Source organism: Papio anubis, chromosome 2 (genome assembly GCF_008728515.1).
Source record: "Papio anubis isolate 15944 chromosome 2, Panubis1.0, whole genome shotgun sequence".
NCBI lineage: Eukaryota > Metazoa > Chordata > Mammalia > Primates > Cercopithecidae > Papio > Papio anubis.
The window spans coordinates 54,562,564-54,615,468 of NC_044977.1; the positions used below are offsets into that span (position 1 = coordinate 54,562,564).

A 52,905-nucleotide genomic window follows, 5' to 3' on the forward strand; every position below is an offset into this window, starting at 1 on the left:
CAGGCGCGGTGACTCAGCTTGTAATCCCAGCACTTTGGGAGGCAGAGGCGGGCGGATCACGAGGTCAGGAGATCAAGACCATCCTGGCTAATACGGTGAAACCCCATCTCTACTAAAAATACAAAAAAATTAGCCGGGCATTTTAGCCAGGCGTTGTGGTGGCCGCCTGTAGTTCCAGATACTCAAGAGGCTGAGGCAGGAGAACAGCGTGAACCCGGGAGGCGGAGTTTGCAGTGAGCCCAGATCAGGCCACTGCACTCCAGCCTAGGCGATAGAGCGAGACTCTGTCTCAAAAAACAAAAAAAAAATAGGTAGATAAACTATGTTGGAGAATGAAAGTAGAAGCCTGGGCAGCATAGCAAGATCCTATCGCTACCAAAAAAAAATTTTTTTTTTTTTGAGAGGGAGTTTCGCTCTGTAGCCCAGGCTGGAGTGCAGTGACGCAATCTCGGCTCACTGCAACCTCTGCCTCCCGGGTCCTGGTTCAAGCAAACCTCATGCTTTAGTCTCCCGAGTAGCCGGGATTACAAACACACACCACCATGCCCAGCTAATTTTTGTATTTTTAGTAGAGACAGGGTTTCACCACGTTGGCCAGGATGGTCTTGAACTCCTGACCTCGTGATCCACCCACCTCGGCCTCCCAAAGTGCTGGGATTACAGGCGTGAGCTACTGCGCCCGGCCTCTACAAAAAATTTTAAAATGAGCCAAGCATAGTAGTGCATACTTATACTCCCAGCTACTCAGGAGGCTAAGGGGGTAGGATCTCTTGAACCCAGGAGTTTGAGACTGCAGTAAGCTATGACTGCACTGCAGCTTGAGTGACAGAATGAGACCCTTTCTCTGAAAAAAAAAGAAAGAAAAAAAGAAAAAAGAATGAAAGTAGAGGGTGGTAAAAGGGAGTGCAGGTGGCTAATTGCATTATCTTAGAAGATGATAACTATTACTGGGGGAAAAGCAGAGTATGGTACAGGGGACTGCAGGACAAATTGGATTATTAAATAGGGTATAAGGGGCTGGGTGTGGCGGCTCCCGCCTATAACCCGAGCACTTTGGGAGGCAGAGGCAGGCAGATCGCTTGAGCCCAGGAGTTTGAGACCAGTCTGGGAAATAGAGCAAGACCCTGTCTCTACAAAAATTAGCCAGGCATGGTGGCATGTGCCTGTAGTCCCAGATACTTGGGAGGCTAAGGTAGGAGGATTACTTGAGCCCAGGAGGTGGAGATTGCAGTAAGCCAAGATTGCACCACTGTACTCCAGCCTGGGTGAGAGTAAGACCCTGTCTCTAAATAAACAAAGAGGGTACAAGGAACAGAACTCACAGTGTGTGTGTGTGTGTGTGTGTGTGTATATACACACATATATGTATAATATATAGTAGCTAGTATTTATTGAGCACTTACTGTGTGTAGCCTTCACCTGGGTTACTTTACTTACTCCTTACAATGACCCTTTGAGGTAGGTAGGTAGACCCCCATTCTACAAACAAGGAAACTAAGGCACAGAGAGGTTAAAATCATTTGAACCTAAGCATTCTGACCCCAGGCTCTTCATCACCACTGGCTAAAGTATATTGTAAATACAGATACACTTAAATGTATCTACAATGTACTTTGCAAAAATGATCTTATGTCATTCTTACAAGCCTATACTATAGATATTATTATCCCCATTTTACACAGAAGTAAATAGATTCCAAGAGATTAGGTGAGGTCACGAAGGACAGGTAAGTAACTAGAGTAGGTACCACTGTGTAGCTGTGGCCATCAGCTATGGAGGAGCGCTGCAAAAGGAGGAAACTGAAATCAAAGTGAGCAGTCCTAGGACCAAGTTGCAGTTCTGCCACCAACAGGCTTTGTGACTCTGGACAACTCATTTCATTTGTCAAGACTTGTTTCCAGTATCTGTAAAGTGGGCCTGCTCATTCCTATGGCTTAGAGTTGTGAGGGGAGTGGAATAAATCAAATTACATAGCCTATATAGAACACCTACTACAGGACTTTCCTCGCACAGAGAATGTGCCCAAAAAGTGGTAGCTGTCATTGGTGGTCTTGAAAAAGCACCCACTGGCCTTGGAGTCCTATCAAGACTGGAGCCCTGGTTCAGCCCCTCTCCAGCTCTTAGTCCTTTGAGCCAGTTCTGTTTTCCCTTTTGGAAACTAGGTCTCCTGCTGCAGCCACTTGGAAGGAGTGTTATGAAGCCCAAATGGACTCCAAAATGCTCAAGATCAACTGTGAAGTGCTGAGCCCAATAAAGGATTACTATGATGTCCTCTTTGATGTTGAAAGTGGGACATAGTGTTCTAAGCCTGCTTTTCAAGGAAGTCCCGTGTTTTCCACAGTGGCTGAACATGGACTTGGGAACTGTAATGATGGTTTGCTGTAGGCTGGGTGGAGAAGCATCTCCATCCCAGGCACATGGGGGCAAAAGAGAATAAAGGTCCTCTTCTTTTTCTCCTTTTCTCTTTTTTGTAGAGTCCTCTACCTGTTTCTCCTTCTCTTCTGCAAGCAGCGTGTGTGTGCGTGTGTGTGTGTGTGTGTAGAGCTCCTCCCTCCGTGCCACAGGGCCTCTTCCCTGGGGTGAGGCTTTAAGACCACGGAAGTTTCACATTCAGCCTTGGTCAATTCTGGAAGGCAGAGGAGCCCCTACTGCTCTCTCTGCTGCCTCCTCAGGCCATTCTCCTGCCTCAGCCTCCCGAGAAGCTGGGACTACAGGCGCCTGCCACCACGCCCGGCTAATTTTTTTGTATTTTTTTTTATAGAGACGGGGTTTCACCATGTTTACCAGGATGGTCTCGATCTCCTGACCTCGTGATCCGCCCGCCTCGGCCTCCCAAAGTGCTGGGATTACTGCGATTCCTTCATTTTGGGCCTGAGCAGGTCATCATAGGGACACATCTCGGTCACCACCCTTTAGAATAAGTTCTTCAAAGTAAGGTCTTTGTTATTACTAAGGGTTGCACTTCACCTACCAACTGACCTAGCAGGCATTTAGCATCCATTATCTGTGATCCATACAACCCTGCACGGTAGGTTTATTGCTTCTATTTTACAGATGAAGAAACTGAGGCCGAAGTCAATTGTAACTGGGCCAAGTTGGCCAAGTGACAGTGAGGTAGGAAGCAGTACCTGACTCCAGAGGAATGGCTGGGACATCGGACCAAATTGAGGACTAACTAAAACAGGTGTGATGGGAAGCACCTCCCATAAGACACTGCCAGCAGTGTACCTTGTCAGTTTACCATTGCCATGGCGACTCCCAGAAGTCACTGCCCCTTTCCTAGAATTTTCTACATAAAGCGCCCCTTAATTTGCATATAATTAAAAGTGTGTATAAATGTGACTGTAGAACTGCCTCTGAGCGGCTACTCGGGCACACTGCCTATGGGGTAGCCCTACCCTGCAAGGAGCAGTACCTCTGCTATTGCTGCGCACTGCTATTTCGATAAAAGGTGCTATTTAACACCACTGGCTGGCCCTTGAATTCCTTTCTGGGTGAAGCTAAGAACCCTCCTAGGCTAAACCCCAATTTTGGGGCTTGCCTGTTCCGCATCAATAGAACGCAACCCAAGTCTGACCCATTCTGCTCTGTTATACCACCTCACCACAAGAAATTTCCTCTGATCTCGCACTTAATTTCTTCCTCTAACTAGCTATTTTCCATGACCAACACCCACCAGGATCAGTTAGCAACAGTTATTGAGGCTGAATGTAATTAGTTACACACTTATGTCATTTTGAGCTGTTCAAGTTTAACTCCCTTGAAATTATAGTCAGTGGTTTGCAACCCTGGCTGCATATTAGAAACATCTGGGATGCTTTTAAAAAGTATAAATGCCGGCCGGGCGCGGTGGCTCACGCCTGTAATCCCAGCACTTTGGGAGGCCGAGACGGGCGGATCACGAGGTCAGGAGATCGAGACCATCCTGGTAAACACGGTGAAACCCCGTCTCTACCAAAAAATACAAAAAAATTAGCCGGGCGTGGTGGCGGGCGCCTGTAGTCCCAGCTTCTCAGGAGGCTGAGGCAGGAGAATGGCGTGAACCCGGGAGGCGGCGGAGCTTGCAGTGAGCGGAGATCGCGCCACTGCACTCCAGCCTGGGTGACAAAGCGAGACACCATTTCAAAAAAAAAAAAGTATAAATGCCTAGCCCTACCTCCAGGGAGCCAGATTCAATTCTTCTGGAGTGGGGCTCAGGCACTACTGTTTTTTAAAGCTTCCCAGATAATTATAATATGTGCTGGCAGAGTTGAGAGCCAGTCATATCAGAAAGCTGGGGCAGAGGCCAAGTACGGTGGCTCACACCTGCAATCACAGCACTTTGGGAGGCTGGGGTGGGTGGATCACTTGAGGTCATGAGTTCGAGACCTGCCCAACCAACATGGCGGAACCTGTTTCTACTAAAAATACCAAAAAATTAGCTGGGTGTGATGTTACACACCTGTAATCTCAGCTACTTGGAAGACTGAGGCAGGAGAATCGTTTGAACCCAAGAGGTGGAGGTTGCACTGAGCCAAGATCGCACCACTGCACTCCAGACTGGGGGACACAGCAAGACTCCATATAGAAAAAAAGAAAACAAAGAAAAAAAAAAGCTGGAGCAGGAGGGAAGACTGATGAAAGGAGAATAATAATAAAGCTTCTCTATGCATTTTGCATATACTTTTTTTTTTTCTTTTTTTCAGATGGAATTTTGCTCTTGTTGCCCAGGCTGGAGTGCAATGGTGTGATTTCAGCTCACTGCAACCTCCGCCTCCTGGGTTCAAGCGATTCTCCTGCTTCAGCCTCCCAAGTAGCTGGGGTTACAGGCATGTGCCATCATACCCAGCTAATTTTGTATTTTTAGTAGAGATGAGGTTTCTCCATGTTGGTCAGGCTTGTCTCAAACTCCCGACCTCAGGTGATCACCCACCTCAGCCTCCCAAAGTGCTGGGATTACAGGCGTTAGCCACCGTGCCCGGCTATATTTTTAAACAAAAATATCTTTATTGGCTTCTCTGATAGCATGTGATATTTGTCAAAGACAGAAAGAAAGAGAAAACAAAGACCTTTCCATAACCTCATCCCTGAGGAACCACCATTATTGTTTGGAGTATATACTCCTTTTACATGTTTTTAGTCCTACACAAAATTATTGGGGTTTTTTTGGGTTTTTTTTGTTTTTTTTTTTGAGACAGAGTCTCGCTGTCACCAGACTGGAGTGCAGTGGCGCAATCTCAGCTCGCTGCAACCTCCACCTCCTGGGTTCAAGCGATTCTCCTGCCTCAGCCTCCCAAGTAGCTGGGACTACAGGTGCATGCTACCACACCTGGCTAGTTTTTTGTATTTTTAGTAGAGATGGGGTTTCACCATGTTGGCCAGGATGGTCTCGATCTCCTGACCTCATGATCTGCCCACCTCGGCCTTCCAAAATGCTGAGATTACAGGAGTGAACGACCGTGACCAGACAATTTTTTAAACGTATTTTCTTTTTGCAGACACAATGGTGAAAAAAAATTTTTTAAACCTTTAATTTTCTGTAATTTTTTTCAATTAATAGCTTTTCATGTCAATATATGAGCATAGTACTATTTCCCTTTTAATGGCTTATTTATTTATTTATTTATTTTTGAGATGGAGTCTTGCTCTGTCACCCAGGCTGAGTGCAGTGGCGTGATCTCAGCTCACTGCGAGCTCCACCTTCCGGGTTCACGCCATTCTCCTGCCTCAGCCTCCCGAGTGGCTGGGACTACAGGCGCCCGCCACCACGCCTGGCTTCTTTTTTTTTTGTATTTTTAGCAGAGACGAAGTTTCACCGTGTTAGCCAGGATGGTCTCGATCTCCTGACCTGGTGATCTGCCGCCTCCGCCTCCCAAAGTCCTGGGATTACAGGTTTGAGCCACCACGCCCGGCTTAATGGCTTATTCAGGAACACCATACTATACGTGCCCAAACTCCTATCAGTATAAATTTATTTCCAGTATTATACTATTCTAAATAATACTGCAGCAAACTTCATATATGTACATCTATTCACACTTGTTTTTTCTTTCTTAAGGTGAATTCCTAAAACTAGATTTTCTGGAGCAAAGATGAACATCTAAAATTGTGATGGGCTGGGCACCATGGCTCACCCCTGTAATCCAAACACTTTGGGAGGTCAAGCAGAGAGGATTGCCTGAGCCCAGGAGTCCAGCCTCGACAACATAGTGAGACCCCACCTCTATTAAACATGGCTGGGTGCAGTGGCTCACACCTGTAATCCCAGCACTTTGGGAGGCTGAGGCAGGTGGATCACCTGAGGTCAGGAGTTCAAGACCAGCCTGACCAACATGGAGAAATCCCGTCTCTATTAAAAATACGAAATTAGCTGGGTGTGGTGGCGCATGCCTGTAATTCCAGCTACTCAGGAGGCTGAGGCAGGAGAATCACTTGAACCCAGAGGTGGAGGTTACAGTGAGCTGAGATTGTGCCATTGTACTCCAGCCTGGGCAACAAGATCAAGACTCCGTCTCAAAAAAAAAAAAAAAAAAGAAAGAAAAGAAAAAGAAAAGGCAAAAACAAACAAACAAACAAAACACAAAAAACAGTAACAAACAAAAAAAAAATTAAGAAAAACAAACATGGCCAGGCGCGGTGGCTCATGCCTGTAATCCCAGCACTTTGGGAGGCCGAGACGGGCGGATCACGAGGTCAGGAGATCGAGACCATCCTGGCTAACACGGTGAAACCCCGTCTCTACTAAAAACACAAAAAATTGGCCGGGTATGGTCGCAGGCGCCTGTAGTCTCAGCTACTCTCGAGGCTGAGGCAGGAGAATGGCATGAACGCGGGAGGTGGAGCTTGCAGTGAGCCGAGATCGCGCCACTGCACTCTAGCCTGGGGGACAGAGGGAGACTCCGTCTCAGAAAAAAAAAAAGAAAAACAAACATAAGGCCAGGTGTGGTGGTGCATGTTTATCTATAATCTCAGCACTTTGGGAGGCCAAGGCGGGAGGACTGCCTAAGCCCAGGTGTTTAAGACCAGCTTGGGCAACATGGCAAGGCCCTGTCTCTATTATAATTGAAAAAATAAAATTTTCAGCCACGTGTGGTGACTCATGCCTGCAATCCCGCACTTTGTGAGGCCAAGGCAAGCAGATCACTTGAAGTCAGGAATTTGAGACCAGCCTGGCCAACATGGTGAAACCCTGTCTCTACGAAAAACACAAACATTAGACAGGTATGGTGGTATGCACCTGTAATCCCAGCTACTCGGGTAGAGATGGAGGTCTCACTATATTGCTGAGGCTGGTCTCAAACTCCTGTCCTCCAGCGATTCTCTAAACTCAGCCTCCCAAAGCACTGAGATTACAGGCGTGAGCCGCAGCCCCTGGCCCCTATCCTTTTTAATGGCTTATTTAGGAGTGCCATACTTATTTTGGGCAATCTCCCATGGATGTACATTTATTTCCAATATTGGAGTCTGTTCCAGAGGGATCTGCTTTCTGCATCTATCAGAGGGGGTGGAAGTCCTAAAGGCTGCCAAGTATAAACAAGTATTGGAAAACAGCTGCCCCAGAGGCACACTAGACCTTCTCAAAGTCCTCCCTACTGCCTGGAGTTGCTCCAGGCCAGGGTAACCCAGACCTGCTGGAACAGCCCTGATATGCTACGGCTGTGTCCCCACCCAAATCTCATCTTGAATTGTAATCCCCATAATCCCCACATGTTGTGGGAAGGACCCGGTGGGAGGTAATTTAATCAAATCATGGGAGGTAATTTCCCCCATGCTGTTCTCATGATAGTGACAGTTTTCATTAGATCTGACGGGTTTTTTTGTTGTTGTTTTTTTTTTTTTTGAGACGGAGTCTCGCTCTGTCACCCGGGCTGGAGTGCAGTGGCCGGATCTCAGCTGACTGCAAGCTCCGCCCCCCTGGTTTATGCCATTCTCCTGCCTCAGCCTCCCGAGTAGCTGGGACTACAGGCGTCCACCACCTCACCCGGCTAGTTTTTTGTATTTTTTTAGTAGAGACGGGGTTTCACCGGATTAGCCAGGATGGTCTCGATCTCCTGACCTCGTGATCCACCCGTCTCGGCCTCCCAAAGTGCTGGGATTACAGGCTTGAGCCACCGCGCCCGGCTAGATCTGACGGTTTTATAAGCGTCTGCCATTTCCCCTGCTGACATTCGTTCTCTCCTGCTGCCCTGTGAAGAGGTGCCTTCCACCATGATTTTAAGTTTCCTGAGGCCTCCCCAGCCGTGAGCAACTGTGTCAATTAAACCTCTTTTCTTTATAAATTACCCAGCCTTGGGGGTATTCCTTCATAACAGCATGAGAACAGACTAATACAAGCCCTTACCACAGTTCCTATCTGAGGTTCGTGAGCATGGGATAGCTACAACAAGAGTTCTCAAAATTCTTGAGTTGGGCCTAGGTAATGAACACCCTCCTACAAAGGACAAACTATCATCTCATGTCATTCCCCATCAAGCAAATTGCTTAACTGTCCTTTGCCCAATTAACTCTCCTCCAACTTATGTTAAGATGAAATGGTTCAATACGACTTCCCCCCAGCCTTTCAGTAACCTCAGCTCTGTTATTAGCATTTGTGGGGCCAGCCCCAGGCCTCCAGGATTCAACTTTTCCCAATTGGAAAGCAACAGTCTTTTGTGTTTTTCCATCTGACAGACAGGGAGAGAGCCTACTGCCATTAGTTTGTATGTCAAGCAGACTTGTATTTTCCTGCAGTTTCATGTTTTGAATTTTGAAACAAGTTTTGTGGGTTTTTCTCCCTCTCATATATCGAGTACTATTGCCCAATCCTTCTCATGTCCATCATACGTGTACCTCAATTTTCTGTGACCTGCCAATGGACTACTGGGTATGTGTGGCGAGGGGTGGGGGCAGGAAAATGTTTTGTTGGGGCAGGCAGTTTAGGTGTGCCGAAAGGAAGGGGAAAAACAAGTTGAATATCCCTCATTGGAAATGCTTGGGTCTGAAGGTGTTTCCAATTTCAGATTTTTTTGTATTTTGAAATATGTGCATATATATAATGAGGTATCTTGAGGATGGGACCCAAGTCTAAAGGTGAAATTCATTACCTATTTCAGAAAAACTCTCAAACAGTGTTTTTCCTCTAGATTCCACACGAACACAATACCAACCCAGAACACTTTTCTGTCCAAATGTGTAGATTTCTTCCCAAGAGCAAGCAATCAATTCTGCAGTGAACACCAACTAGGTATCCTCTAATTCACTTCCGACACAATCTTTCTGGAAACAATATCAGATCCTGCAGGGTAAGGGCTCAGTTTTCAAGACTGCCCCCATCCCCACACCAGTATCAAGTCTGGGGCTCCAGAACTTCTGACCAACTAGTTTCAAGTTAAGGTTCCCACCACCCTCTCTTTGGGTTTAATTTGCTGGAGTGGCTAACAAAACTCAGTGAAAAATGTTTACCAGTCATTTTTTCAAGACAGGGTCTTGCTCTGTCACTCAGGTTGGAGTGCAAACTGAACAGCTGGGACTGCAGGCATGCGCCACCACTCCTGGTTAATTTTTTTTTTTTTTTCCCCTAGTAGAGACAGGATCTATGAGGTCCAGGCTGGTCTTGAACTCCTGGGCTCAAGCAATCCTCCTACCTCAGCCTCCCAAAGTGCTGGGATTATATGTGTGAGGCACCACGCCCGGCCTACCCGGTTTATCATAAAGGATGTAATAAAGGATACAGATGAAGAAATGCATAGACCAAGGCATAGGTAAGGGGCACAGAGCTTCTGTCCCCTCCCTGGACAAACTACCCTCCAGGAATCTCTACAAGTTCAGCTATCCTGACGCTCTCCACTGTCCTCATGGTTTTAACGAGGCTTTATGTCACCATTCCTTCCCCCAGGGTATGGGGTGGGACCTTCTCTGAAATGAGGGCTGTAATACCAGGGCTTTGGAAGGCCAAGGTGGGAGGATCGCTTGAGCCCAGGAGTTCAAGACCAGCCTGGGCAACAGAGCGAGACCCCATCTCTGCAAAAAAACTTAAAAATTAACCAGGCAGGGCCGGGCACGGTGGCTCAAGCCTATAATCCCAGCACTTTGGGAGGCCGAGATGGGCGGATCTGGAGGTCAGGAGATCGAGACCATCCTGGCTAACACGGTGAAACCCCGTCTCTACTAAAAAAATACAAAAAACTAGCCAGGCGAGGTGGCGGGCGCCTGTAGTCCCAGCTACTCGGGAGGCTGAGGCAGGAGAATGGCATGAACCTGGGAGGCGGAGCCTGCAGTGAGCCGAGATCCGGCCACTGCACTCCAGCCTGGGCGACAGAGCAAGACTCCATCTCAAAAAAAAAAAAAATTAACCAGGCAAGGTGGCTCACATCCATAACAAGGGCTGTGGGAATTATGAGCCAGGAACAAAAACAGAAAACATACACATCACAACACCAGTTTCATATACACCTTATAGACACAGGCTAAAGGTAATTTTGAGCAATATTTTTCATAGTTTTGCACATGAAACGAAGTTTGTATTAAGTACTCACATGTGGAATTTTCCACTTGTGGAGTCACGTCAGGACTCAGAAACTTTTGGATTTTTTAGCACTTTGGATTTGGAATTTTTGGACTAGGGATACTCAATCTGTATTGAAGGGGTATCAGGAAGCCTGCGACTAGCAGAGAGTGGGACTGAGGTGCTAAGAATGGGATACAGAGACCCAGGGTGAAAGTATCCGAAAAGTTCACACTGGTGTTCACACATTGTGTGTAAAACATTGATATCTATTTCATATCCTTAGTGCACTGATTTCTAGCACATGCCCTCACTGTTGTATTCTCAACATATATATATATATATTTTTTTTTTTTTTTTGAGACAGAGTTTCACTCTTGTCGCCCAGGCTAGAGTGCAATGGTGCAATCTCGGCTCACTGCAACCTCTGCCTCCCAGGTTTAAGCAATTCTCCTGCCTCAGCCTCCTGAATAGCTGGGATTACAGGCACACGCCACCACACCCAGCTAATGTTTTTTTTATTTTTAGTAGAGATAGAGTTTCACCATGTTGGCCAGGCTGGTCTCGAACTCCTTCTCTCAGATGATCTGCCCGCCTTGGCCTCCCAAAGTGCGGGGATTACAGGTGTGAGCCACCTCACCTGGCCTTATTCTCAACATAATTAATTGCTGGTGAAATACTAACCACTTACCTTTTTGGGTCCTGTTTTCATGGGAAAAAACTTTGTTTCTGAGGTGAATGTTTTTCTTCTTAATATTTTTCTGTAGTGTTTAATTTTGTATAGTGATATATTTCTTTTATAAGAAAAATAAAGCTAAAAGAAACAATGTTAAGTAAAAAAAAAAAAATCCAGGGTTGGAAAGAGAAGAGACTTGGAATGAGGCTGGTGGCTTATGTCTGGATCTCCTTCTCATCCTGGGCCTTTATGTAAACAGGTTTCAAAACTCTCTGAGAGAGAAGTGCCTGGTTAAAACACCACACAACACACCTTGCCTATTTCCTTTACTCAGCACCATTTAATGTATTAAAGAACAGCTTTAAAAAAAAAAAAACTTAAAATAGGAACTTCACAGTCTCTTAAGAGCTATATATTTAATACATTCACAAGATTTCAAATGAAAAACATATATTATTCACGCTACAGGTTTTTAATTTTCCTTGGACAACACCAAAAACACAGTACTCAAACTGCATGGTTTTTTTTGTTTGTTTTTTTTTTTTGAGATGGAATTTCACTCTTGTTGCCCAGGCTGGAGTACAATGGTGTGATCTTGGCTCACTGCAACCTCCACCTCCCAGGTTCAAGAGATTTGCCTGCCTCAGCCTACCGAGTAGCTGGGATTACAGGTGCCCGTATCCATGCCCGGATAATTTTTGTTTTTTTTTTTTCTTTTTTGAGACAGTGTCTCACTCTGTTGCCCAGGCTGGAGTGCAGTGGCATGATCTCAGCTCATTGCAAGCTCCGCCTTCCGGATTCACGTCATTTTCCTGCCTCAGCCTCCCGAGTACCTGGGACTACAGGCGCCCACCACCACGCCCATCTAATGTTTTCTATTTTTCAGTAGAGACAGGGTTTCACCATGTTAGCCAGGATGGTCTCGATTTCCTGACCTCCTGATCTGCCCGCCTCGGCCTCCCAAAGTGCTGGGATTACAGGTGTGAGCCACCGCATCTGGCAATTTTTGTATTTTAAATAGAGATGAGGTTTCACCATGTTGGCCAGGATGGTCTTGAACTCCTGACCTCAGGTGATCCATCTGCCTCAGCCTCCCAAAATGCTGGGATTACAGGCATGAGCCACCGTGCTCGGCCTACATGTTTTAACAAGAGAAACATGAACTATCATTTTGACACAAAGGTTAAAAAAAAGGCTGGCTGGACGCGGGGGCTCACGCCTGTAATCCCACCACTTTGGAAGGCTGAGGTGGGTGGATCACGAGGTCAGGAGATCAAGACCATCCTGGCCAACATGGTGAAACCCCATCTCCACTAAAAATACAAAATTAGCCGGGCATGGTGGCAGGAACCTGTAATCCCAGCTACTCAGCAGGGTGAGCCAGAATCATTTGAAGCCGGGAGGTGGAGCTTGCAGTGAGCAGAGATCATGCCACTGCACTCCAGCCTGGGCAACAGAGTGAGACTCCATCTCAAAGAAAAAAAAAAAAAAGACTATTTGTTGAATGTTGAAAGAAGGGGCTAAAATCAGTTGAAATTTGCAGTAGAAGGAAAACTGTGGAGTGTCTCATTCACTTCACTCTGATTTGAATTTTTTTTTTTTTTTTTTTTCTGAGACAGAGTATCGCTGTGTCACCCAGGCTAGAGTACAACAGTGTGATATCAGCTCACTGCAACCTTCGCCTCCTGGGTTCAAGCAATTCTGCCTCAGCCTCCTGAGTAGCTGGGATTACAGGCGTGCGTCACCACACCTGGCTAATTCTTGTATTTTTAGTAGAAACGGGGTTTCACCATGTTGGCCAGGCTGGTCTTGAACTCCTGACCTCAGGTGATCTGCCTGCCTCGACTTCCCAAAGTGCTGGGATTACAGGTATGAGCCACCATGCCTGGCCTGAATTTTTTTTGAGCCAGGGTCTTACTCTGTCCCCCAGGCTGGAGTGCAGTGGCGTACTCATGGCTCACTGCAGCCTCCAATTCCTAAACTCAAATGATCTTCTCACCTCAGCCTGCCAGGTAGCTAGGATTACAGATGTGTGCCGCCACACTAATTTTTTAAAATTTTTTTGTATAGATGGGGTCTCACTATGAGCCCAGGCTCATCTTGAAGTTCTGGGCTCAAGCAGTCCTCTTCCTTGGCTTCCCAAAGCACTGGGATTACAGGCGTGAGCCAGCATGCCAGCCGTCACTCTCATTTTTGAGCACAGGAATTGTGCCCAAAGGCTAGGATAAGGAATTAAAGATGCCAAGAAATACCCCCAAACATCAATTATAAAAGGAAGACTACACTAATGTTTGTGAAAAGCTTATAATAACATAGAGAAATAGTTAAGTTACAAAGTTAAATGAAAAAGTAGGGTATAAAACTGTATAAACAGTACAATCTCAACTATGTAAAAATCAACCAATATATGCCCTAAAAAGGCTGAAAGGAAACAGTTCAAACTGTTAATGTGGCTGTGTTTAAGAAGTGTATCTAATAGGGATCTTTTTTCTTCCTCTTTAGTTTTCTGTCTTTTCCAAATGTTTCTCTACTGGGGATAGTTTTTTAAAAGCTATTAGGGGAGGAATAGAATAAAAAAAAAAAAAAAAAAAAAAAGCTATTAGTTACAAAAAACTAAGTGTGATAGAAGTATTGAATTTGAGTTAATGAATTTAAGTCCAGCCTATAAGAGTTTGTATATTTAGAAAACTATGAAACATTCCAGGCTACTCCATGAATCCACTGGTAGGACCAGAGGTTAGAGGTGGAAGTGCCACCTGGTCCTGCCTAATGAAAAATGCCGAATCAGCCAGGCACGGTGGCTCACACGCCTGTAATCCCAGCATTTTGGGAGGCTGAGGTGGGCGGATCACCTGAGGTCAGGAGTTTGAAACCAGCCTGGCCAACATGGCGAAACCCTGTCTCCACTAAAAGTACAAAAATTAGCCAGGCGTGGTGGCGGGCGCCTATAATCCTAGCTACCCAGGAGGCTAAGGCAGGAGAATCGCATGAACCCAGGAAACAGAGGTTGCAGTGAGCCGAGATGGCGCCACTGCACTCCAGCTCAGGTGACAAGAGCGAGACTCTGTCTCAAAAAAACAAAACAAAACACCCAAATCAATCAGGAATGTCCCATATTTACAAAAAAGAACAGACATACTCACATTTAGCAAAAACTTATTTGCCCATTAATACTAGAATCAAACATGCAGATTTTCTTCTATTTTCTGTGCAGCTGTCAAGTTACAAAAAATGCTATTATCACAACTATAGAAAGCCAATTCTAGTTTAGAAATAGTAATAAAACAGCACTTCAACAAGAGTGGACCAAGAAAAGTGCACAACTTAGAAAATTTAAAAAGTGCTTCCTATAAAAATGATTCCCTTTAAGACATTTGTTCACTGTATACATTTTAAGGTCCCCTCTCCCACCCCCCAACAAAAATAGAGGCAGAACCTCTAAGCACTTTCTAACAAAGCGTCCCCTGGTTTGTTCCTCTGACAAACCCTGACTGAAGGCTCATGATGTGCAGGCACTGGGGTCTCAAAGAGGACGAAGACTTGTCCCTGCCTCAAGGATGCCTCAGTCTTCCCAAAACAGGAGGCAGACAAGTCACCAACCATTATGGATGTAGAATGGATGTATTATACATCCATTAAAAGCAGATGCCACTGCCTTCTTAAAATTAAACGATATGCTGCAATTCCCACTGAATTACTTATACAAACCTCCTTACACACAAGCTGTCCTGACTTACTAGGAGGCAAAAATGCCACCACCTTCTCCTGATAAATACTTCTCTAATAGGCAGGCATTAAATTACATTTTGTGATGTTTGCCCCTAAACATCACAATGCCTAGTTAAGTCAGTTAACCTTCTTTTAAGCAATGGTGCCTATTTTACTCTGAGAATGAGACACTTTGAAACTGAGTAAGGAAGCAGTCCTGTATGTAGATCAAGACTCATCAGTACCATCAAAAGCTGAGATGAAAGAGTGTACGTTTCAACAGAAATCTTCAATCTCCCATCCGTTGATTTGCAATGTGCTCCTGCGTCAGCCGCTCCAGGTCTTTCTGCACATTTGGGTGGTCTTCCAGATCTTCGTAGAGCGACCTGACAATGTCCAGTCTCCTGTAATTCTCAGGCGTGACTAGGCTCCGGACAACCTGGAGGCATCGTTCTTTCAGAGTATACACTGGAAGGGCAAAAACCAAATCCTCAGTGGCAGACTAGGGTCTCAGTACAAGGAATGAGCAAGAGGCTTTGCCAACAGCTACCTTTACTACTGATGGATCTCACTTCAGGTTAAAGAAAAAAAGTGAGTGCATGTATGTGGCAGTGTGTTATACTGATGGCCCCCTATGGACACCTCAGGGTAGTAATTTCACCTTGAAATGGGCTGGGCTTGTGACTGCTTTAACTAACTGAATGTGGATGAAGCAACACTGCAATTCTGGGTCGAAGCCTTAAAAAGGCCTGTCGACTTCTGCTTTTATTCTTTTGAAAGCCCTGAGCCACCGTGCTAGAGAGACCACATAAAGAGGAACAGGCCCTGGCCAGGCATGGTGGTTCATGCCTGTGATCCCAGCACTTTGGGAGGCTGACGTGAATAGATCGCCTGAGCTCAGGAGTTCGAGACCAGCCTGGGCAACATGGCAAAACCCTGTCCCTATAAAATATACAAAAAATTAGCCAGGCATGGGGGCACGTGCCTGTGGTCCCAGCGACTGGGGAGGCTGAGGTGGGAGGAGGATCATTTGAGCCCTGGAGGCAGAGGTTGCAGTGAGCTGAGATCATGCCACTGCACTCCAACCTGGGTGACAGAGTGAGAACCCATCTCGAAAAAAAAGAAAAAAGAAAAAAAAAAAAAAGAGGGACAGGTCCAGCCCCCAGCTGCCAGCAAAAGACAGCCATACCAACGACTACCACCAGCAGAGTAACCGCCTAGCTGAGCCCAGCCTGGACTACAGAATTATGAACAAAATAAAATGGTGGGCCAGGTGCAGTGGCTCACACCTGTAATCCTAGCACTTTAGGAGGCTGAGACAGGCAGGTTGCCTGAGCTCAGGAGTTCAAGATCAGCCTGGTCAACATGGTGAAACCCCAGTCTCCAATAAAATGCAAACAATTAGCCAGGCTTGGTGGTGCGCACCTGTATTCCCAGCTGCTGAAGCAGGAGAATCGCTTGAACCCAAGAGGCAGAGGTTGCAGTGAGCCAAGATCACACACCACTGCACTCCAGCCTGGGTGACACAGTGAGACTCTGTCTCCCAAAAAAAAAAAAAAAAAAAAAAAGGTGGTTTTTGGGGTGGTAGTCACAAAACACATAACCAAAACAATGTGTACTTCGAAAATCTAGTACAACTGAATTGGGTATCCCAATTCCTATTTTACACTCACTGGAAACATACTCCTTAAGGGTATTCTATAAGGCAAATTTACCAAATTTAACTCAGCAATGCTCATTTTTATATATCTACTTCCTTAAACAGAATCTATGCACACGTATTAGTTTGAATCCTATGAAACCCATGTATTTGGGGGGCTTTGTGGGTTGTTTTTTTGTTTGTTTTCTTTTTTGAGACAGGGTCTCACTCTGTCACCTGGGCTGGAGTGCAGTGGTGTGATGATGGCTCACTGCAGCCTCAAACTCCTGGGCTCAAGGGATCCTCCCACCTCAGCCTCCCAAATCGCTGCGACTACAGGCACATGCTAAGACAGCCAGGTAATTTAAAAAAATTTTTTTTGTAGAGCTGGGGTCTCACTTTGTTGTCCAGGCTGGTCAAGAACTCCTAACCTCAAGCGACCCTCCCGCCACAGCCTCCCTAAGTGCTAGAATTACAGGCATGATTATAGGCATGAGCCACCATGCATTGCTGGTCTTTAGTGAGTTTTTTTACCCACAGGAACATCAGTTTATTAGGGTTTACCCTGATAAAATCATTTGAGCTTCAAACAAATAGTGAAGTATTATACCAATCTTCAATGATTAAAAACAAACAAACAAAAAAAAAAAAAACAGGCCAGACGCGGTGGCTCATGCCTATAATTCCAGCACTTTGGGAGGCTGAGGTGGGCGGATCACCTGAGGTCAGGAGTTCAAGATCAGCCTGGCCAACATGGTGAAACCACGTCTCTACTAAAAATACAAAAATTAGCCAGGTGTGGTGGCAGGCGCCTATAACCCCAGCTACCCAGGAGGCTGAGGCAGGAGAATCACTTGTACCTGGGATGCAGAAGCTGCAGTGAGCTGAAATCACACCACTGCACTCCAGCCTGGATGGCACTGTAAGACTCTCTAAAAATAAAAACAAAAATAAATATACCTCTGATTGGCACTGTGAGCTTGATTGTGTTAAATTAAAAATACATAGGCCAGGCGCAGTGGCTCACGCCTGTAATCCCAACACTTTGGGAAGCCAAGGCGGGTGGATCACGAGGTCAGGAGAATGAGACCATCCTGGCTAACACGGTGAAACCCCATCTCTACTAAAAAATACAAAAAAAATTAGCCAGGCACGGGGGCGGCCGCCTGTAGTCCCAGCTACCGGGGAGGCTGGGGGAGGAGAATGGCATGAACCCAGGAAGCGGAGCTTGCAGTGAGCCAACATCATGCCACTGCGCTCCAGCGTGGGCGACAGAGGGAGACTCCTCTGTCTCAAATAAATAAATTAATTAAAATAAAAATAAAAATACACAGGCCGGGTGCTGCAGCTGACACCTGTAAATCCCAGCACTTTGGGAGGCTGAGGCAGGCAGATCATGAGGTCAGGAGATGGAGACCATCCTGCTAACATGGTGAAACCCTGTCTCTACTAAAAATACAAAAAATTAGCGGGGTGGGTGGCACATGCCGTAGTCCCAGCTACTCAGGAGGTTGAGACAGGAGAATCGCTAACCCAGTAGGCAGAGGTTGCAGTGAGCCAGGACTGCGCCACTGTACTCCACCCTGGCCAACACAACGAGATTCCATCTGAAAAAAATTAAAAAAATTAGAAGTCAACAAGAAATAAGCCAAAATATCTCATGCTCTACACATTGTTCTCCTGGAGCTCCAGGCACAATTCGGCCAGGGAAACAAAAGGTATTCATAATTTTACAATTCTACAAAACTAATCTATGATGTGATACTTTAATTTTGCTTGTCTCTTAAGAGCCCAAAGTGCTTTTGAGACACCATAACATCTTTAACACAAAACATACAAATACATCAGTTCCATTTTATTTATGGTAGAGAATAGGATACAAAAAGATTGGATACCTTGCCTGACATCAGGCAAAAATTAAGGACTGGGCTTAATTTTTCAAGTGGCCTATCCACAACAAACAACCTTATCTTTTTAAAAAGTAAAACTGAACATCAGTACCTGGCAGTGTGATATTGGCAAAAATAGGCTGTCCGTCAACATTGAGAGATGGCACAAATAATTCAGTTTGGTTAACCAGAAGCCCATCGTGTGTCCCTGCATCTCTGAAGAGCCAAAGGTGACCTATCAGGACAAGCAAAGGTTGTTAAAGAGCCACACTGGTGGCTGGGCGCGGTGGCTCACACCTGTAATCCCAGCACTTTGGGAGGCCGAGGCGGGCGGATCACGAGGTCAGGAGATTGAGACCGTCCTAGCTAACGCAGTGAAACCTCGTCTCTATTAAAAATACAAAAAAATTAGCCAGGTGTGGTAGCGAGTGCCTGTAGCCCCAGTTACTCGGGAGGCTGAGGCAGGAGAATGGTGTGAACCAGGGAGGTGGAGCTTGCAATGAGCTGAGATCATGCCACTGCCCTCCAGCCTGGGCAACAGAGCAAGACTCCATCTCCAAAAAAAAAAAAAAGAGCCACACTGGTCGAAGTCAGGGCACCTATTTTCTCCATTTCCCCTGACCTACACAAAAAGCTAAAAAGCTTGCCTCTCACTCTGCTTAAATATCATACAAAGCTCTTCTAGTAACATTATCTCAGTCAGTCCTCACAACAGATCCATTTATAGATGAGAAAACAGGTCTGAGAAGGCAAGTGACATGCTCAAGGTATAAGACGGTAAGTAAAGAGCACATACTTGAAGCTCCTGTAATCCCAGCTACTCGGGAGGCTGAGGCAGGAGAACCGCTCGAACCAGGGAGTCGGGAGGTTGCATCCGGAGGTTGCATCGGGAGGTTGCAGTGAGCCAAGATTGCACAACAGCACTCCAGTCTGGTGACAGATCCAGACTCCACCTCAAATATATATATATATAGAAAAACTTTCAAAGGGCTGGGCGCAGTGGCTCACACCTGTAATCTCAGCACTTTGGGAGGCCAAGGCCGGTGGATCATCTGAGGTCAGAAGTTCGAGACCAGCCTGGCCAAAATGACGAAACCCCCATCTCTACTAAAAAAAAATTAGCCAGGCATGGTGGCGCACGCCTCTAATCCCCAATCCTCGGAAGGTTGAGGCAAGAGAACCACTTGACCCCAGGTGGCAGATATTGCAATGAGCCGCAATTGCGCCACTGCATTCTAGCTTGCGTCACTGCATTCTAGCTTGCGTCACTGCATTCTAGCTTGGGCCACTGCACTCCAGCTTGGAGGGCAAGACTCCCGTCTCAAAAAAAAAAAAAAAATTTCAATGCCTCCACATTCCTAGGGGGTAAAATCACCTTTAGAGCTTCCTCTCTCAAGACTCCAGGTCTCAACGTATGCATGTCTAGAACGTCTTACCTAGGATTGGCTAGCTCCTACTCCATCCTGCTCCCTTCCTTCTCTGGGAAGCGCTCCTTAACTGAAACCACACAACCGCAACCCCTCCAACTCCGAGCAGGCAGGTAGGTCAAGCTCCCACGTCACACACGGTCGGCTCTTCCGGCGTCAACATGACCCTGGCTTATTCCTGTCAGTTAATGCATCTGTCTGTCTCCCCAGGAGGAATATGTTCTCCATGAGGGCAGAGACTGCGCAGAACTGGCCCACTGGAGTCATCAGGACTGAACAGATGGGATGTTAAAGATGGAGCTTTTCTTTTTTTGTGTGTGAGACGGAGTCTCGCTCTGTCGCGCAGGCCGGATGTCAGCTCACTGCAAGCTGCGCCTCCCGGGTTCACGCCATTCTCCTGCCTCAGCCTCCCGAGTAGCTGGGACTATAGGCGCCCGCCACCTCGCCTGGCTAGTTTTTTGTATTTAGTAGAGACGTGGTTTCGCCGTGTTAGCCAGGATGGTCTCGATCTCCTGACCTCGTGATCCGCCCGTCTGGGCCTCCCAAAGTGCTGGGATTACAGGCTTGAGCCACCGCGCCCGGCCGAGCTTTTCTTTTAGGGGAAAATACACGTGGGGCGGGGGGTGAGAGGAGCCACCTTCAAATGCAAACTATTCAGCCTTATAAAGAATGCTCTGGGCCGGGCGCGGCGGCTCACGCCCATAATCCCAGCACTTTGGAAGGCCGAGGCGGGCGGATCACGAAGTCAGTAGTTCGAGACTAGCCTGATCAACATGGTGAAATCCCATCTCTACTAAAAATACAAAAATCAGCCGGGCGTGGTGGCGCGCGCCTGTAATCCCAGCAATTCAGGAGGCTGAGGCAGGAGAATCGCTTGAACCCGGAAGGCGGAGGCTGCAGTGAGTCGAGATCGCGCCACTGCACTCCAGCCTGGGTGACAGAGTGAGACTCCGTCTCGGGGGGGAAAAAAAAGAATGCTCTGACGCTTGCGAGCAGCGTCACCCTGGATGTGTCCCGCCTCAAGGGGCCTCAGTTCCCCGTCTGCAAAATGGACCCCGGAGCGGTTGAGGGGCTTCAGCAGACCGTGCTATCGTCCCTGCTGGGTCAGGCCTAAGCGCCGGGCCCGTACCTCGGTAGCTGTGGATGCGGCGGCCCGTGCCAGGCGGCAGCGTTGGGTAGGGCTGCGGCTCGCCGTCGAAGTTGAGCCATAGGGGCAGCACGACGCGCGGGCTGCGGTTGCAGAAGATGACCTGGGAGGGCTCGCGCGAGTTCACCGAGCGCAGCACGGGCAGCGGCCGCCCTGCCTCCATCTCCTCCTCGGCGCCCAGTTCCTCCGGACCGGACTCTTCCGGGCCGGACTCCTCGGCGCCCGACTCCTCCCGGCCGCCCTCTTCAGGGCCGTACTCTTCGGCGCCTGCCTCCTCGGCGCCTGCCTCCTCCGCGCCTGCCTCGGCTTCGTCCCAGTTCTCCGCCCTCCGGGGCATTCCCTCCGCGGCCCGGACCACCCGGGCTGGACGCCGCGGGATTCGCGGGCCGGACGCGAGGCGGAGTTGCGTGCGCGCTCCCGAGTCGACCTGCGTAGCCTTCGCGCGCGCTGGGTAGAGGATGGAACCCGCTCGAGGACATAGCCGGCCAGAGGCTGTGCGCGTGCGCAAAAGGATCCCCCAGCACCAGCTGCCGTTCTAACGGAGGCGGCGGCTGAGCGGAGGCGAAGGCTGAACGAAGACGAGCCCAGGGCAACTCGTTACTATATTTCCGCTATAAATTTTTTTTTTAATCCTCTAAGGTTTTTTGTTTTGTTTTGTTTTGTTTTGAGACAGGGTCTCACTCTGTCGCCCAGGCTGGAGTGCAGTGGCGCGAGCTTGGCCCACTGCAGCCTTGACCTCCGTGACTCAAGCGATCCCCTCGCCTCAGCCTCCCGAGCAGTTGGTACTACAGGCGCGCACCACCATGCCCGACAAATTATTTTTATTTGTTGTTTGAGACGGAGTATCGCTATGTTGCCTAGGCTGGTCTCGAACTCCTGGGTTCAAGTGATCCTCCTGCCTTGGCCTCTCAAAGTGCAGGGATTACAGGTTTTAGCCACTGTTCCTGGCCGACTAACTGAATTTTTTTTTTCTTCATGTCAGACGCGCGATGTGCCGCCGTAGTAACAAGGTTCGAGAGTGGCACATCTCACACACACGGGAACACCCAGTCATCAGGCTTATAAACTACAAAAAGTCAGCTAACTGAATTCTTACAAGGCATGGGTGATTAGTAAAGAGGGAAAAATAATTAGACCTACTATGTGCAGAGCACTCTGGTGGAAATTGGCAAATCAGATATTTACTTTAGGGCAATTAAAACTACAAACATAAACACTCATGACCTTTGTTCATTTTACAAATGTTTATTAAGGCCTTACTATGTACCACCTATGGTGGTAAGTGTTGAAAATATTGTAAAAATCGGTCATGTTTCCTGCTTTCACTGTACTTCAATAAAAGGGTCATACGGCACTCAATCACACAAATAAAATTGCAACTATGGGTGGGTGCAGTGGCTCACACCTGTAATCCTAGCACTTTGGGAGGCCGAAGAGGGCTGATCAGGAGGTCAGGAGTTCGAGACCAGCCTGACCAACATGGTGAAACCCCATCTCTACTAAAAATACAAAACTTAGCCTGGCGTGATGCTGCGGGCATGTAATATCCCAGCTACTTAGGAGGCTGAGGCAGGAGAACTGCTTGAACCCAGGAGGCGGAGGTTGCAGTGAGTGCTCCAGCCTGGGTGACAGAATGAGACTCTGTCTCAAAAAAAAAAAAAAAAAATTGCAACTGTGACTCGTACAACAAAAAGAGACACAGGGTACTATAGAAGGCTAAAGATCTGGGGGTCAAGGAAGATGGTACACAATTCTGTGTAATTAAATGTTCAATGATGTGGGATGGACTCAAGTGGAGATGCAGCTCAGAAAAAGAAGGATCCAGAGAGTTTTATATTAGTTAAAAATATATTTTTTAAAGACAGTCTCTCTTTATCACCCAGGCTGGAGTGCAGTGGCTCAATCTCAGCTCACTGCAACCTCTGTCTACCGAGTTCAAGCGATTCTCGTGCCTCAGCCTCTGGAGTAGCTGGGATAACAGGTGTGTGCCACCACACCCAGGTAATTTTTGTATTTTTAGTAGAGACGGGGTTTCACCATGTTTGCCAGGCTGGTCTCGAACTCCTGACCTCAGGTAATCTGCCTGCCTTGGTTTTCCAAAGTGCTGGGATTACAGGTGTGAGCCACCATGCCCAGCTCAAAAATAAATTTCAAGTAGAAAGAAAAAGTCTATCAAGTGCCAGGAACTGTGCTAAGCATCCCACATGAATTAAGGCTATGTCATTATCTCCATTTCACAACTAAGGAAACAGAAGGGTATATAAGAATGTGAAGGCCAGGCACCGTATGCCTGTAATCACAAGACTTTGGGAACCCAAGGGAGATAGATCACTTGAGTCCAGGAGTTTGAAACCAGCCTGGGCAACATAGCGAGGTCCTGTCTCTATAAAAAATGAAAAAATTAGCCAGGAATGGTGGCGTGCACCTGTAGTCCCAGCTACTCAGGAGGCTGAAGCAGGAGGATCACTTGAGCCCGGGAGGTCGAGGCTGCAGTGAGCTGTGATCATGCCAGGGTACTCCAGCCTGGGCAACAGAACCAGACCCTGTCTCAAAAAAAAAAAAGAAAAAAAAGAAAGAAAAGAATGTGAACAGGGTAGTGTAGTCAGAATGCTGGGTCAGGTGATGACCTGATGCCTTAGGAAAAAATGACAGTATGAGTGAACCTCAGGAGTTGGACATCTCCACAAAAGCACTGACACCATGAACCTAAGTAATTTTGCCTAGGGCTCTCCTTAACAGCTTACTACAAAGAGATGGTGTATCCTGGTGGCCTCCAGCCGGATTAAGTGACCAGCAGTGATGCTGGACCCCCAGCTACATTAACAACATGAAAATGTTGTAGAGAAAAATCCCAAAGTAGGCTAGACGTGGTGGCTCACGCCTGTGATCCCAGCACTTTGGGAGGCCAAAGTGAGGAGATCACTTGAGGTCAGGAGTTCGCAACCAGCCTGGCCGACATGGTGAAATCCCGTCTCTACTAAAAATACAAAAAATTACCCGGCATGGTTGCCCGTGCCTGTAGTCCCAGCTACTTGGGAGGCTGAGGTGGGAGAATCACTTAAATCCAGGAGGCAGAGGTTGCAGTGATCCCAGATAGCACCACTACACTCCAGCATGGGCGACAGAGTGAGACTCCATCTCAAAAAAAAATAATAAATAATAAAAATAAAATAAACCCCAAAGTAAGACTTCGGTTAATCAAATTACAATGGCTCAGAGCCATCATAATTCACAAGATTCATGCAAACATCCCCTCAGTTGTACTGCCATGATAGCGAGGTGAAATATACCAGTTTAATATTACAGAAATGCCTACATCCCTAAAATGAAACCAGTTGTTTAGATAAATGCAGGCTTTGAGATTGCAAATATGTTTCAAAGATCATTTAAGAGGAAGGGGATTACAAATGCTGTAATCCCAGCATTTTGGGAGGCTGAGGTGGGCAGATCACTTGAGCTGAGGAGTTCAGCACTAGCCTGGGCAGCATGATGAAATCCTCTCTCTACAAAAAATACAAAAAATTAGCCAGGCATGGGTGCACCTATAGTCCCAGCTGCTCAGGAGGCTGACGCTGGAGGATCACCTGAGCTCAGGAAGGTCAAGCCTGCAGTGAACTGTGATCGCAACACTGCGATCGCGACACTGCACTTTAGCCTGCGTAACAGAGCAAGACTGTGTCTCAAAAAAAAAAAAAAAAAAAAAATTGCAAAGGAAACAAGTTTAGAATATACTAAGTAAAACCACAGGCAAAATTGTTCTTATGGTACACTTTTCATTGTGCAAAAAGACATGTAGAAAATAATAAAAAATACAATGTCTAAAGGCAACTGGTGGGCCGTGCGCGATGGACCTCGCCTGTAATCCCAGCACTTTGGGAGGCTGAGGCGGGCGGATCACGACGTCAGGAGATCAAGACCATCCTGGCTAACATGGTGAAACCCCGTCTCTACTAAAAATACAAAAACAAAATTAGCCGGGCATGGTGGCGGACGCCTGTAGTCCCAGCTATTCTGGAGGCTGAGGCGGCAGAATGGCGTGAATCTCGGAGGCGGAGCTTGCAGTGAGCAGAGATGGCACCACTGCACTGCAGCCTGGGTGACAGAGCGAGACTCTGTCTCAATAAATAAATAAATAAATAAATAAAAGACAACTGGTGACTTTTTCTATCTCCTTCTCTGTTTTTTCTAAATTTTCTCTAAGGGGGATATATTTTACCTTGTTTGTATGTCGACTAATTAAAAAATACAAGTACAATAATAAAGCAAATACTGATAATCTCATATATAATTAGCATGTTGTCATATTTACTGCCTTTGTTTCCAGTTTTTGCAGTGAGCCGAGATCGAGATCGTGCCACTGCACTCCAGCCTGGGTGAAAGTGAGACTCCATCTCAAAAAAAAAAAAAAAACCAGAATATCATCACCCCCAAAACTCCTTCATGGTCAAACCCTGCTCCCACTCTTAATCCCTGGCAACCACTGATCTGTCTGTCTTCTGTCCCTATAGTTTTGCCTTTCCAGAATGTTACACAACCAAATCATATCATATGTATGTAGCCTTTTGAGTTTGGCTTTTTTTCACTTAGCATAATGCATTTGAGATTCATCCAAGTTGTAGTATATAACAACTTATTTTTATTGCCAAGGGTATTCCACACTATCTACTTACCAACTGTAAGATATTGGTTTGTTTCCAGTTGTTAGCAACGATAAAGCTGCTGTATACATTTGTGTACAGGTTTCTTGCAAACTTAAGTTTTGTTTCTCTTGGGTAAGAATCACCTAGGAGATTGCTAGGTCAAATGGGAAGTACATGTTTAACTTCATGAGAAATTGCTAACCTGTTTCCCCAGAGCGGTTGTATCATTTTGCATTCTCACCAGCAACGTATGACTGTTCCAGTTGCTCCACATTCTTGTCTACAGTTGGTATTATCAGATTTCAGGTTTTGTTCTTTTGTTTTGAGACAGAGTCTCCCTCTGCCGCCTAGGCTGGAGTGCATTGGCATGATCTCGGCTCACTGCAAGCTCCACCTCCCGGGTTCATGCCATTCTCCTATCTCAGCCTCCCAAGTAGCTGGGACTACAGGCGCCCGCCACCACGCCTGGCTAATTTTTTGTATTTTTAGTAGAGATGGGGTTTCACTGTGTTAGCCAGGATGGTCTCAATCTCCTGACCTCGTGATCCACTCGCCTTGGCCTCCCAAAGTGCTGGGATTACAGGCATGAGCCACCACGCCCAGCCTGGGGTTTTGTTCTTTAAAATACATTTTTTTCGGTGGCTCAAGCCTGTAATCCCAGCACTTTGGGAGGCCGAGACGGGCGGATCACGAGGTCAGGAGATCGAGACCATCCTGGCTAACACGGTGAAACCCCGTCTCTACTAAAAAATACAAAAAACTAGCCGGGCGAGGTGGCAGGCGCCTGTAGTCCCAGCTACTCGGGAGGCTGAGGCAGGAGAATGGTGTAAACCCGGGAGGCGGAGCTTGCAGTGAGCCGAGATCCCGCCACTGCACTCCAGCCTGGGCGACAGAGTGAGACTCCGTCTCAAAATAAATAAATAAATAAATAAACAAAATAAAATTTTTTAGCCATTCTAATAGATGTATAGTGGTATATTATTGAGGTTTAATTTGTACTTCTCTAGTAACTAACAATGTTGAACATCTTTTCATGAGCTTGTTTGCCATTAAAAAATAATCAAGCTGGCCAAGTGCAGCGGCTCACGTCTGTTATCCCACCATTTTGGGAGACCCAGGTGGGAGGATGGCTTGAGCCCGGAGTTCAAGACCAGCTTGGGCAACATAGTGTAACCCTATCTCTATTTTGTAAAAAAATTAAAAATTAAAAAAAAATTTTTTTAAATCAAGCTAACATATCTAACACCTCAGTTTTTTTGTGGTGAGAATATTTAAGGTCTATTCTCTTGGCTGGGTACAGTAGCTCATGCCTGTAATCCCAGCACTTTGGGAGGCCAAGGCACACAGATCATCTGAGGTCAGGAGTTCAAGACCAGCCTGGCCAACATGGTGAAACCCTATCTCTACTAAAAATACAAAAAATAGCCAGGCATGGTGGTGGGTGCTTGTAGTCTCAGCTACTCAGGGGGCTGAGGCAGGAGAATTGCTTGAACCTAGTGTAAGAATTAAACAAAAAGGAGAGAAACACGAAGGGTGGCTTGACAGTCAACAGGTTTATTTCAAACCTGGGAGGGACTTCTGACCAAGTTAGGTCAGAAGCTGCACAATCTTACATACTGAGAGTTTTTAAGGATTCAGGGTTGGAGAGTTTATCAGAGACTTGGACTGCTTCTGTGTTTCTTTGTTGTGCTTATCTGGGAGGGAGAGTTGTGTCTGTTCCTGTACCTCTTTCTGCAGCTGCGGGCATATCCCCCGAGTCTGCTTTTAGCTTCCCTATCTTAGTGCACCTGAGGGAAAGGAATGTGCTTATTAAGGCCCACTGTTTTACTGGGGCACATTGTATGAGCGTGAAGTTTGGCAGTCACCCAAGAGACTTTATCCCCACCGCCCTCTGAGCCCGAGCTGTCTTATCTGTGTTTTACTGTCTGCTCTTTCTAGCTGCTTATAGCTAGAAGAGAAGTGATTTCCTTGAAATGTATGAGGCTAGAAAGGGAGTTGGAACTTAAAGTGGTGGTGTTTGTCCAAGATGACAGTGCTCCTGCTCTGTCACCCAGGAGGCGGAGGTTGCAGTGAGTCAAGATCGCACCACTGCACTCCAGCCTGGTGACAGAGCAAGACCCTGTCTTAAAAAAAAAAAAGCAAAAAACTACACTCTTAGCAATTTTCAAATATACATTATTAACTATAGTCATCATGCTGTATAACAGATCTCCAGAATATACTCCTCCCAACCAAAAGGGTGCCTCATACCCTTTGACCAATATCTCCCCGTTTCATCTCAAACCCCTGACTCTGGCAACCACCATTCTACTCTCTGCTTTTGTGAGTTCAACTTATTTAATTTTTATTTATTTATTTATTTATTTATTTATTTACTTATTGAGACGGAGTTTCGCTCTTGGCGACAGAGTGAGACTCTGTCTCAAAAAGACAAAAAAATTCCACATATAAGTGAGAACATGCATTTCCACATATAAGTGAGAACATGTATATATTCATTTCTTTTTTTTTTTTTTTTTTTTTTCTTTTTTTTGAGGCAGAGTCTTCACTCTGTCGCCCAGGCTGATGCAGTGGCACCATCGGCTCTGCAAGCTCTGCCTCGAGGGTTCAGCGCCATTCTCCTGCCTTAGCCTCCCGGTAGCTGGGACTACAGAGAGCCGCCATCAGCGCCCGGCCTAATTTTTTTTGTATTTTTAGTAGAGGCGGGGTTTCACCATGTTAGCCAGGATGGTCTCCGATCTCTGACCTCGTGATCCACCCGCCTCGGCCTCCCAAAGTGCAGGGATTACAGGCGTGAGCCACCCAGCCCGGCCCATTTTTTCTTTTTTCTTTTTGGGAACAGAGTTTGGCTCTTGTTGCCCAAGCAGGGAGTGCAGTGGTGTGATCTTGGCTCACTGCAACCTCTGCCTCTAGTTCAGGCGTTCCTCCTGCCTCCAGCCTCCAGAGGAGCTGGGATTACAGGCACCCACCACCCACACCCTGGCTAATTTGTATTTTTAGCAGTAGAGGCGGGGTTCCCGTGTTGGCCAAGAGCTGGTCTCAAATTCCTGACCTCAGGTGATCCGCCCACCTTGGCCCCAAAGTGCTGGGATTACAGAAGTGAGCCACACCTAGCCGCATTTTTTCTTTATCCATTCATCTGTCAATGGACACTTGATTCCATAATGTGGTTATTGTGAATAGTGCTCACCAATGAACATGGAGTGCAGATATCTCTCCAAAATGCAGTTTTCATTTCCCTGTATACATATACCCAGAAGTGAGATTGCTTTGGATCATATGTTAATTCCATTTTAGTTTTAGAAACTCCGGTACTGTTGCCATAATGGCTGTACTAATATACATTCCCACCAAGAGCCTGGGGAGGTTCCATTTCTCCACATCCCTCCTGCTTACTTATCTTTTGTGTTTAATGTCTTCTGTTGGGAAATGTCTTAGGTCCATTTTGCCCATTTTAAAACTGTTTCCTTGCTATTGAAGTCCTTATTGGATGTGTGATTTGCAAATGTTTCTCCCATTCTGTAAAGCTGCCTTTTCACTGTTTTTCACTTCTATAAATCAGATAGGCAATGTGTGTTGACATAACATAACATAACAATCATAACAAGGTTTGAGGGAGGCACACACATGAACATGAAAACCACTCATCATGCTTATGAACATTAAAAATCTGTTGTATTTTGTTTTATTCTTTTTTTTTTTTTTTTTTTTTTTTTTGAGACAGAGTCTCCACTCTGTCCTGCCCAGGCTGGAGTGCAGTGGTGTGATCTCCAGCTCACTGCAACCTCCGCCCTCCCAGTTTCAAGTGATTTTCCTTATAAGCCTCCTGGGTAAGATGGGACTATATATTTGCACCACCACAACTGGCTTATTTTTGTATTTTTAGTAGAGACAGAGTTTCACCATGTTGGCCAGGCTGATGTCGAACTCCTAACCTCGGGTGATCCATCCGTCTTGGCTTCCCAAAGTGCTGGGATTACAGGTATGAGCCACCACCCCCAGCCAGTTTGCCATTCTTGTATTGTCTTCAAGGTGTCAGTTCAAATATTTCACCCATTGGCAGGCGCCCAGTGGGCTCAAGCCTGTAATCCCAGCACTTTGGGGGAGGCTGGCCCGAGGTGGATCCGCGAGGGTCAGGGAGATGAGACATCCTGGCTAACATGAATTCGAAACCCGTCTCTACTAAAAATACAAAACCTTTGGGCGTGAGTGGTGGGGCCTGTAGTCTCAGCTACTTGGGAGGCTGAGGTGGGAGAATAAGTGAACCAGGAGGCCGAGGCTGCAGTGAGCGAGATGGCGCCCACTGCACTCCCAGCCCTGGAACTGTGAGACTCAAGTCTCAAAAAAAAAAAAAATACAAAAACTAGCTGGGCAGGAGTTAAGAGGGTGCCTGTGGTCCCAGCTACTCAGGAGCTGAGGCAGGAGAATGGTAAACCGGAGGAAGTGAGAAGCTTGCGGTGAGCTGAGATCCGGCCACTGCACTGCAGCCTGGGCGACAGAGCGAGACTCCATCTCAAAAAAAAAAAAAAAAAAAATATTTCACCCGTTTTTTTAGCTGTTTTCTTACTGCTGAGTTTTAATAGTTCTTTATATATTTATTCAGGTCAATTGTTAATGCTTTTCAAATGCATGTGTGTGTCCATAATGTATATGTGGTGATGTATTACTTTTACAATGGTAAACAAACAAAAACAAACAAACAAAAAAACCCAAACATCATTTCCATGTACAATACAATTTTGGCCTATGGTATCTTTATCATGTAGGGAAGTTGATACTGCATTCCTCCTTTGTGTATGTTGTGTTTTCCTGAGGTTTTTCTGCAAATGTGATTCTAGCATCTTTTGGTTTGAGAACATACAGTGAACAAGTGACTACACTATAAGCTCCATAAGCCTAGAAACCGTGTCTGTTTCTCATGTTATCTCCATGCCTCACACATAATAGACACACAATGTATTCAATGCTAATAAACAACTTCTTAGACAAAATGTTTGTGAAAGCCACACTGAAGCATTTATCATTTATTGAATTGAAACATTTCATTTCATTTATTTATTTATTGAGACAGGGTCTTGCTTTGTCACCCAGGCTGAAGTGCAGTGGTGTGATCTTGGCTCACTACAGCTATGACCTCCTGGGCCTAGGCAATCCTCCTGCCTCAGCCCCATGAGTAACTGGAACTACAGGCATGCACCACCACACCCGCCTGATTTTGTTTATTTTTTGTGGTGGAGGTCTCTCTGGGTTGCCCAGCTTGTTCTCAAAACTCCTGGGCTCAAGCAATCCTCCCACCTCAGCCTCCCAAAGTAATGGGATTACACACATAAGCCATCACACCTATCCAATAAAATCATTTTTTAAAAAACCGTTATGGTTGGAAGATGCAGCTGAGGCACAATACAAACTTCACACTTGATAGTCTTAGCAAGTTCAAAGGTGCCAAAGATAACTTTGTCCTAAATGCAAATGTTGATGCCAATGGATACCACCACTTTGATAAATGTAACGAACAATTGCTTTTTTTGCACTCTCATGGTATCAGTGAGATCCAGGGAGAGGCTAGTAGAGGGCCAGTATGGTACAGAAAACACAAAACTGATTTATGAGATCCTGAGTGGCTCTGCACTGACCTGGGAATAAGGTTTTAGTTTTGGCTTTGCCACCAGGATGGACATGTCACTCAACCTGTCTGGGTTTGCTTCTATATTCCTAGAATGGCAGGGGCAGACTAGATTATCTCTAAGATTCTTTCTCACCCTAATGTTCTGTGAGTTTTAATTCTTGCTAGTCCTAATCTTTTGCCAATTTAGTGAACAGGGTGGCTTTACTTTTTATTTTTTAACAGATACGGTGTCTCACTGTGGTGCCCAGGCTGGTCTTAAACTCCTGGCCTCAAGTGATCCTCCAGGGTAACTTTTCTTTAGAAAATAAACTAGTCGGGAATAGTGGCTCATGCCTGTAATCCCAACACTTTGGGAGGCCAAAGCGGGAAGATTGCTTGAGCCCAGGAGTTTGAGACTAGCCTAAGCAGCATAGTGAGACTCTGTCTCTAAAAACAAATAAAACAAATAAATAAAGAAAAATTAAATGAAGAAACCCCAGCCTGGCCAACCTGGTGAAACCCTGTCTCTACTAAAAATACAAAAATTAGCTGGGCCTGGTGGCGCATTCCTGTAATCCCAGCTACTCAGGAGGCTGAGGCATGAGAATCGCTTGAGCATGGGAGGTGGAGGTTGCAGTGAGCCAAGATCACGCCACTGCACTCCAGCTTGGGTGACAGAGCGAGACCCTGTCTCAGAAAAACAAACAAACAAACAAAAAAAGAACAAAAAAAAAACCTCTAAGAACTCTAAATCAGCCTTTCTTATGTATAATCTACTTGACAGTCACATGGCCTTTAGAAGTTAGTTGTTGTTGCTATTATTGTTGTTTTTTGTTTTTTTTTTGAGACGGAGTCTCACTCTGTCGCCCAGGCTGGAGTGCAGTGGCCGAATCTCAGCTCGCTGCAAGCTCCGCCTCCCGGGTTTACGCCATTCTCCTGCCTCAGCCTCCCAAGTAGCTGGGACTACAGGCGCCCGTCACCACGCCCGGCTAGTTTCTTGTATTGTTTAGTAGAGACGGGGTTTCACTGTGGTAGCCAGGATGGTCTCGATCTCCTGACCTCGTGATCCGCCCGTCTCGGCCTCCCAAAGTGCTGGGATTACAGGCTTGAGCCACCGCGCCCAGCCTGTTGTTGTTTTGAGACAGAATCCAGCTCTGCTGCCCAGGCTGGAGTGCAGTGGTGTGACCTCAACTCACTGCAAACTCCACCTCCAAGGTTCAAGCGATTCTTGTGCCTCAGTGTCCCAAGTAGCTGGGATTACATGCGCACATCATCAAGCCTAATTTTTTGTTTTTCATTTTTAGTGGAGATGGGGTTTCACCATATTGACAAGCCTGGTCTCAACCTCCTGACCTCAAGTGATCTGCGCACCTTGGCCTCCCAAAATGCTGGGATTACAGGTGTGAGCCACTGTGCCCAGCCATGTATTTTTGTACAATTACTAACGGCAGCAATTGTCTGCAAGCTGCCAGAGCAAATTTTCTAAATCACATTATCCAGAGGCAACTGGGGGCCAACCTTTTTTGCAGGCAACAGCATGAATCTGAGTATAAATACTGGGAAGGAGCCTAGAAATGAACAACAGGCTCCCTGTCCCCACCACCATGTTTGTTTTTTCTATTTTTCTTTTTATTGTAGAGACAGGGTTTTGCTGTTGGCCAGGCTGGTGTTGAACTTCTGGCCTCAAGTGATCCCTCTGCCTCAGCCTCCCAAAGTGCTGGGAGGCATAAACCTCAGCACCCAGCCCCCATACCATGTTTTTGAGATGGTGTATCACTCTGTCACCAAGGCTGGAATGCAGTGGCATGATCATAGCTCACTGCAGCCTCGAACTTCTGGGCTCCAGTGATCCTCCTACCTCAGCCTCCCCAGTAGCTGGGACTATAGGCTTGTGCCACCACACCCTCCTAATTTAAAAACTGCTTTTATAGAGAGGGGTCTCACTATGTTGCCCAGGCTGGTCTCAAATTCCTGGGCTCAAGCAATCCTCCTGCCTCAGCCTCCCAAAATGCTAGGACTATAGGTATAAGACACCACGGCTGGCCTCTACCCCACTTAGTGTGGCTTATAGTACAGGCTGAGTGTTATCTGAAATGCTTGGGACCAGAGGTGTTTTGGATTTGGGATTTTTTCAGCTTTTGGAAATCTGAAATCTTTTGGAACGTCTTTATTTTTATTTTTTTATTTTTTGAGACGGAGTCTCACTCTGTTGTCCGGGCTGGAGTGCAGTGGCCGGATCTCAGCTCACTGCAAGCTCCGCCTCCCGGGTTTACGCCATTCTCCTGCCTCAGCCTCCGGAGTAGCTGGGACTACAGGCGCCTGCCACCTCGCCCGGCTAGTTTTTTGTATTTTTTAGTAGAGACGGGGTTTCACCGTGTTAGCCAGGATGGTCTCGATCTCCTGACCTCGTGATCCGCCCGTCTCGGCCTCCCAAAGTGCTGGGATTACAGGCTTGAGCCACCGCGCCCGGCCTGGAACGTCTTTATATATTTACTCGTTGAGCATCCCTAATCCAAAATCCAAAATGCTCCAATGAGCATTTCCTTTGAGTGCCATGTCAATGCTCAAAAAGTTTTAGATTTTGAAGCATTTCCAATTTTCAGAATGCAGATCATCAACCTGTACTATACTTCTTTAGCTTGGTGAAATAAACATGGGTAGTTAAATGTCTGAGTAACAAGAGTGGAATGACAGAACTGGGTACTTCTGTAACGATCAGCCAGACAATAAGTTCCCTATTTTTTCTGCTTCTGAAATCCACTTCAACCATGTTGGCAAGGATGGTCGCGATCTCTTGACCTCGTGATCTGCCCACCTTGGCTTCCCAAAGTGCTGGGATTACAGGCGTGAGCCACGGCGCCCGGCCCAAGCTTAATTTTTAAAGACAGACTGAAAACTGCTTTATTATCAAGGGACTTGCAATCTATGCCTAATTGCTCATGGGCTCAAACCTCTTACTTTTCAGTAAATAAGTGAATTAAACCAAATTACAGAGTAAAAAACATTTCAAAGTATACAGGCGTGAAGAGGTTCCCTTGAAGGTGCCTATGAATGGCTTAGAGGAAAATTTTAAATTTAGCTCATTTTCCACTCACAGATTTTTGTTTGTTTGTTTGTTTGTTTTTTAAGACAGGGTCACACTCTGTTGCCTGGGATGGAGTGAAGTGGTGCAATCTCAGCACTGCAGCTTCCACCTCCTGGGCTCAAGCAATCTTCCCACTTCAGCCTCCTGAGTAGCTGGGACTACAAGTGCATGCCACCATGCCCAGTTAATTTTTGTATCTTTAGTGGAGATGGGGTCTTGCCACATTGCCCAGGTGGGTCTCGAACTCCATCTTGAAAAAAAAAGGTAGATTAAAAAAATTATAATTAAAAAAATTATGATGGGCCGGGCGCGGTGGCTTAAGCCTGTAATCCCAGCACTTTGGGAGGCTGAGACGGGCAGATCACGAGGTCAGGAGATCGAGACCATCCTGGCTAACATGGTGAAACCCCGTTTCTACTAAAAATACAAAAAACTAGCCGGGCGAGGTGGCGAGCGCCTGTAGTCCCAGCTACTAAGGAGGCTGAGGCAGGAGAATGGCGTGAACCCGGGAGGCGGAGCTTGCAGTGAGCTGAGATCCGGCCACTGCACTCCAGCCCAGGCGACAGAGCGAGACTCCGTCTCAAAAAAAAAAAAAAAAAAAATTATGATGAGTTGGCTGGGCGTAAAAAGAAGAAAAGAGTTGCCGGGCTCGGTGGCTCACACCTGTAATCCCAGCACTTTGGGAGGCCGAGGTGGGCGGATCACAAGGTCAAGAGATCAAGACTATCCTGGCTAACATGGTGAAACCCCGTCTCTACTAAAAATATAAAAAATTAGCCAGGTGTGGTGGCAGGCACCTGTAGTCCCAGCTACTCAGGAGGCTGAGGCAGGAGAATCCCTTGAACCTGGGAGGTGGAGGTTGCAGTGAGCCAAGATTGTGCCACAGCACTCCAGCCTGGCAACAGAGCAAGGCTCTGTCTCAAAAAAAAAGAAAGAAAGAAAAAAGAGCTAACTAAAAAAATAGAAAAATTAAAAAAAATAAAGACGGGTCTCATTATGTTGCTCAGGCTTGTGTTGACCTGCTAGGCTCAAGCTATCCTCCCACCTCAGCCTCCTGAGTAACTGGGATTACAGGTGCACACCACCACACCTAGCAATATGGTACTATTAAGGGCACTAACTCGTTTAGAACATATTATTATTTTTTTGAGACGGAGTCTTCCTCTGTCACCCAGGCTGGAGTCCAGTGGCGCAGTCTCGGCTCACTGCAACCTCTGCAGGTTCAAGTGATTCTCTTGCCTCAGCCTCCTGAGTAGCTGGGATTACAGGTGCCTGCCACCATGCCCAGCTAATTTTTGTATTTTTAGTAGAGATTGGGTTTCACCATGTTGGCCAGGCTGGTCTCAAACTCCTAACTTCAAGTGATCCACCGAGCCAAAGTGATGGGATTACAGGTGTGAGCCACTGCACCCGGCCAAAGATGTCCATTTCTATTCTAGGATGCACATGCTAAATCAGAGACAAATCCGTATCAAGATCAAATCCAGAGCTGAAGCACAGTGTCAGCATGGTAGGATTGGGAGGAACTGAGAAGAGGAAAAGGGCAATGCTAAATGAAAAAGTCAAGTCTAAGAGAACTTTCAGGGGGAAATTTGGCTTAAGCTACACTTTGTTTTTTGTTTTTTGAGATGGAGTCTCCCTCTGTCACCCAGGCTGGAGTGCAGTGGCGCTATCTTGGCTCAGTGCAAGCTCCGCCTCCCAGGTTCACGCCATTCTCCTGCCTCAGCCTCCTGAGTAGCTGGGACTACAGCGCCTGCCACCATGCCCGGCTAATATTTTTTTGTATTTTTTTTTTTAGTAGAGACGGCGTTTTACCCTGTTAGCCAGGACAGTCTTGACCTCCTGACCTTGTGATCCACCCGCCTCAGCCTCCCAAAGTGCTGGGATAACGCACATGAGCCACCGTGCTGGGCCTTGCGCTAGACTTTGAATGGCAAATATGATTTGAATTGAGGGAAATCAGTGTATACAGAGTATAATGATTTCTGTGTGACTAAAATAGATTCTATATAGTGGATAAGCCTTTAGAAGTAGGTTGGTACAAGTTTATAGTAAGCTTTGGATACCAAAATGAAAAGTTTAAACCATCTGTTTTTCTTTTTTTTTTTTTTTGAGACGTAGTCTTGCTCTGTCACCAGGCTGGAGTGCAGTGGCGCGATCTCGGTTTATTGCAACCTGCACCTCCCGGTTTCAAGCGATTCTCCTGCCTCAGTCTCCCGAGTAGCTGGGAGTATAGGCGCCCGCCACCACGCCCAGCTAATTTTTTGTATTTTTAGTAAAGACAGGGTTTCACTGTGTTAGCCAGGATGGTCCCGATCTCCCGACCTCATGATCTACCCACCTCGGCCTCCCAAAGTGCTGGTATTACAGGCATGAGCCACCGCACCCGGCTATCTGTTTTTCAAAGAAGTAGACATTTAGCTTCTGCCTTTATAAAACTAATAATCTGCCTTGGATTGTGGCTAAATTGTGTGAATGCTGGTATTTCAACAGACTGTAAGCATCATGTCTGATTCAATGCTGTATCTTTTATTGGAGTTTAACATGCCTACATAGTAAATACTTGGTAAATGTGCTGAATGACCAAATGATTCCCAGGATGAGCTAGTCAGCTCAGAGTCCAAACATGGGGACTTGGGCTGGTAAGCCACCTAGGCTTTGAATCAAACAGCTGCATCTGAAAGTTTTATGTTAGAATAATAATGCCATATATTACATTTCTGTGCAATAAGTAAGTCCACCTCTAGCTCCTCTCCCCACCATAATCACAGCAGTCAGATAAAAAGTTGAGTTTATTAGGGAAATATGGGAGGCATAGACACTCCCAAGTGACAGAAAGAAAAGTCTAAAAATGTCCCTTCAAGCCAAGTGGGGGCCTGGCTTTGACCTCCCCAAATCAACAAGAAACTGGTGGGTCTGCAACAACATTCTCTGGCAGCCACATTGCCAGGGCATGAGTGTCTTGGCCAGGATTGCCCCCCACTTCCCACCAAAGGTGGGGAGGAGATAAAGACTGTTCACAGAAGCAGTGCAAAGGCAATGAGAACTCTAAGGAAAGTTTGAGAGAGAGAGAAAGAAAGATAGAGGCGGGGAGGACCTTCACAAAGAGTCCCAGGGTTTTGGCTGTGAATGTCTCAAATACATTGACAAGTAGATCTATAAAATGTTACTGAAAAGGTAAAATGCCTAATGTCGTTTCCAACAGTTCCTCTGGACTTCTCCCCACATAACACACCACACCCCAGATGGCAGAGCCCAAAGGCCACACTTTTGAAAAAGAAAAACAAGAATAAGCCCTGTTGCTCTTTAAGGAGAAAGGAAGGAGCTGAAGGCTGCTGGGGCCTTTCCCATGTGGCCTGTGTTGTGTAAAGCAACTTCCCAGCAGCAGCACGTCTCTGTTCTAGGTGAGTGTCTCACCTTTTGTCACCTGTGAAAGGAAAGGAAAATTGACATTTAGATAAATTCAAAAAGATTAGAGGGGTCTAAAAAAAATTCTTACTTTAGATCCTAGGCAGTGAGAAATAGTAGAAAAGAAGATAGCTGTGAAGTCACAGAAACCTGGTTCAAATCCAGGCAATCTGCTTAACTTTTCTTTTCTTTTTTTGAGACGGAGTCTCACTCTGCCACCCAGGCTGGAATGCAGTGGTGCAATCTCGGCTCACTGCAACCTCTGCCTCCCAGTTTCAAGTGATTCTCCTGCCTCAGCCTCTCGAGTAGCTGAGACTACAGGTGTGAGCCACCATGCCTGGCTAATTTTTGTATTTTTAGTAGAGATGGGGTTTCACCATGTTGGCCAGGCTGGTCTTGAACTCCTGACCTCAGGTGATCCGCCACCTCGGCCTCCCAAAATGCTGGGATTACAGGCGTGAGCCACCATGTCTGGCCAGTGCTTAAGCTTCCTAAGACTGTTTCTGCTTTCAGGTTTTTTTCAGTAATAAGTGGAAATGCGCATTCTCTCTTGGAATGCCCTGGCCCATCAAACTCACCCGTGCTTCAATGTACTCTATTCTCCGTTCAAGCGCTGTCAATTTCTCGTTTAGTGTTGCAAGTCTTGAACGACAAGACATATCTAAGAAAAAGAGACTGGTGTTCAGAATTAAGGTCACTTCAAACACAGACACAGACACACACAACTCCTACACTGAAAAAGAGGAATACTACACAGAATACAAATGGAAATGGATACAGTGAGAAGTATCTTAGCACAGTTCCTTAGAGTGGATCTGCTGAATTTCCTATCAAGTATTGCAAGTAGAGAATAATGGCCCCACAAAAATGTCCTTTCCTGCAGGGCGTGGTGGCTCATGCCTGTAATCCTAGTACTTTGGGAGGACTAGACAGGTGGATCACCTGAGGTCAAGAATTCAGGACCAGCCTGGCCAACATCGTGAAACTCTGTCTCTTATTAAAAATACAAAAATTAGCCGGGCATGATGGCACATGCCTGTAATCCCAGCTACTCGAGAGGCTGAGGCAGGAGAATTGCTTGAACCCGGGGTCACATGTTGCGGTGAGCCAAGATCTCGCCACTTCACTCCAGCCTGGGTGAAAGAGCAAAACTAAAAAAAAAAAAAAAAAAAAAAAAAAAAAAAGTCCTTTCTCTAATCCCTGGATCCTGTGAATATGGATTATACGTGAGGAAACAGGGCTTTGCAGGTATGATTAAGGTTAAGAACCTTGAGATCCTAGAGTTTGTCTTGGATTGTCCATTTGGCCCAATCTAATCATAAGTCCACAAATGTAGGTGAGAAAGGCAGAGGAAGGGGGTCAGAGATGAAATGGAAGAAGAAAAAGAGATTCGATGTGTGAAGGGGATGCAATCTGCCATTGTTGGCTTTGAAAGTGGAAGAAGGGAGTCATGAGCCAAGGGAGGTAAGTGACCTTTAGAAGCTGGGAACAACTTTCAGCTGACAGCCAGTAACAAAACAGAGATCTCAGTTCTACAACCACGAGAAACTGAGTTCTGCCAACAACCCAATATTCGAGGAACTAGACCCTCTCCTTGAGCCTCCAGAAAGGAAGGCAGTCCTGCTGAAACCCTGATTGGAGCTCAGGCCAGGAGCAGTGACTCATGCCTGTAATCCTAATACTTCAGAAGGCCAAGGTGTGAAGATTGCTAGCCCAGTTACCAGTGTTCAATTTATGACCTACACATGGTAAATAATAAATTTATGTGGTTTAAGCCATAAAATGTGTGGTAATTTGTTTTTTTGTTTGTTTGTTTGTTTTTGAGACGGAGTCTCACTCTGTTGCCAGGCTGGAGCGCAGTGGTGTGATCTCAGCTCACTGCAACCTCTGCCTCCCAGGTTCAAGTGATTCTCCTGCCTCAGTCTCCCAAGTAGCTGGGACTACAGGTGTGCGCCACCATGCCCAGCTAATTTTTTTTTTTTTGTATTTTTAGTAGAGACAGGGTTTCACCACGTTGGCCAGGATGGTCTCAATCTCTTGACCTCGTGATCCACCCACCTTGGCCTCCCAAAGTGCTGAGATTACAAGTGTGAGCCACTGTGCCCAGCCTGTGTGGTAATTTGTCATGCCAGGAATAGCAAATGAATACACCAAGGCTGTACAGCCATTTACTAATGGCCTAAGTAAGACTTTCAAAAGAGGGGACATGGCAAGAATAAGAAAATAATCTCAATAGGAAAGAAATGAGGCCAGGTGCAGTGGCTCATGCCTGTAATTCCAGCACTTTAGGGAAGCCAAGGTGGGCAGATCAGCTGAGGTCAGCCAGCTGAGGTCAGCTGGCTAACATGGTGAAACCCCATCTCTACTAAAAGCACAAACTTAGCTGGGTGTGGTGGCAAGTGCCTCTAGTCCCAGCTAGTTGGGAGGCTGAGGCAGGAGAATCACTTGAACCTGGGAGGTGGAGGTTGCAGTGAGCCAGGATCGCGCCACTGCACTGCAGCCTGGGTGACAGAGTGAGACTCCATCTCAAAACAAACAAACAAAAAAAGTCGAGGCCAAGAAAGCAGCAGAAATTATGGAGAGGGAAGGTGTGAGAGTTCTGAGCTCATTAAAACCATGTCACTACTGTTCCTCCTAGAGGCAAAAGGCCTTTCAGAACTAGAGAAAACTTGGAGAACATCAAATACCCTATAAAGCCCACATTCCATCTGTGAAAACAGCCAAAATTCTTTTTCTTCCTCTAGCTTTTCCAGTCTTCTTTTACCATCTCATTCAAAATGAAACCAGATTTAATTTAAAACATCTTTTTCTCTGCAAACTTCTGTAACAGGAACTATTCTTTTTCCAACTATTCTCAATATATGAGAGAAAAGGTATCTTAGCATGGTCATTATCTTCTACTCTCTCCTCCAACATTGTTGTTCAGTCATCTCTCAATAACCTACAGTTTTTAAGTTTGAAACATTCGCTGAGACTCTCCCACGCAATGATTTAACACTTAGCTAACAAGCTGCCTTTTCATCTATTCCCTGGCTGTTTTGCAAAAGCGCTTCAGCATCCATTTTGACAAATCTTCCTACACCCTAATCTTGCCTCAACTTTCATCTTATTATATCCAAATCTTACTCATCTTGCCTGCCTATCTCCCCCAAGGCTAAGTTCAAATTCTATCTCTGAGAGGTCTTGCCAGATGGATATCATAATTCTCTTCTGTATTTACCTAAACATTTACGGATGAATATCTTTTTTTTTTTTTTTTAAGAGACATGGTCTTGCTCTGTCACCCAGGCTAGAGTTCAGTGGCACAATCATAGCTTACTGCGCCCCTCAACTCCTAGGTTCAAGTGATCCTTCCACCTCAGCCACCCGAGTAGCTAGAATTACTACTCAGTAGGTGGATGCCACTGTGCCCGACTAATTGTTTTCTTTTTTTTTTTTTTTTTGGTAGAGATCGGGGTCTCACTTTGTTGCCCAGGCTGATCTCAAACTCCTGAACTCAAGCAATCCTCCTGCTTGGCCTCTTAAAGTCCTAGGATTACAGGCATGAGGCCCCGTGCCAGCCTCTGAAGTTCTAAATTGTTAAGTTATTCATGTACTTGGTCTTGGTTATCCTTCCCCACTTTGGATAAGATTTTACAAAATACAAGATGGCGGTGTCAAACTCTTAATCCCAGCACTTTGGGGAGGCCGAGGCAGTAGGATCCGAGGTCAGGAGATCGAGACCATCCACCAGCTATACAGTGAAACCCCGTCTCTGTAGAAATACAGGCCGGTAGCGGTAGCTCGCGCCTGTAATCCCAACACTGGGAGGCGAGGCAGGCCCGGATCACAAGGTCAGAGTCGAGACCAGAAGTGAAACGTCTCTACTAAAATACAAAAAATTGGCAGAGGCGGTTGTGAAATGTAGTCCTTCTCGGGAGGCTGAAAGAGCAGAAAATCGTGAACCGGGGCCGGAGCTTGCAATTAGCGAAGATCGGCGCCACTACACCAACCCTAGAAGCTGACAGAAGCGAGACTCGTCTCAAAAAAAAAAAAAAAAAAAAAAAAATAAAAACAGCAGGCGAGGTAAATGCATGGCATATGTAGTCAACTTTCGGGAGGCTGAGGCGGAGAATACCGTGAACCGGGGTGAGACTTACCAGTGAGCTGAGATCGGCCTGCACACTCAGCCTAGGCGACAAGCGAGACTCCGTCCTCAAAAAAATTTTACAGTAAGAATGCATCACTGTGGTAAAAGATGGTGAAAAAGCAACAAACAAATGCCCATGATTGGAATGGTTTGATATAGTGTATCAATGAGACTATTAAAATAGGCATTAAAAGTTATACAATGGCGGGTGCAGTGGCTCATGCCTGTAATCAGCACTTGCAGGGAGGCCGAGGGTGGGGGATCACTTGAGGAATTGGGGTTCAGACAAGCGTGATCCAACATGGAGAAACCCATCTCTACCAAAAATACAAAAAAAAAAAAGAAACACAATCTCTACTAAAAGAAATACAAAATAGCTGGGCATGGTGGGCAGCCTGTAATCCCAGCAGCTGCTCAGAGGAGCTGGGAGGCAGGAGGCCGGCGAACCCGGGAAGTGAGGTTGCCGAGGTGAGGTGGGGTGTACCACTGCACTCCAGCCTGGGCATAGCCCGTCAGAACTCTGTCTCAAAAAAAAAAAAAAAGGGAGGGAGGCTGGGTCACGGTGGCTCCACGCCCACAAATTCAAAGCGCTTTGGGGGAGGCGAGACTGGCCGGATCCATTTGGGGTCAGGAGATCGAGACCATCCTGGCGAACACAGTGAAACTCGGTGAAACCCCACCTGTACTAAAAATACAAAAAATAGCCGGGCGTGTAGTCCCAGCTACTTGGGAGGCTGAGGCAGGAGAATGGCGTGAACCTGGGAGGTGGAGGTTGCAGTGAGCCGAGATCACGTCACTGTACTCCAGCCTGGGCGACAGAGCAAGACTCCATCTCAAAAAAAAAAAAAAAAAAAAAAGTGGCCAGGTGCAGTGGCTCACGTCTGTAATCCCAGCACTTTGGGAGGCCAAGGTGGGTGGATCACCTGAGGTAGTGGGCTGAGAATGCGCCATTGCACTCTAGCCTGGACAACAAGAGTGAAACTCTGTCTGAAAAAAAAAAAGTTACAAGTTTGAGGAGTATTTAATGAAACGGGAAAATGTTCATGTTACAAAGCCAAATGATATTTATGTACTTATAATTTACAATTTATTTACATGTCTGTTTCACCATTAGAACAAGTTAATTGAAAGAAGTACATATTGCCTCTTGTAACCTCAGTATCATGCCTGGTACACAGACGTTGACTGAAAAAAAAAGGATGCATTCTGGTATGTTAGTGGAACAAAAGATTGACTCTAGTGTAACTCTACTCACCTTACAAGTGGGAAAACTGAGGCCTAGGTAAGCTGAGGGCCCATGTTGGGTCAGTAATGGGACAAAATAACAGCAGGGCTGAGTTTAGAACCCCGTTCTCTCACTGCCCAGTATGGTATTCTTTCCCATCACACTGTCCCAATGCACACTGCTACCATCTTTCTGTGACTCCAGGGCTATAATTTATACCCCAGGTCTCCAGCCCAACTCTGCCACTTTCCATTCTTTTACCTGCTTAAAGTATACAATTCAATGGTTTTTAGTATATTTACAGAGTTGTGCAATCATTATAATCTACTTTTAGAATATTTTCATCATCCCCAAAAGATACCTTGTACCTCTTAGTCCTGTTACTCCTCATTCTGCCACCCCTCAGTCCCTGGGAAACACTAATCTTTGTCTCTATGGATTTGCCATTTCTGGACATTCTTCATTCTTTTTATGCTTGTGCTGCTTCCTTGAATTCCCAGGTCTAGCTTAAGTATGATCATTTCAGCATCCCCCTTTTCCTGGATGCACTGCCAGTTTCTGTTGGAACTGCCCCGCAGGACCAAGCCTCTTTTCAGTCTGGTTTTTGGAAGTCTAAAAGCACATTATGTATGCTAGTGAGTAAGAGCATGAATATTATCTCTGACAACCTGTCATTTCCCATGAAGAAAGACATACCAACTTCATTGGGGGAGGTAAGAGAGAGGGAAGGTTCCTTCCTGGGTGGCTATTCTGTTCTAGCTGTCAATCTGGTAATGAATTAGAATTCAGGAACAATACTATGCTACTGGCCTACATGGATAAACACTGTTGAGAAACAGAAAATGTTCAACTCCAGAAACTTTGGTCATATTTCAAATCCTAATAAGTACATGCTGGTTCAAATAAAAAACACCGAGAAAGCATTCAACAGTTGGATAAATCTGAGACCAGAGCACAAGTATGTGTACATTATCACCAGCCTTTAACTGAAAATACCAGTTCTTGTTAGGGAACAAATGCTTTTATCAAACAGCTCCTTCTGTGAACTTACTGCATATAACTTTAGCATTACAAAAATCAATACTGTCAGGCTGGGCATGGTGGCTCACGCCTATAATCCCAGCACTTTGGGAGGCTGAGGTGGGCGGATCACTTGAGGTCAGGAGTTTGAGGCCAGCCTGGCCAACATGGCGAAACCCCATCTCTACTAATAATACAAAAAGTAGCTGGGCATGGTGGCGTGCACCTGTAATCCCAGCTACTCGGGAGGCTGAGGCAGGAGAATGGCTTGAACTCAGGAGGCAGAGGTTGCAGTGAGTCAAGATTGCACCACTGTACTCAAGCCTGGGCAACACGGCAAGACTCCATCTTAAAAAAAAAAAAAAAGGAAAAAAGAAAAAGAATTAGCCAGGCATGGTGGCGCATGCCTGTAGTCCCAGGTACTCGGGAGACTGAGGCAGAAGAATCGCTTGAAGCCGGGAGGCAGAAGTTGCAGTGAGCCGAGAATGCACCACTGCATTCTAGCCTGGGCAACAGAGCGACTCCGTCTCAAAAAAAAAAAAAAAAAAAAATATTGCCTTTCTTTTGGAATGTTTTTGTAGTTAAGTCTTACTTTTCCAGAAAAATTCTGAATATCTTAGGAGTGGGTATCATATCCATTTATTCATATTTATTCCTTTCTCACAGCATCTAACACACACCAGGCATGCTGTATTTATTGGCTTAGTACAAAAACTAAGATTTTTTAAAAACAGCCACATTCTCTATTTTTTCTTTATAATTCTCTGCATATATTAACTTTAGAACCAGGAAAAAAATAGTATAAGAATAAGAAGCGATAATCTCTAACCATCTGTTTTTAGAAGCTTCACCAATTCCAAAGTACAGAATAGGCCTAGTGTTAGGATGTTATTGCTACATTATGATTTGTACGTCCTCAAGTTCAAGTGGGAGACTGTGACTCTACTCTCACCAGCTGGAATCACAGGGTAAATGCTTTTCAGAAAGTCATTCACTATCTTAGAAAAACAATTCTCTCTCCAAAATACATGGCCCATGCAGATTCTCTGTGGTCAGGGTAAGGACTACAGAATTGCTAACATATTTGAAGAACTTCAGATGCTCCCTCAAAGTAAATTATTTTTCTTTGAGACAGAGTCTCACTCTGTCACCCAGGCTGGAGTACAATGGCACGTTCTTGGCTCACTGCAACCTTCACCTCCAGGGTTCAAGTGATTCTCATGCCTCAGCCTCCCAGGTAGCTTGGAATTACAGGCATGCGCCACCATGCCTGGCTAATTTTTGTATTTTTTATAGAGATGGGGTTTCACCATGTTGGCCAGGCTGGTCTCGAACTCCTGAGCTCAAGTGATTAACCTGCCTTGGCCTCCCAAAGTGCTGGGATTACAGGCATGAGCCACCGTGCCTGGCCTCAAAGTAAATTCTTATTTTATTTTATTTTTTTGAGATGGAGTCTTGCTCTGTCGCCCAGGCAGGAGTGCAGTGGCACGATTTTGGCTCACTGCAACCTCTGCCTCCCGGGTTCAAGGGATTGCTCCTGCCTCAGCCTCCTGAGTAGCTGGGATTACAGGTGCACTCCGCCACACCCAACTAATTTTTGTATTTTTAGTAGAGACAGGGTTTCACCATGTTGGGCAGGCTGGTCTCGAACTCCTGACCTCATGATCTGCCCACCTCAGCCTCCCAAAGTGCTGGGATTACAGGCGTGAGCCACTGCACCTGGCAGTAAATTCTTATTGAATCTTTACACCACCAAACCGTATCATCATAAACATGTTAGAGTTAACCCCTGAACAACTCAGGGGTTAAGAACATCAACCCTTTGTGCAGTTGAAAATCTGCACAGGCTGGCACGGTGGCTCACATGTGTAATCCTAGCGCTTTGGGAGGCTGAGACAGGAGGATCACTTGAACTTAGGAGTTTGAGAACAGCCTGGGCAACACAGTAAGACCTCATCTCTATTTTAAATACATAAGAAAATCTGCATATAATTTTTGTCTCCCCAGAACTAAACGAATAGCCTACTGTTGACTGGAAACCTTACTGATAACAGGAGCAGTTGCTTAACACATATTTTGGAAGTCACATATATGACATACTGTATTACAATAAAGTAAACTAGAGAAAAGACTATGTTATTAAAAAAACATGAGGAGGCTGGGTGCAGTGGCTCACGTCTGTAATCCCAGCACTTTGGGAGGCCTAGGCGGGCGGATCACAAGGTCAGGAGATGGAGACCATCCTGGCTAGCATGGTGAAATCCCATCTCTACTAAAAATTACAAAAAAATTAGCCGGGCGTGGTGGCGGGCACCTGTGGTCCCAGCTACTCTGGAGGCTGAGGCAGGAGAATGGCAGAGCTTGCAGTGAGCCGAGATTGCGCCACTGCACTCCAGCCTGGGTGACAGAGTGAGATTACGTCTCAAAAAACAAACAAACAAACAACAACCAAAAAAACACACTAGGAAAAGGAAACATATTTACTATTCATTAAACGGAAGTGGATCATCATAATGGTCTTCATCCTCATTGTCTTCCTGCTAAGTTAGGCTGAGGAAGAGGAGGAAGAAGAGAGGTTGTTTTGCTACCTCATGGGTGGCAGAGGTGGAAGGTGAGGCAGGAGAGGCAGGCATACTGTATAACTTTTATCGCAATAAATCCACCTATGGCCAGGCACAGTGGCTCATGCCTGTAATCCCAGCACTTTGGGAAGTTGAACAGAGGTGGGTCACTTGAGGCCAAGAGTTCAAGAGCAGCACGGCCAACATGGCGAATCCTGTCTCTACTAAAACTACAAATATTAACCGGGCATGGTGACACACACTTCTAGTCCCAGCTACTCGGGAGGCTAAGGCAAGAAAATCACTTGAACCTGGGAGGTGGAGGTTGCAGTGAGTCGAGATTATGCCACTGCACTTCAGCCTAGGTGACAGAGTGAAAATCTGTCTCAAAAAAAAATCTACCTGTAAATGGATCCCTGCAGTTCAAACATGTATTGTTCAAGGGACAATTGTACAAGCTTGCTAATGGCTTAGGATGGGAAAAAAACATCCCAGACACAGTCATCCTAAATCATCCAATACCAAGAAAACATACTCAAGTCTATCCTTAAAATTTATCCAGTTTTGCAGCTTGTGGGGTCTTTTTCTAAACTCTTGCATTGTGATATTGTCAATCTTTCTTTTTTTTTTTTTTGGAGACGGAGTCTTAATCTTTCGCCCAAGCTGCAGTGCAGTGGCACGATCCCTGCTCACTGCAACCTCCACCTCCCCAGTTCAAGCGATTCTCCTGCCTCAGCCTCCTGAGTAGCTGGGATTACAGGCGTGCACCACCACACCCAGCTAATTTTGTATTTTCAGTAGAGACAGGATTTCACCATGTTAGCCAGGCTGATCTCAAACTTGACCTCAGGTGGTCCGCCCGCCTCAGCCTCCCAAAGTGCTGCGATTACAGGCATGAGCCACCATGCCAATCTTTAAGAACCTGCCTCAGGTACACCTAACTACTAAGTCAAATTCCTTTGACTGTTAATCCTGCGTTATAATTATCTTCTTACTTAGTTGAATTTAATTGTTATTTTCTCTAAATTCACTTTCTAAAATCTTTAAAAACCACCTAGTAATTACTCCAAACATTTGGCCATCATCATCACTTTAAGGGAGGATAATGATCTAAGCTAAGGGAAGTCATTTTTTTTGGCTCCAAAAGACTGGACTTCTGTATGTCTAATTCCTTAGTTTAGAATTTGTTGGGGGCAGGGCACAGTGGCTCACGCCTGTAATCCCAGCACTTTGGGTGGCTGGGGTGGGTGGATCACTTGAGCTCAGGAGTTTGAGACCAGCCTGGGCAAGATGGCCAAAACCTGTCTCTACTTTAAAAAGCACAAAAATCAGCCAGGTGTGGTGGTGCACATCTGTAAACCTAGCTACTCAGGAGGCAGAGGCACGAGAATAGCTTGAGTCCAGGAAGACGAGGTTGCAGTGAGCTGAGATCATGCCACTGCACTCCAGCCTGGACTAGAGTGAGACCCTGTCTCAAAAAAAAAAAAAAAAAAAATTGTTGGAAAGCCCAAATAAAAAGTCTTTACTCTCCATCTAATCATAAAATGTGACTCTTACAAATCAGACATAATGTCTGAGCTGGTATCTCCTTGCCTATTAAGCAAGAAAAGAGACATTTCTCCTTTACAAATCTTAAGCTTAAGCTTTTCAATTTTCAGTCAGTCCCAAGACTCATTCACTATAAATTTAATGGGTATGATATACCAAGACTATGTCAAAGATAAACATAATGAATTAAAAGTTTACTGGTACAATTCTGTTCTCAGAAATGAAATTACATTACTAGAATCCAACTCAGGATTTCTTTTTTTTTTTTTTTTGAGACAGCGTCTTACTCTGTCGCCTAGGCTGGAGTGCAGTGGCATGAACATGGCTCACTGCCTCCAGGGCTCAAGTGATCCTCCTGTCTCGGCCTCCCGAGTAGCTTGGACAACAGGTATGCATGACCATGCCCAACCAATTTTTTGTTGTTGTTGTTTTTTTGTAGAGATAGGATCTGGCCATGTTGTCCAGGCTGGTCTTGAACTCCTGGGCTCAAGCAATCCTCCCAACTTGGCTTCCCAAAGTGCTGGGATTACAGATATGAGCCATTGAACCCAGCCATGATTATAGTCCTATACACCCTGTATGAAAATACTTTAATACAAAAATGATGTTCTTCTTTGTTCTGAAGTTGTCATTATTTCATCTTCAAGATTAGAACTTCTTTGAATGTAGGAAGTGGTTCTTATTCTGTGTCTCCCACTATGCCTTAAGAGAGGGCCTCATATGGAGCTCTAGCATCTCTCGCTGATGCTTTCTGACAATCTCTTGCTCTGTCACCTTTACACTCCTAAGGCCATCATTCCTTTAGCTAGAGAATAATTCATTTAAAAATCTTTCCAAAGTACACTAGTTGAGGAAAAGTTCACTAGATGCATCCCTATATCCTGTAATTACACAAGAAAATCTAACCAGTGCCAAGTTCTCTTAAACACTTGGAGAAGAAGGGGTAGGAGTCTTGATTACTTTGCTTGCTGTTCATAAGAATTTAAGGCTGTCACGAGCAGGCCATGCCTAGGAAAGACTCTGGTAAAGATGTCTTTCTGCTGAAGGCACCCGACCTGTACTAGCTCTGAGGAACAGGCTAGAAGTAGACAGAACACCTACCACAAGCTATATACTAGCAATACAGAGAGGACTTCCAAGATCCTGGCATCCCTCTGACCTCATCTCCAACCACTCTCACCGCAGCACACACAGGAGACGGGAAGAAATGGACAAGCCGGGAGTGGTTGACAACGGGTCCAACTAAAAGTCATGACGCTAGAGGGTTTCGAGCAGATCCTAAAGATGGGGAACTGTCAACAGTCTTCAAACAGAGCAGTGACACGGTCCCGGATGTTCACTTTGAGCGCAAAGTGGGGACTGGAATGGATGTAGAGTACAAAGGAGGCAGGGAGACCACTTAGGAGAACCACGGAGCGAGGATGGGGCTGCCTGACCCGTCTGGGAAAAGGACTTGTAGAATGGGTCCAAGGGCATGGCAGGAAGCCAGGAGCTCAGCGTAGGGCAGGATAATCCTACAGAGACTGTCCAGCGGAGCCTGAGGGTCAGGACGGGAGGAAGAAGGTGGGACCTGAAGGAGGAAGTGAAAACCCGCAACAGCCGAAGGCTCCGGGAGTCCTCTCAAAGCATCTCCCCGGAGCCCAGCCCAAGCGCCTCAGCGGCCTCCCTCCTCCCCGCCTCCCCTTGCTGGCCCGCTGACCGAACGAGTTGAGAAAGTCCGCGATTTTCTTGATGCTGCTGGTGATTATCTCAATGTACTCCCGGTTAGCCCAGTCCTGGTGAATCTCCCGCTGCACCGGATCCTCCTGTCCCGCCATGGCGGCCGCCTGAGGAAGAGCGACTGCGCAGGCGCCCCGACCCTACAGGCCTCTAGCGCGCCTGCGCCATCAGCCCACACCCATCCTCTGGAGCGCCCACGAATTCTCGGGTACTGTGATACGCCTGTGCAATGTAACGTCCTCGCTGGCGTTTGCTCTCTACTCCCACGCTGTAGAAAACAGAAGCCTCGACTCCGGCGGCGAGGTTGTAGTGCACGCGCGTTATGGTGTTAAACGGGCTCGTGGGGGGTCTTGCCGTCTCCCTCAACTGCTCCAGGCTGTGTCCGCAGTAAGATGGGCACAGTCGATTAAATCACACTAAATAGCCGGGCGCGGTGGCTCACGCCTGTAATCCTAGCACTTTGGGAGGCCGAGGCGGGCGGATTACGAGGTCAGGAGATCGAGACCACGGTGAAACCCCGTCTCTACTAAAAATACAAAACATTAGCCGGGCGCGGTGGCTGGCGCCTGTAGTCCCAGCTACTCAGGAGGCTGAGGCAGGAGAATGGCGTGAACCCGGGAGGCGGAGCTTGCAGTGACCCGGAGATCGCGCCACTGCACTCCAGCCTGGGAGACAGAGCGAGACTCCCTCTCAAAAAAAAAACACACTAAATACAAGTCTTTTTTTTCTTTTTTTTTTTTAGACGGAGTCTAAAAAATGACATGGTCATAAATAGGTGGGCACACTGCAAACTGGAACAATCCCTTTCAGAAGGAAATTTGTGTTTTTGTGACAAGGTTTTGTTTTTTGTTTTTTTGAGAGGAGTCTCGCTCTGTCGCCCAGGCTGGAGTGGCGTGATCTCGGCTCACTGCAACCTCCGCCTCCCTGATTCAAGCGGTTCTCCTGCCTCAGCTGCCCAAGTAGCTGGAATTACAGGCACACACCACCACGCCCGCCTAATTTTTTTGTATTTTTAGTAGAGCCGGTGTTTCACCATCCTGGCCAGACTGGTCTCGAACTCCTGACCTCAGATAATCCTCCCGCCTCGGCCTCCCAAAGTGCTGGGATTACAGGCGTGAGCCACCGCGCTGGGCCTGACACAAGGTCTTACTGATGCCCAGGCTGGAATGCAATGGCATGATCATGGCTCACTGCAGCCTCGAATTCCTGGGCTCAAGCTATCCTCCAGCCTCAGCCTCCAGTGTAGTTGGGACTACAGGTTCAGGTCACCACACCTGGCTAATTTTTGTATTTTTTGTAGAGGGGGGGTTTCACCATGTTGGCCAGGCTGGTCTGGAACTCCTAACCTCAAGTGATCTGCCCACCTCAGCCTCCCAAAGTGCTGGGATTATAGGCATGAGCCACCACGCCCAGTCTATTATGCAGTCATTTAAATGCTAATTATGAACACAAGCAACATGAAAACAAATACAATAAATTAAGGGGAAAAACGAAACATCCTCCCTCCCTCCCTCCCTTCCTTCCTTTTCTTTTTTTTTTTTTGAGACGGAGTTTCTCTGTTAATGCCCAGGCTGGAGTGCAATGGCACGATCTTGGCTCACTGTGACCTCTGCCTGCCGGGTTCAAGTGATTCTCCTGCCTCAGCCTCCCAAGTAGCTGGGATTACAGGCACCTGCCACTACACCCGGCTATTTTTTGTGTTTTTTAGTAGAGACAGGGTTTCACCATGTTGGCCAGGCTGATCTCGAACTCCTAACCTCAAGTGATCTGCCCACCTCGGCCTCCCAAAGTGCTGGGATTACAGACATGAGCCACCCTGCTTGGCCCACATTTTTCTTTAATTGCAACTATGGAAAAATGTCTGCTTGAGGACAGGAAGGATCTACCAAAAAAGTCAGTATCTGCTTTGCTAAGGTAGTGGAATATGAACAATTTTATTCTCGTTTTAGGGAATACTTACAATCTGGCATGCAGTAAATGCTCTTTTTTTTTGAGACAGAGTCTTGCTCTGTTGCTGTGGCTGGAGTGCAATGGCTCGATCTCGGCTCACTGCAACCGCTGCCTCCCAGGTTCAAGCAATTCTCCTGCCTCAGCTTCTCAAGTAGCTGGGACTACAGGTGCATACCACCACACACGGCTGATTTCTGTGTGTGTGTGTATATATATATATACACACATATATGTGTGTATATGTGTGTGTGTGTGTGTGTATGTATATATATATATATATATATATATTTTTTTTTTTTTTTTTAAGTAGAGATGGGGTTTCACCATGTTGGTCAGGCTAGTCTCAAACTCCTGACCTCAGATGATCTCCCTGCCTCAGCCTCCAAAGTGTTGGGATTACAGGCGTGAGCCACTGTGCCCGGCCAGTAAATGCTTTTTATTAAAAAGAAAAAAGGTGGCTGAGTGGCTGGGTGTGGTGGCTCACACCTGTTAATCCTAGCACTTTGGGAGCCTGAGGCGGGCGTATTGCTTGAGGCCAGGAGTTTGAGACCAGCCTGGCCAATACAGTGAAACCCTGTCTCTACAAAAAATAGAAAAATTAGTCAGGCATGGTGGCACGTGCCTGTAATCCCAGCTACTTGGGAGGCTGAAGTGGGAGCATCACCTGAGCCCAGGGAGGTCAAGACTGTAGTGAGCAGTGATTGCACTCTTGCACTCAGCTTGGATGACAGAGACCCTGTCTCAAAAAAAAAAAAAAAAAAAAAAAAGTGGCTGAAGAGGCAGATTACTACTAGTATTAGCATTAACTGGGACGAAACCATTGCTAACAGTTACTTACCCCAGTAGAGGATTTTATAAGCTATAAATATGCTTTTATAGCTATTACCTCACTGGACCCTCACAAACCCTGTGGAAGGACGCCAGGAAGAAGTTTCTCATTTGAAAATCAAAAATCAAGGCCGGGCGCAGTGGCTCACGCCTGTAATCCCAGCACTTTGGGAGGCCGAGGCGGGTGGATCACGAGGTCAGGAGATTGAGACCATCCTGGCTAACATGGTGAAACCCCG

The 52,905-nt window shown here is 46.3% G+C and overlaps 2 protein-coding genes, 1 non-coding gene and 1 pseudogene across 5 annotated transcripts; all 4 read right to left on the bottom strand.

Moving 5' to 3' along the window:
- Window positions 1-11,456: 11,456 nt before the first annotated feature.
- On the bottom strand, window positions 11,457-21,625 carry VHL (von Hippel-Lindau tumor suppressor). 3 transcript variants are annotated; one of them, XM_031663132.1, is made up of 4 exons: window positions 20,931-21,625; window positions 18,487-18,609; window positions 18,019-18,092; window positions 13,034-15,314 (listed from the first exon to the last, which is right to left on the bottom strand). In XM_031663132.1, exons 1-4 carry the CDS (start codon window positions 21,283-21,285, stop codon window positions 15,303-15,305), a joined length of 564 nt encoding a protein of 187 aa, XP_031518992.1. In that variant the 5' UTR covers window positions 21,286-21,625; the 3' UTR covers window positions 13,034-15,302. The 3 variants fall into 3 exon arrangements, with proteins under 3 accessions (XP_003894161.2, XP_003894160.2, XP_031518992.1); XM_003894112.4 differs by lacking the exon at window positions 18,019-18,092 and having other exon boundaries at window positions 11,457-15,314; window positions 20,931-21,550; XM_003894111.5 differs by lacking the exons at window positions 18,019-18,092; window positions 18,487-18,609 and having other exon boundaries at window positions 11,457-15,314; window positions 20,931-21,581.
- A 299-nt stretch (window positions 21,626-21,924) lies between these two features.
- LOC116274046 lies at window positions 21,925-22,026 on the bottom strand. Its single transcript, XR_004182525.1, has one exon. It is a non-coding gene; the product is annotated as a small nucleolar RNA U13 (small nucleolar RNA).
- A 7,118-nt stretch (window positions 22,027-29,144) lies between these two features.
- On the bottom strand, window positions 29,145-29,260 carry LOC116274055 (annotated as a pseudogene).
- A 7,526-nt stretch (window positions 29,261-36,786) lies between these two features.
- Window positions 36,787-50,091, bottom strand: BRK1 (BRICK1 subunit of SCAR/WAVE actin nucleating complex). The gene is made up of 3 exons (XM_031663133.1): window positions 49,869-50,091; window positions 38,265-38,347; window positions 36,787-37,705 (listed from the first exon to the last, which is right to left on the bottom strand). Exons 1-3 carry the CDS (start codon window positions 49,984-49,986, stop codon window positions 37,679-37,681), a joined length of 228 nt encoding a protein of 75 aa, XP_031518993.1. The 5' UTR covers window positions 49,987-50,091; the 3' UTR covers window positions 36,787-37,678.
- Window positions 50,092-52,905: the final 2,814 nt, after the last annotated feature.

Coding starts and splice junctions, on each gene's coding strand:
- BRK1 (XM_031663133.1), bottom strand. CDS start 49,986: ATGGCGGGACAGGAGGATCCGGTGCAGCGGGAGATTCACCAGGACTGG. Junction 38,348..49,868: donor GGACTTTCTCAACTCGTTCG/GTCAGCGGGCCA, acceptor TCTTTTTCTTAG/ATATGTCTTGTCGTTCAAGA. Junction 37,706..38,264: donor TAGAGTACATTGAAGCACGG/GTGAGTTTGATG, acceptor TTCCTTTCACAG/GTGACAAAAGGTGAGACACT.
- VHL (XM_003894112.4), bottom strand. CDS start 21,285: ATGCCCCGGAGGGCGGAGAACTGGGACGAAGCCGAGGCAGGCGCGGAG. Junction 18,610..20,930: donor CCGCATCCACAGCTACCGAG/GTACGGGCCCGG, acceptor TTGTCCTGATAG/GTCACCTTTGGCTCTTCAGA. Junction 15,315..18,486: donor TGCCAATATCACACTGCCAG/GTACTGATGTTC, acceptor TTGCCCTTCCAG/TGTATACTCTGAAAGAACGA.